General features: G+C 32.6%; 6 protein-coding genes and 2 long non-coding RNA genes across 12 annotated transcripts in view; 4 read left to right on the forward strand and 4 right to left on the reverse strand.

Annotated features, from left to right (window-relative positions):
- LOC146918901 (uncharacterized) overlaps positions 1 to 70 on the forward strand; it is a 7,502-nt gene extending 7,432 nt beyond the window's left edge. For both annotated transcript variants that reach the window (XM_085712121.1, XM_085712123.1), the window contains exon 10: positions 1 to 70. This exon is cut by the window's left edge and continues 157 nt beyond it. The gene's annotated coding sequence lies outside the window, so the exon portion shown is untranslated.
- A 17,992-nt stretch (positions 71 to 18,062) lies between these two features.
- On the forward strand, positions 18,063 to 29,051 carry CLC-D (chloride channel D). 4 transcript variants are annotated; one of them, XM_085712127.1, is made up of 23 exons: positions 18,063 to 18,440; positions 18,556 to 18,631; positions 20,208 to 20,429; positions 20,533 to 20,579; positions 20,676 to 20,774; positions 22,371 to 22,445; positions 22,590 to 22,678; positions 22,821 to 22,961; positions 23,054 to 23,124; positions 23,217 to 23,296; positions 23,528 to 23,677; positions 23,868 to 23,927; positions 24,015 to 24,089; positions 24,508 to 24,659; positions 25,661 to 25,796; positions 25,866 to 26,003; positions 26,574 to 26,651; positions 26,731 to 26,786; positions 26,920 to 27,006; positions 27,086 to 27,242; positions 27,336 to 27,437; positions 27,530 to 27,576; positions 28,711 to 29,051. In XM_085712127.1, exons 1-23 carry the CDS (start codon positions 18,252 to 18,254, stop codon positions 28,787 to 28,789), a joined length of 2,406 nt encoding a protein of 801 aa, XP_085568253.1. In that variant the 5' UTR covers positions 18,063 to 18,251; the 3' UTR covers positions 28,790 to 29,051. The 4 variants fall into 4 exon arrangements, with proteins under 4 accessions (XP_085568253.1, XP_085568255.1, XP_085568254.1 ...); XM_085712129.1 differs by having other exon boundaries at positions 27,530 to 27,571; XM_085712128.1 differs by having other exon boundaries at positions 25,866 to 25,997.
- Positions 29,052 to 32,023: 2,972 nt separating this feature from the next.
- On the forward strand, positions 32,024 to 33,348 carry LOC146918903 (uncharacterized). The gene is made up of 2 exons (XM_085710555.1): positions 32,024 to 32,926; positions 33,006 to 33,348. The coding sequence occupies exons 1-2, from the start codon at positions 32,024 to 32,026 to the stop codon at positions 33,144 to 33,146; spliced, it is 1,044 nt and encodes a 347-aa protein (XP_085566681.1). The 3' UTR covers positions 33,147 to 33,348.
- A 2,808-nt stretch (positions 33,349 to 36,156) lies between these two features.
- LOC146918904 (uncharacterized) lies at positions 36,157 to 37,576 on the forward strand. Its single transcript, XM_085712131.1, has one exon. The coding sequence runs from the start codon at positions 36,227 to 36,229 to the stop codon at positions 37,172 to 37,174; it is 948 nt and encodes a 315-aa protein (XP_085568257.1). The 5' UTR covers positions 36,157 to 36,226; the 3' UTR covers positions 37,175 to 37,576.
- A 1,345-nt stretch (positions 37,577 to 38,921) lies between these two features.
- On the reverse strand, positions 38,922 to 40,051 carry LOC146918905 (mavicyanin-like). The gene is made up of 2 exons (XM_085712132.1): positions 39,757 to 40,051; positions 38,922 to 39,522 (listed from the first exon to the last, which is right to left on the reverse strand). The coding sequence occupies exons 1-2, from the start codon at positions 39,926 to 39,928 to the stop codon at positions 39,146 to 39,148; spliced, it is 549 nt and encodes a 182-aa protein (XP_085568258.1). The 5' UTR covers positions 39,929 to 40,051; the 3' UTR covers positions 38,922 to 39,145.
- A 3,665-nt stretch (positions 40,052 to 43,716) lies between these two features.
- LOC146918906 (uncharacterized) lies at positions 43,717 to 44,586 on the reverse strand. Its single transcript, XR_015011265.1, has 3 exons — positions 44,334 to 44,586; positions 44,166 to 44,225; positions 43,717 to 43,995 (listed from the first exon to the last, which is right to left on the reverse strand). It is a non-coding gene; the product is annotated as an uncharacterized LOC146918906 (long non-coding RNA).
- A 4,238-nt stretch (positions 44,587 to 48,824) lies between these two features.
- On the reverse strand, positions 48,825 to 53,568 carry LOC146918907 (Major facilitator superfamily protein). Its single transcript, XM_085712137.1, has 5 exons — positions 53,331 to 53,568; positions 51,952 to 52,277; positions 50,824 to 50,948; positions 49,912 to 50,203; positions 48,825 to 49,771 (listed from the first exon to the last, which is right to left on the reverse strand). The coding sequence occupies exons 1-5, from the start codon at positions 53,458 to 53,460 to the stop codon at positions 49,052 to 49,054; spliced, it is 1,593 nt and encodes a 530-aa protein (XP_085568263.1). The 5' UTR covers positions 53,461 to 53,568; the 3' UTR covers positions 48,825 to 49,051.
- A 2,753-nt stretch (positions 53,569 to 56,321) lies between these two features.
- LOC146918908 (uncharacterized) lies at positions 56,322 to 56,820 on the reverse strand. The gene is made up of 2 exons (XR_015010648.1): positions 56,705 to 56,820; positions 56,322 to 56,546 (listed from the first exon to the last, which is right to left on the reverse strand). It is a non-coding gene; the product is annotated as an uncharacterized LOC146918908 (long non-coding RNA).
- Between the last annotated feature and the right edge of the window lie 4,131 nt (positions 56,821 to 60,951).

A 60,951-nucleotide genomic window follows, 5' to 3' on the forward strand; every position in this document is an offset into this window, starting at 1 on the left:
GTCAGGAACCATAAATTACCCAGTTTAATTGATTATGACTAAATTTATTCCAGTGATTTACATTCTGGTCTGTTTAAGGCATTGTTTATGTTTTAATCAATACTGTTACTCATGCACAAAAAGCTAAGAACATAAAATGAAGAGGGAAGAAGGATCGACTCTCCTTCCAGCACCACATCTACCATGTTTTCCTATGAACTTACTTCTGTCATAACATTACCTTATTCAGTAATGATGGTAAAGCCACAAAGAGCTTGTGCCGAATCTTTGACAGCCAAAACCAAGAGATTGTGGAATCAATGCTTCTCCTATTCGCAAGATGATATCAATTTCTAATCCTCGATGTGAAATTGAAGTTGAATCATCTCCTACTCACAGTAGTGGCAAAAACTCGATTGTGGGAGACACATATTGTACTAATAATTAAGTTATTCAATGTTTGCCACAATCTGACCTACTTCCCGAATATGTTACACCCTCATAATGGCTACTGTAACTGGAGTAAATTGTAGTGAAATAGTTCCAATCAAAACCAAATTTTCATTAATATTTTGATAAAGATTCATAATATTTGTGCAATATTCGTTCATTTGCTCATTTTTTCTCTGGAACAATTTTTTTGCAATGGTTTCATTTATGGTAGACCTATCTAAGATTTGATATGTTATGGATCATGGTTTTTTATATTTATATGCATGTAATATCTAAATTTCGAATCCGTTTACTTTTAAGTGTATTAACAAATATGTGTTTGCCAACAAAATTATCCGAAAAAAAGCAATACACCCCGTGCGAAGCACGGGTTTGTAACTAGTTATTAATGAAATGTATATGGAGTGTCTTTTTTAACTAGTTGACTCGTGAAAGACGATATTTTAACTAACACACTGTGAATTTTTGTCTCATGTACACTTGATACAGTAGCTTAAAATTAGTGTAGTATTTTAATTTTAATCAAACATTATCTAGATGATCCTCGAGAGACATAATATAAATACATATTTCTCTTTTAACTGATTGATTCATGAAAGCACATCTATAATATGCTTCAATGACAGATACATGCCTCGCTGTACATTAAATTATAATATAATTTCCTTAAAAATGATTCTAGAAGATATTTAAGACACACAATATCATACTAATAAAATACACATTTTGTCATGTAAGTATAGTTTAGACCTCGGTTGGTAGTTACCAGAGACATTATATGTAGGGGTGGGGTTGGAACCTCGGATTTTCCATTTCTCTAACATAATGTGTGCAAATCTAGTCATTGGGCTATCTGACATAAAAAATACACATTTTTTTAACTAATTGATCAATGATAAATTTTTTTTTGTCTTGTATGTGGTTATTACGGTAAATTATAATTAGGATGGAAATGAAAGAAAAATCTATATTTTCTAGGAGTTACCTTGTTAAGGGATGAATCTCAAGCAAGACGACCGTCTTAGACCCTAAAAATAAGTCTAAAACTTAAGCCTCAAAATGTAAAATAAAAAAAAATAGGGGTTCATTAAATAAATAAAAACATAAAGGCTTAGTACCTTTGTTGCCCATTTAGAAGTTATCACGTGATGTTCCTGAAAGGGGGGTTCAAATCCCTAATTTACAATAAGAACAATGTAGCATCATTTAACAAAATAGAAAGACACACGAGAGAAAGACAAAGTTGCAGCGACAACTTAAAAAGAAAGAAGAAAAAGACTTTCATTGGTTGCTTCCCACGATTTGTGCAATATTGTTCTATTTGTTTCATTATTTGATCATATGATGTTGCCGCAAAAACATGCATTTGGTGGATAAAAAAGGAAAGAAAAAATGAACGTTAGTATTAACATAATCACAAAAAGGAATTGTAGATAAATTTATTTGTAAACGAGTAAAAGAGTCTTCGAATAATGATGGATTGACCATAAAAAAATTTAATCTTCAACAATCTAATGAAAATTCAAATGACGATAATCCCATCAATGACAATGATAGTGTTCCATGATGCGTCAAATGTTTGTATAGGTATCAATGACAACTTCATTCATTCTTTAGATATATATGATCATAGAAATTGAGATATTCTTGATGCTAAAACCAAAGACATTTTAGTTGAAAAAATGGTCTATTTGAGAATTGAATATCACATTTCCTATAAACATACTTTCTAGGCATTTTTCATATTCTTATTTTTCTAGAAAGTTGAATAATGGACGAACTTTTGAAAAAAAATGGTTGGTTTACTCGAAACATGTAGATAAAGTATACTGTTTTTGTGTAAATTGTTCACTTCTCAAAATAGCAGCCACATGAGTCCTTTAACAAACGATGAAGTGAATGATTGAAAACATTTAAGTGATAAACTCAAAAAACATGAGAACAATGTTGAATATATCACTAATATTGAAAAACTACTTGAGATCTCAATGTTGCAAGAAATATTAAATGATCTAACAATTATATATATTGAAAAAGATAGTATAAAATATACAACTTTGCTATATGGTGCGGCAACCATTTGCACGAGGCTGCACGAGCACTTTTTTCTTATACATACTTGTATGGGTTCCACTATCATACATACTTGTATGGGTTCCACTATCATAGTGTTTATTCTTATTATTATTATTTTCAAATCATCTCAAACAAAAAATATTATTTTTTTCAAATAGAAATAAAGGAAGACAAAAATAAATATGTTCACCAAAAAAAGGTTAAATATACTATCTTATTTATAGAACCGCATACTTCTATAATTTCTTTTTATAGAACAACATAAAAAAAATGCTTTAATTCATTTTAATTTTTAAGTTACAAATTTTGGACACGGCTCATTTAACTTTTTTTTCTTCTTTTTTTTGTCTCTTGATTTATAAACGGTAAAAAAATTTATCATTTAAGTTACAAACATTAAGGACCAAATCGTATAAAATTTTGTAACTTAAAGAGACTAAAATGAAAAGAAATAAAAAAGACTTAAAAGATCAAAGCAAAACATAAAGTATAAACGGTAAAAAAAATTATCATTTAAGTTACAAACATCAAGGACCAAATCGTATAAAATTTTGTAACTTAAAAGACTAAAATGAAAAGAAAAAAAAAGACTTAAAAGATCAAAGCAAAACATAAAGATAACATAAAAGACAAAAAGTATAACTTAGCCAAAAAATATATAATGACTAAAAATGAAAGTTAGTAACTTCTTTGTTTTATTCATTATTAAATTATAGGTACTAAATTTTTTTTTATATGAGAACAATATAAGGTGGGAATGTTGCTCAGTCCAAGGTAGAGAAGACTTTAGGACTCAAAGATCATTAACAAACGTATTTACATTTATATCATTTCAATTTCAAAGACATGCATGCGGAGCTTGAACTCCATACCTCCAGATATAAGACATGTCTTTTTACTATTAGACTAAACACTTGAATAATTTTTTTTTTTGTGGTGTCATTAACCAAGAAGAATTATTTGCATGGCTGCTCAATACCACAGTCCACAAGTAACTACTAGTGTAACACATCGGAAAAAAAAAAAGTAACACTGAAGCAGGAATGGGCGAAGATCTAAATTAAGAGGCAGGAAAATGGACGGTTATCAGTGTTCGTGGGATTTCAACGAATTTATAATTCGCACACTTCAGCATTTTCCTAAAATATATAGACGTAAACACCGTTACTAATAACTTTGCATCAAAAAATACTCGTGAGAATTGTTTTGTACGACCATTTAAATATTAAATATAAAATTCAATGTTTTTTTTTTAAAATTCTTATGTTTTTATTAGATTACTTATTAAAGTAAATTATTTTCACGATTTAGAATTTAAATTTTGTATACCCTTATTAATTAAAGTCCAAATTGTAGGTTCGTGCTTAAATCAGCAACGAATCTGACCTTATGACGTGGTCCTCAATAGCTAGCAAGAGTTTCATGGGAGAAATCATATTGTGTAAGGATGCCTACTTCTAATATGGCATTGTATGGTGTAAAGACGGTGGAACTCGCTCAATGGCTAATTTAGGCCATTTAGCTATGATATGAGTTGATGTGGGGTGAATAATTTATGGTGGTCCAAAATTGATTATAAAAAAATTCAGCTGTAGAATGTTTTGACGAAATAAAAGCTATATTGTTTCGTTAACAATAAAATCAAGAAAACCGGTGTGTTCGTCACAATTTTGAAGGTTAAGTGTCTATTTGCTACAACATTTATAAAACGGAGTTCGATGAAAATCAGAGAAAAAACCATTTTAATGAAGAAGTTAGTATTGTGAGCTTCTGGAAATCATATCAAAAATGTATCGGAAAATGGTATATCGTTTGCAAAACGGAGTTTGATGGAAATTTAGAAAACAAAGTTTGATGGAAATCACGGCAAAAAACCACGTTAACAGAGAAGCCTAGTATTTTTAACTTATGAAAAACATGTCAAAAACTTATCGAAAAGCATGTAAATACGTTTTTGTGTGTTGCAAATGAAAAACCAAACACATGCTAAGTTATGAACAATTACACAAGCTTCCTAGTAGAAAAATCTACCAAAAAGTTAAAAAAATAATATGAGAAAATTAAAAACTCCTTCAACGTTCTTGAAAGAATTATGCTCTTTACCCAAACAGTTTTGCTCACTCCCAAAGTAAAATATAAATATACACCTACGCATGTTAACATGCGTTACATAAGTTAGCTTACGCTAGTTGTAATGTTAACGTGACTTAAGTTGCGCAGCGTGACTTAAGTCACGTAGCGTGCTGTTATTAGCCAGACATAACCACATTCTGCCTCATTTACATCAAACAACACACACAAATCTCAATTTTCTTTCAAATTACCAAACTCCAAAATTCCTTCAACTTCAAATCAAATAACACTACAACAACAACAACAACAACAAGTAAGCTTTCACTTAAACTATGTTGGTATGATAAAAAATTTCACTTAATCTAGGATTTTTTAGGTTTATTGTTTTGTTAAAATTTTTATTTTTTTTTGCAAGAAATGATAGAATGCTACATGCAAATGACTTATAGTGCTTAATTCTTATGATGTTTAGATGTTTGCATGATTATGTTAGATTTTTTACACTTAGATTAGATTTTTTTAGATTTAGGGTTTGTTTAATTTTTGGTTATTTTGTTTTTTGCAATATATGATACAATGTTACATGCAAATGAGTAATATTGCTTAATTATTTTGATCTTTGCATGTTTATGTTGTAGTTGTCATTTTTAGGGTTTATGTATAATTTGCACTCCAAGTGTTTGATGAAATGTTTGAATGAGTTTTTCATTGATTGTGTTTAATTTGTAATTGTGTAGATTTGAAGCAATGGCCGGGTGGATCGACGTTCATGCAAAATTCAACGGCGGAGAAACTCAGAGGTTGAAGGTTCGGTGCCTTGATGTAACGTTAAGAGGTCTCAAGGATCAACTGAATGAATTCTACCAAGGAGTCAACCCCAGAGACACAAGGAGGGTGCAAAATATTCTGTATAAACGTCCAAAGCTCGACGGGGGGAGAGTATCATTCACTTGGGTGGAGTTAAAGAACGACGAAAACGTGACGAGCATGTTTTGGGAGCACACCAAGTTCCAGTGGATCGATATGCGGGTGACGTTGCTGAGATCAACTGAAGATATCATCAACAACTTGATTCCGTCAGAAGATCGTCATTAGTTAGGGTAAGGTGCATTCCAACTACAACATTTGTCTTACCTCTGAAATCGGGTAATTCAAACTTGCCAAACGGCGAGGACTCAAGCATTTCGCTCAGCGTTCATGTTTTTCCTTTGAAAAGATTAAATTTTTGTTTGGCTGGTTTAGATGAAGGTATTAAGTGTCAAGGAATGGACCTCATTTCGGTGGCATTGGAATACATTCATCTAAATCAAGCCTAACAAAAATTTATTCTTTTCAAAGGAAAGCATGAACGCTGAGCGAAATGCTTGAGTCCTGTTGTTTGGCAAGTTTGAATTTGCCCCATTTCAGAGGTAAGACATTTGTTGTAGTTGGAATGCACATTCCAACTACAACAATTGTCTTCCTCTGGATGGGGTAATTCAAACTAGTTAAATGACAGGACACCGGCATTCACCCGGGAGTGTTTTTGTTCCATTCTAAATGTTAATTTTTTTGTTGGCTTCGTTTAAATGATGGTATCGAAGTGTCAAGGTGTGGACCTCATTCCGTATGCACTTAGATACTATCATTTAAAACCAAGACCAACAAGAATTTAACATTTGGAATGGAACAATGACACTTCTGGACGAATGCCGGAGTCCTGCTTTTTAGCTAGTTTGAATTGACCCCATTCAGAGGTAAGATAATTGTTGTAGTTGGAAGGTACATTTCCGAATGTAATGTAATGATAGTTGACGTACATGTCTTTTACGTAATGTAATGTAATGATACCACAATGTAATGTAACGTAGATGAAATTATATCTAAATAAAATTGTCTAAGAATTAATGTTGTGTACTTATCGAATTTATTTATTCAATACGCCATTTTATTTGAATTAATGTTGCGTACTTATTATAATTTACTTATTCGATACGCAATATTTATTCGAATTCACGCTATCGCAATATTTATTTGAATTCATGTTGTCGCAGTATTTATTTGAATTCACGCTATCGCAATATTTATTCGAATTCACGCTCTCGCAATACTTATTATAATTTACTTATTCGATACGCAATATTTATTCGAATTCACGCTATCGCAATATTTATTTGAATTCACGCTGTCGCAATATTTATTTGAATTCACGTTGTCGCAATATTTATTCGAATTCACGCTCTCGCAATATTTATTCGAATTTTCTTCTAAGGTATGCGCACTTAACTAGCGTTACTTAACTAGCGTGACTTAAGTCACGCACCTTATAAGGTATGCGCAAGTTAAGTCACGCACCTTATAATCTGTGCGCATGTTAAGTCACGCACCTTATAAGCTGTGCGCAAGTTAACTTGCGCAAGTTGGCCGGTGCTAAAAACTGAAGCACAAACGTTTCTTGGACGGTGGTCAATGGTTTTGATTGTTTTTTACACGTTTTTTTTGAGTCTTTCACACGTTTTTGGACCTTAAACCACCTATAAATACCCTCCCAACCATCCTCTTTTCCTCACATTATCTCTCCCCCTATTTATCTTCTTTTTATTTTCTTCTTTAGTCTCTAGGCTTCTTTAGTCTCTAAGTCCCCTTAGGTAAATACCGGTGGCTTTTGGGGGAAATAGTGGTCCATTGGGTTGGGGAAAAGGGCATCATCCCTTGAGATAAATTTCGATTTGCTTCCTTTTACTCCCAAATTCTTTTTACCATGGGTAAAAAGAATCATCATGGGGGTATAAAAGGAACTAAATATAAATTTATCTCAAGGGGTTTTGATGTCGTTTTCCCCAACAGGATTGATCACTATTTTCCACCAAAAGCTATTGGCATATACCGAAGAGGGTCAAAATAAATATTAAGTATGTTAGTTAATTGGAATAAAATATTTGTATTGCTTATTGTAATATTTGAATAATATTAATAAAATGAGAGTTCTATTTACTATTTGTATCTATTTTTGCATTTATTTTATTAATTTCGAATTTATTTATTTTTGCATTTATGTTGCGGATTCGTTGTGAAAAACACACCAATAATAAACTTGATGTGTGGAGCAAATTAATACCAAGCAATCAATTGAAGCGGATGACAAAAATAATTCAAACAAAAATAAACAGCAAGAGATAAAGGAAGAAGGAGAAGAACACAAGAATCTGTTTACCCAGTTCGGTCTAATGATGACCTACTCTGGGGGAGAGAGCAGCTCTCCGTTCCACTATAATGATATGAGTTTCTTTACAAAGAGATATTGAAGGTTACAAGAATTAGTCTTCAAACCTAACTCTACCCTCAGTCCCAGCCTCTTCCCGTGACCAAGAGACTCAATCCTAATAGTGCTTTGTTCAAGGTGAATCAAAACAATCCCAACCCTAGTGTTGTTGCCAAGAGAAATTCTCTATAAACCCTAGTTTGTTTGTTGGCTTCTAAACCCTGTTTTTCTACACCACCTAATCATCTGATACAAGGTTTATATTTATAGTGGAAAGCATCCCTCAAAAATTGGAACAAAACAGGCCCACAAGCTGTTTTATTTTTCTCCTCCTGCGCGAAATCGGCCACCGAGCTCTCAAAATCGGCCACCGATTTTTCCCGAAACAAAAGTCTCCAAAAACAAGTCAAAATCGGCCACCGTGTGGTACAAATCGGCCACCGATTTTGACAGACAGAATGCACATTTTTGAGTCACTTTTCAACAATTCTCCACCTTGACTCTAAAATGGTGATGATGCCAATTTAACCATCAATCACCTTGCTGCTCTCTCCAACCTTCATCTATTCTTCAATGAAGTTAATCAAGTCCAAGCAATGCTTGAACCTTGATCTCGGTAATGATTTGGTGAACATGTCTGCTGGATTTTCTTCCGATGCCACTTTCTCAACCATGATCTCCTTTGTCTCAATCATGTCTCTAACAAAGTGCAAACTCTCTAACAAAGTGCAAACGAATGTCAATGTGCTTTGTTCTTTCATGATACACCTGATGATTTGCCAAATGAATGGCACTTTGGCTATCACAATATATCTTCACACACCCTTGACTAATCCCCATTTCTCCAATCATACCTTTCAACCATATGGCTTCCTTGACCCCTTCAACAAGGGCTATGTACTCTGCTTGAGTTGTTGAAAGAGCTACAACAGATTGTTGATTTGCCTTCCAAGTTACCGTTGTACCGAACAATGTAAACACAAATCCAGACAAAGATTTTCTAGTGTCTACATTACCTGCATAGTCCGCATCCACATATCCTTCCAAAGCATCCCTTCCTGGTTGTGACCTCGTATACTTCAGACCACCTGTCAAAGTCCCATTCAAATATCTCAGAACCCACTTCAAAGCTTGCCAGTGCACTTGACCCGGATTTGCCATAAACCGACTTATCACACTTATTGCATAGGATAAGTCCGGTCTACTACAAACCATACCATACATGATGCTTCCAACTCCACTTGCATAGGGAGTACCCTCCATCTTGCTTTTCTCTTCATCGGATTGAGGACACTGCTTTATTGACAACTTTGTGTGATGACCAAGAGGAGTGCCAACGACCTTAGAATCTTTCATTCTGAACCGCTCCACCACTTTCCTCAAGTAACCTTGCTGAGATAAGAACAACTCACCTTTGTTTCGGTCCCTTATGATATCCATACCAAGTATCCTCTTTGCATTACCAAGATCCTTCATCTCAAATTCATCATTCAATCTTTCCTTGAGCTTCTGAATCTCTTGCATGTCAGAACTTGCCATAAGAATATCATCTACATAAAGGAGAAGGTAGAGAATGACTTTCTCATTCCTTCTCATCATGTACACACAACTATCATAGTTGCTTCTCACAAAACCAGCCTTTATAAGAAACTCATCAAACCGACGATACCACTGCCTTGGACTTTGCTTCAACCCATACAAAGATTTCTTCAACAAACACACTTTTGTATTATCTTCCACGAAACCTTCTGGTTGTTGCATATAGATAGTTTCTTCCAACTCTCCATGTAGAAATGCGGTCTTCACATCCATTTGTTCTAACTCAAGATCATACATGTTAACAATCGCCATAAGTACCCTTATAGAACAATGTTTTACCACCGGTGAAAAAATTTCATTGTAATCAATCCCTTCCACCTGAGTAAAACCCTTTGCTACAAGTCTTGCCTTATACCTTGGTGCTTCGACCCCTGGTATACCTTCTTTCTTCTTGAACACCCACTTGCTTCCCACTACCCTTTGATTCTTAGGTAATGAAACAAGTTTCCAAGTCTGGTTCTTTTCCAATGAAAGTATTTCCTCATTCATTGTCTTCAGCCAGTCCTTGCTTTCATTGCTTTCTAATGCTTCCCTGAAGTTCTTTGGTTCCGAGTCTTGCAATTCTTCAGCTGCATTCAAAGCATAACATATGAGGTCAGCATAACCGTATCTATTAGGTGGATTAATTTTTCTCCTTTGCCTATCTCTTGCTAGCTGATAGTCAGGATCAATTGTTTCTTGGCCTTCACTCTCATCAGGTACTGGAGTCTGATCCTCCCCTTCCCTTTCATCAGTGGTAGGCTCCACCTCAAACTGAATTTTCTCTATCCCCGTTTCTGAGCTTGTATCCAGGTCTTTGCACTTCATCCCCATGCGGGTCTCATCAAAAGTAACATCCCTGCTTATAATAAATTTTGATCCTCCAGGTTCCATCTTCCACAGTTTGTAACCTTTCACACCTTCAGGATAACCCATGAAAATACACTTCACAGCTCTAGCATCAAGTTTGTCCTGTCTGACATGAGCAAATGCTAAAGCTCCAAAAACTTTCAAATTAGAGTAGTCTGCCGGTCTCCCACTCCAAACCTCCATAGGTGTCTTGAGATCTATCCCTGTTGATGGACATCTGTTAATCAAATATGCTGCAGTACTAACAGCTTCTCCCCAGAAACTCTTGGACAATCCAGCTCCCAACAACATACACCTCACACGCTCCAACAAGGTCCTGTTCATCCTTTCAGCAAGACCATTCTGTTGAGGTGTGTATGCCACGGTTCTATGCCTCTTTATACCTCGTTTCCTGCAAAACTCATTAAACTGCTCTGAAACAAACTCCAGGCCATTGTCAGTTCTCAACACTTTCAGTTTAGTTCCAATCTGATTTTCTACAAGTGTATGCCATTCTTTAAATTTTTCAAAAGCGTCACTTTTATTCTTCAGAATGTAAACCCATACCCTTCTAGAATAATCATCGATAATAGACATGAAATATGAACCTCCCCCATGAGTTTTAACTGATGCTGGACCCCAAAGATCCGAATGAACATACTCAAAAGGCCTACTAGATTTATGCACACCCACCCCAAACTTCACCTTGTGTTGTTTGCCTAATGTGCAATTATCACAGAAATCTAGTTTGTTCAATTTTTCATTCCCTAGCAAACCTTGTTTAGCTAGCTCAACTAAACCCCTCTCACTGACATGACCTAACCTCAAATGCCACAATTTAGTTATGTCCAGAGTGTCTACACTAGCAACCGATGCATGACCTATAACAGTGGAACCATCTAAAATATATAAACCATGTATTTTAGACCCTTTAGCTATAACTAATGCACCATGAGAAATTCTCATCATACCACGTTCAATTCTAGTACAATAACCTAGACCATCACACATGCTTATAGATATTAAATTTCTCTTAAGTTCAGGAATATACCTCACATCCTTCAAAAGGAAATCACGGTCATCAAACATTTTGAGACGGATAGTACCCATACCTTGAATTTTGCAAGCCTTATTATTACCAAGGCGAACAACTCCACCTTCTTTCAGCTCCAAAGTTTCAAAGTACTCCTTTCTCGGACAGATGTGATAAGAGCATCCAGAGTCCAAGACCCAGCCCTTTTCAGGTTCCCAACTTGTCACAGTTAGTGCTCCAGCACTCTCATAACCTTCCTCTTCACTTGCAATCTGAACGGATGGATTACCACTTCCATTGCCCTTTCTCTCCGGACAATCCTTCTTGAAGTGACCATAGTTGTGACAAAGAAAACATTTGTACTTTGTTTTATTATCACCACCCTTTGACCTAGACTTTGACCTGGAATTCTTGCCTTTCCCCTTTCCTCTGTTTTCACTTCTTCCCCTTGAGACATTCAAGCCTTCTCCACTATCATCAACCTTCAACTCTTTGAACTTGGTTAACTCTTTGGTTCTCAAAGCTGCTTGAACTTCCTCCAAAGTGATAGTGCCCTCTTTGCCATAAAGCATAGTATCCTTGAAATTCTCAAAAGACTTAGGTAAAGCACACAGTAGGTGTAAGGCTTTATCCTCATCATCCAGGTTTACATCTATGTTCGCCAAATCATCAATAATCTTATTGAACTCCGTCAGTTGCTCCATTATAGGTTTTGACTCCACCATTCGGTAAAAGTAGAGTTGTTGTTTCAGACATTGTCTATGTGCCAAGGACTTGGTCATGTACAATGAATCAAGTTTATTCCACATAGACACAGCAGTAGTCTCCCTTGATACCTCTCTCAACACCTTATCCCCAAGACACAGAATGATAGCACTGACCGCTTTATCATTCATCTCCGCCTTCTCAACAGGTGTCAGATGCGCAGGCATCTGTGCTTCTCCCTTCAATGCTTCAACACACTTTTGTTGAATTAGAATTCCCCTCATCTTTACCTTCCACAACCCGAAGTCGTTACTACCGGTAAACTTTTCAATGTCCCACTTCGAACCCATGATACCTGGTTATTGATTTGACCTTTGCCCCACGGTGGGCGCCAATTGTTGCGGATTCGTTGTGAAAAACACACCAATAATAAACTTGATGTGTGGAGCAAATTAATACCAAGCAATCAATTGAAGCGGATGACAAAAATAATTCAAACAAAAATAAACAGCAAGAGATAAAGGAAGAAGGAGAAGAACACAAGAATCTGTTTACCCAGTTCGGTCTAATGATGACCTACTCTGGGGGAGAGAGCAGCTCTCCGTTCCACTATAATGATATGAGTTTCTTTACAAAGAGATATTGAAGGTTACAAGAATTAGTCTTCAAACCTAACTCTACCCTCAGTCCCAGCCTCTTCCCGTGACCAAGAGACTCAATCCTAATAGTGCTTTGTTCAAGGTGAATCAAAACAATCCCAACCCTAGTGTTGTTGCCAAGAGAAATTCTCTATAAACCCTAGTTTGTTTGTTGGCTTCTAAACCCTGTTTTTCTACACCACCTAATCATCTGATACAAGGTTTATATTTATAGTGGAAAGCATCCCTCAAAAATTGGAACAAAACAGGCCCACAAGCTGTTTTATTTTTCTCCTCCTGCGCGAAATCGGCCACCGAGCTCTCAAAATCGGCCACCGATTTTTCCCGAAACAAAAGTCTCCAAAAACAAGTCAAAATCGGCCACCGTGTGGTACAAATCGGCCACCGATTTTGACAGACAGAATGCACATTTTTGAGTCACTTTTCAACAATTTATTTTATAATTTCGAATAATAATGAATTAGTATAGAATAAAATCAATTTCTACCCAACGTACTCAAGTTAACTTGCGCTAGTGTTGTAGTTGGGCGTGACTTAAGTCACGTTCGTGATACACTGACGCATGTTAAGTCACGTAACGTGACTTAACATACGTACAGAATGCACTAGCGCAAGTTAAGTTGCGTAGGGGCATTTTCAACTTTTACTTTGGGAGTGAGCAAAACTGTTTGGATAAAGAGCAGAATTCTTCTTGAAATCCAACAAAGTAGTTCATGGATGCAACGAGCTAAATTGGGCATTGAATAGTACATAAAAGACTCAATGTACTACCAATATTTTTTCTCCGCTTAGATTGCATAAACTTAAATTTTAACAATAAAATACAGTAAGTAAAGAAATTTGTTCGAGCAGTCCCATGAGCATAGTTGGGATATGAAGGGATTGGAATTGAAACCCAAATATTTTATTCATTCATTTTAAAAAGTGAATTAAGCTAATAGACAATTACTTTTTTTTTTGTCCGAGCAATAACATAGAATGAAGTATGTTAACAATATAATTATAAATTGCTCACAAGTTATTGCAGGTCTCTACAGTTCCAATTTGTAATAATCATTTCTCCTGGTAAAAAGCAGAACCAAACAATTAAAAAATGCTCTTCCACATTTCAGTTACCATCAACTATCGATATATCACCAACTAGTTACAAACCCGTGTTTCGCACGGGTTGAATCACGTATCTTGTAAAAAATTTGTTCCAAAGGAAAAATGAACAAATTAATGAATATTGCATAAATTCGGATATTCTGAATAAATCATTTTTACTGTATTTTTAAAAAACTTTGTTACAAAGGAGAAATGAGCAAATTAAGGGAAATGGCTGCATCTTTCTAAGATATTGCTCCCATTAATAAATGTGAAAATCAAGCAAGCATATTGCACAAATCTCAGCTATATGTACATTTCTAAAACATTTACCAACGCATTATAAAGATTTGCCATAGGAAAAGAGCATGTTTTATTTTGTTCAAGAGATTAGGAAAACAACATTATAATTAACATGATAATAATTGGAACCAATGAAGGAACCAACAATGTGCAGATTAACGTTACACAGTAGTTAGGTTTATAAAAGACACTGCAAGTGTCATACACTAACCAAAAAGGGATTTTTGTCAATATTTACATCAGACAAAATGAAAAGAACAAATGACATTCCAAAGTCAAGATAGTTTACGATTACAGTCCAAGGCGATACGCCAAAATAGTAGAAGTTCAAATAGTTCAGCAGCAAAGATCTACTTTGGAACAACTCGAACGTGCAAGTTCTTCAGCGACTTTTCGAGATCAAAGATGAGCTTACCACCTTCTTCCATCACACGTTCTCTGCAGAAATTGAACCACTGCCCACCCAAGTATTTTTCATAGCTTGCTCTTTCGGCAGTAATGATGTCTGATCATCAATGAGAGTGATTGGTTTGCGCTTTTCTTTCAGAATTGTTCTTGACACCTTTTTGGGAAATGCTAAACAGGAAATAACTACAATATTAGTCTAATGCATATTAACATGGATAAGATGTATGTGGATATAGTTACATATAATTTATAAAATGAAGGTAGCATAACTAATTTTAAGCTAAAGAAAATGTACCAAGACTTCTAATTTATCTTCCTATTATCTTCCTATAAAGTCTAGATAAATGCATGCATGTGGATTATATGTACCCCGTTGGTCAATTAACATTGTTGAAACAAATGGAAACTAAGCATCACTCCCGCATGTGCATCTATAGCTAGCACCATTTGACATTGATGTCTTCGAACATTTGGTGCAACTCTCATAATACTATCCAAACTGGTTAGGATTGAATTTAGTTGTTTTCCAAATAGTGATGCAGTATGTATCCTAACACAAATTATGCACATGAAATAAAGAATAATGCAATATGTATTTTTAATTTGTGCGTAAAAAAACTCAAAGCATGTTTGTGCATAAAAAAAAGAAGACCTTGACTAAGTTTATAAATTCAGCAATTGGCCTAACTTGAGACAGATTGGAAAAATCGTAGTACGAAGTACGTTGAGAAGAAGCCGAACTCTGACTTAAGTTCTGACTGAAGCTTTGACTCTAAGCTTGAGAAGTGTTAAGGTCATGACAACAATTCAAGAAACATGGTCAAAAAACAATCAAAACAGATTGTGAAATAATAAGTTACTCTAACACTGTATTGTGAAATCATAATGCAAACTTACTAAGTCTTAAACTTCTCAACAACCGGATGATGTAGGTTGATGAGAAGCCTGGAACCTGACCAATTGTTACATATATTTGGGTTGTCATTGACTACAAAATGGAAGCAAAGAATTCAAGGTAAATAGATGGTAAATGATAAAGCTATGAAGTATTTTTCTCATAGTGTTACATCAATCATATTCCCACTGCATAAGGAAATACATCATTAAGGTCATTATCAAACTTATACAAAATTCTATCATCTGATGCTGACAAATTAGAAAATAATAACTTTTATTTTTCAAGTCATGCATGGTCTCAAAACCATGAAAAAAGGAAGAAAATGACCTCTTATGAAGAAGAAAGTGAAAGAGTGTTCCTAGCTGAACTTAGATACCGTTTGACCAATGTTTTTTACGGTCTAAAAGTTACTTCAAAACAAAGTTAAAATAAAGGCCTTTAAGAAAGAAACTAAAGTTGTTTGGTTTCTTTGTTTTTTTAGTTTTAAAGCTATTTTTAAGTTAAATGTTGTTTGACAAAATATTGTACAAACTTTGAATTTATGCATATATTTATGCATAAATTCAAAACTGAGCTAAGCTCACGAGGACAAAACTTTGAATTATGAATTAACATAATAAATAAAAAAATGTTTAAAATATTTTCTGAAGGATACAAATATTAAAAAATAAAAGATATTTTTTTTTACAAATACTATATTTACTCAATAACATTTATTTTGTGTAACATGAATACAAATTTGTATCATCATATAAATGACTTGTTAAATATTTGAATAAGAGAAACAATTTTAGGAGCCTGAAATAATAACATAAATAATATCAAAATAGTTGGTTTTTTCTATTTCAATTATACTCTATAACAAATTTCGTTATAAGAATATCATATTTTTGGTGTGTTTCAAAAATATAAGAATTTAAATTATATGATATTATATTTGTTACATTGTTGGTGTCATGGAAACATATATGTTTAGTTTTTTTGAATAAGAAAAAGATACACATAGTTTGTTACAATATAAAGGTGCAATATATATATGTGTGTGTGTGTGTGTGTGTGTGTGTGTGTGTGTGTGTGTGTGTGTGTATGTAGGTATGTATAAGTATAATTTTTTTAGGCATCTATACCTTTTTTGAAGAAAAGACATCTAAAATTTTATAAAAATAATCATACGCATTATGCAACGCAAAAAATTTTTTTAGGCATTAGCGTAACCAAAAAACAGACACACATAAAGTATTACTCTAAATGCTAATGTGTGTGTGTGTGTGTATTAGCGAGGTTGAAGAAATAAAATAAAAATATTTGTTATCATTAAATGACATCATGAATAAAATATTTGTGAGGTTGTGATGATTAAACGATATTGAAATTAAATATATAAGTGATAAAAAGATAATAAAATTCCTTTAAAAAAAGATAATAAAATTAAATGGAACCTCCTTAAAAAATTAAATGGAACGGTTCAAAAAAATAAAATAAAATAAAGTTAAATGGAAGAAAAAAACATATTGAAATATAATATTAAAAAATAAAAGAAAAGGTTCCCAGCGTGAATTGAAAAGATGTGCTTGTGAAATAAATTGTTGAGAAATAGTTTTTTAAAGTAACATTCAACAACTTTTGGCCAAAGCTCATTCCATTCAATTTTATGCATTCAAAAAAAGTAATTTTTTAAAAGAAAAAATGTATTTTTTTAGTAAGTACTTAATTGATATTGTGTTTGACCTAACTTCTCCTTAAAAATGTAGAGAAGTTGGAAAAAAGCCGGGTCAAACGATACCTTAATCTTCCACAACGGTAATGTAGAAGCAACTGAATTTAGGATTATTTTTATTGTTATAAAATAAATATAAAATAAAAAAGAAAATAATATAAAATAAAATATAGAATATAATATTTGATGAGGTGGCACTCTCCAAGGTTAAGGAATTATGGAATTACAAAATTGCCCCTCCTAGGGGCGAAATTGGATATTCATATGGCATCAATTTTATTAAATAGTTAATAAATAGTTAATTTTTTTTTGACGAAAAATTAATAAATAGTTAATAGATTCTTTGTTTTGGTTAAAGTACAAATCTCTCATTGATAGATCAACATTTCAAAATGCATGAAAATTTTACCTTTTTATTATAATTTTTTTAAGGGAACAAGCTTATACAATAGGATAATAATAAGGGTGTGTTTGTTTCAAGTTATATTTGTTTATTCCTGGGAATAAAATGATAGAAATATATATGCCTATGTTTGTTACAATTTACTAAATTTTATCCCCGGGTATAAAATGTTCCTGGGAATAGAAAAAATTTCCCAAAGAAAAGGGTGGCAATAAAGTTCCCATGGAGATGGGAATAAATTCATATGTAATTACCTATTATAATCCCTATTTTTATGGTTCCTAGGAATATTATAAAGTTAACCAAACATATTTTTTCTAAATACCTTGGAATAAAATTCCCATCTTTATATTCCAAGGAATGTTATTCCTAGAAATAAATTTGGTAAACTTGAAACAAACACACCCTAAGAAATAAAACTAAAACAATTTACAAACAAAAATGGCATACTAATTTTCATTTTCATTTAGTCACATTTTGGATTTTAAAGATTAGTGATCATCCAGTACACTACACCAGCAGCACATAAGATTAGAAACTCTTAAGGCGCCACGTCAACAAGAAAAACGATCTTTCACCACCCGCACATGTTTGGAACCTCAATTCTTTCTTTCATTCTGAGTAATAAAGAAGAAGAACGCACAATCGTGAACGAACGAACGACACTGTTAGTGGTGGATAGAGGATACTTTAACAACACAAACGCGATTAATTCTACCAAACACAACTTAATCGAAACGCACTTTTTTAGATTCTCATTTTGAGTTTTGGATCCGATCGACCAACGACGATGCTGTCGAATCATATTCAAAACGGCATCGAATCTGCGAGACTCGCTTGGTCACGGATTCCGAACTCCGATGAATCACCTTTCGTCCTCGATGATGACGGCGTTGGGATTCTTAAGAAGAACGATGGAAGCGCCGTTGAGAGTCTTGACTATGAAGTCATTGAGAATTTTGCTTATCGAGAGGAACAGGTTTAGTTTTTTTTGGCTAATTTTGTTTTTGCTTTTGTAATTAAGTGATTAGTTCATTAATTTCGTAGTAATTATTATTGTTCAATGATATTGGAGTTTGTTTTGTGATTTTTAGGCGCATAGAAGAAGGAAGCTGTATGTGAGTTACTTGCTGGTGGTGAAATGGTTCTTTGCATTGCTCATCGGCATTTGTAAGTCTTTGAATTACAAGCGCTTATGCATAAGCTATTTCTATAGCAAAAGATAAAATATCTTGGTGATCCGATCAAAATAAGCTTAAAATAGCTTATGAACAATGTCGTAAACTATTTTCATTAGTTCTTCCAACCCAGTTTCATAATGCTTATGTCCGTAGATAAACTCAAATAAGCCAATCCAAATAGGCGCCAAGTTGCTTTTAGTTTCACTTTTGTGCTTATTGATCTTCAATTCGACCCTTTAGTTAGTTACACACTTACACTTATTGAGAGTAGAAGCAACTGTTATATTATATGGGTTGATTGTTTTCGTGGAGTATACCGGATATTCTGTGGGCAACTGGTAATTACTGAGACTAATCTCTCGAGTGCCTTGTGGGACCCAAATGAGCGGAAAACTCTCCCTTAGAGTTTTAACGCAGATGGGAGAACTTATTTTTCTTTTCTAAATTAAGGAAAGTATGAAATGTTTCTAAAAATGGACTATGATTGAAATGTTTTGTGATCATCTGTCACAGTATTCTTTCAATTTTTTACAATCTCAATTTATACCAAATTATAGGCTTAGCCTTTCAAAACTGTCACTTCTAAAACATTCCATCAAAACATACCCTGAGACTAGTTTACTTTATTGCATTATTGTTTATTTAGTTATCTATTGAGGCTTGTTTCCTTTATTAAATTTTCATGACTGTAAATATAGTAGTAGTTTTTGGTTTGAATATTTTGATTTTACCAAACACAAGTTCGATTCACACTTCCATCATTAGTAGTAGCTCTTTACAATTAAAAAATTGTTTCTTTATACACATTTTCCCTTGGATTCAGGGACGGACCTAGGATTATGCAATATGGGGATGTCGCCACCCTCAACAATGCATAATACTATTGTATCCTATATGTGCAATTAGTGTTTGCCACCCCACGCATTGTGTAATCCTTAAAAGATTTATCTGATTATGCATCACATTTTTTTATAAAGTAATAGCAGTATACATAATTAATGTAATACTAATATTAAATTTTTTATTTCTTACAATTCTACTAAGAGAAGACCAACTAACTTGCTAGATCACGAGCTCTTCTTGTTTTCATTTTATTTAAGTGTGTGTTTTGTTCCATTTTTTGACGGAGCTAACATTGATTCTAAAGGTGTAGAATTGATTTCTACATCAATAACTCATTTTTAGTTAGAATCAATTTTAGAGAATCAATTCACTCAAAATCAATTTTTATCACGGGATAACCAAACACATACTAAATAAGACTAAAAAGATTCAATTTGGTTTTTCAAAACTTCCTCGTGACTCAACTCAGTCTTTGAGAAAAATAATACTCAATTTAGTCCCTGACTTTTTTATATGAAGGATAAATTAGTTCATCTGTTAATTTTGACTCATTATAACATAGATACAAATTTGTCTATTGAAATTTTAAGGATTTACTTTAATATTATTTTTTTCTCGTGAATGAATTACGCTGCAAAATGATGTATTACTCTATTTTGATTCCTTACTATTTCTCCCTCACAAATTTTTTCTGGTTCCGCCCCTGCTTGGATTGTTTGCAGGTACTGGACTTGCTGCTGTTTTCATCAATATTTCTGTTGAAAATTTTGCTGGTTGGAAGTACTCAGTGACATTTAGTATAATCCAGAAATCATACGTCGCTGGCTTTATTGTATATATTTTGATCAACTTGGTTTTAGTGTATTCCTCTGTATATATCATCACACAATTTTCACCAGCAGCTGCTGGATCCGGTATTCCTGAAATCAAGGGTTACTTAAACGGTGAGATAAACTCTTTAGTGTTTCTGGGTTTATGTTGAATGCTGATCCAGCTTATCCAAAAGTCCCATGTTCACCAAGAGTGCTGATTCTCATTTATGTTCAGGAGTTGATACTCACGGCATCCTTCTTTTCAGAACTTTGATTGGAAAGGTATGATGGGTTGCATATTTTTAAAAGCTGGTTGGGATGTCTGTAATTTTAGAATATGTCTGTCTCTTAATTGCAAGACCTTCTTATGTGTTGCAGGTATTTGGAAGCATTGGTTCAGTGGGGGGAGGCCTCGCTTTGGGTAAAGAAGGTCCTCTAGTCCATACTGGTGCTTGTATTGCCTCTTTGCTCGGACAAGTAAGGATTTAATACACGGTATATATTATTACATGTATAGTATGTTTAAGTTGTCTATTCAGATAACAGATGCATGAAACCTTATAAATATCAAATAAAATAAAATCAGTCCAAATACCTTTATCACTACCATCTGAGCTGTCTTATAAATTTGAGTCGACCATTTATATGATTATTTATTTATTTATTTATTTTTACTTAGTATTTGCACTTCCTTCCTTGGTGCATTACCATGTAGTGTGAGAAATTAAGGTGAAAATGAGTTAGATTTCCCTATAATTATAAATGTCCACCAACAGGTCAACTTTATGTCTATATATCCGTTGTAGATGCGCTTACTGGTATATCTAAGGGTTGGTGTGTGGATTACGTTTTTTGCGGATGATGTTGTCTTGGAGAGTGTATAAAAGAAGGAAAATGCTGACGTGTGCCCTTAGGGAATAAGTTAAGGAATCCAATATAGAAATGTTCTGTTGGAAAGTGGTGCATTCAATTCTTTAAATGTTAAAAACTCGTCATTTCCAATACAAAACTTCTATTGTTAGTTTCCTGAACTTGTGCCTCTAGGGCCCATGTTAGCATGACCTATAAAAGAAGTACATGGAAATTTAGAGATATAGATGAAACCCTAGAAACACATTACTGTTGCCTAATTAAGATTAAATTGAGTAAATGGACTCTAATTGAGTAAGAGGAACACAAATCCTAACTTAGACGTGAAAATCAAAGAACACAGAACACAACGACTCTCGTTGAGATGAAAGTGCTATGATGGAAAAGTTTTTATACAAGATAAGATGAGATCAAGACTATAATTATTAGAGAGAAAACCGGTGTGCCCTCCATTGCAGAAAAAGATGGTAATCTCGTTTTAGATGGTTTGGATATGTGTGAATAAGAATCGATCATAGAAGCATCGGTAAAGAGAGTTGACCAGTGAAGGATAGTCACACAGTTAGAAGTAGACTAGAGAGACCAAGAGAAACTACACCAAACCATTTTGAGAGATTTGAAGATAAAAATCTATACATAATGAATTAGAGCATCGTCTATAGAGAATAAGGCTCGGTTGCTGCTACTGGTTTGGTGCATTATCATTGACTAGCCCTTTATTCCATGAAACAATAAACACATCCAGCTGGCTTGATTTCAGCCTCAATTTAGTGGTTGAATTGACCAGATTTCAACCAAGTAGTGACTGGATTGTCCCAATATCATCTTGAAAGTAGTAAATGGTTGGCCTGATTCCAGCCCAAAATTAACGAGCGGGCCAGCCCAAGTTAAGCCTGATCCCACATCGGAAGTAGTTTGATTCTTCATAGCTACGCTTCATTAGTGTGAGAAATTTTTTAATATTATATACACCTTTTACATGGCTAGGTTCATCATCCAGTTTATTAATTATACGTGCACATGCGAGGTACTGAGTTCTGTGTTGTCTGCATCTGTATGTTTATAAAATTTCAATTTTTTTGATATAGCGGTGATAACATTTATCATCCCAAATTTTTTTCGTAAGTTGATCCCTGTGTAATTTTTATTGTATATGCGTGTCTGCTAGAAACTGAGTAATATTTGATGCCATGTCTTGAGCAGGGTGGATCCACTAAGTATCATCTAAATTCAAGGTGGTTTAATGTATTCAAAAGTGACCGGGATCGCCGTGATCTTGTAAGCCACCCCAATTCTGCCTTTTAATTTACTAGTTACCAAAGAAGAGCAAATAATGTACTTTTTACATTTCAATGTTCCTCTCCAACCCTAAACGAGGATTAAGAAAATGCTCATTTTTTATTCTATTGATGTCTTGAAAAGGTAACTTGTGGGTGTGCAGCTGGAGTTGCTGCTGCATTTAGAGCTCCAGTTGGTGGTGTATTGTTTGCATTGGAAGAGGTTACATCGTGGTAAGATTTTTTAATTCTTGACTCTGTTTGTTTAGAAGCCTGTGCAGAAGAATGTGTGTCTGTTTTACTTCTATTAACTTTTATTTATTTATTGCTGTTGTATGCAATATTGTTTATGTTTATGATTACTGTGCTTTTAAAGGTGGAGGAGTCAACTAATGTGGCGTGTGTTTTTCACTTCTGCTATTGTGGCTGTTGTGGTGCGAACTGCGATGGGGTGGTGTAAGAGTGGAAAATGTGGACATTTTGGATCAGGCGGATTCATAATATGGGATGTATCAGAGTTAAGATCAGAGCTATCACCTTTTTTACTATCAGTTCAGTATCAAGGTTTTGTTTTCTTCTATTCCTCTTCTTGACTGATTTTATTTTCAGTGGTCAGGAGGATTACTCGTTTGCAGAGCTATTGCCAATGGCTATTATCGGGGTTATTGGAGGTCTACTAGGTAGTAATTCTGTCTTTTATCTCACACTTAGTTTGTGCCATGGATTTTAGTTGGTTTTTTTCATCTGTTAATTTTGTGTTAATAATTTGCAGGAGCTTTATTTAACCAGCTTACACTTTATATTACTACTTGGCGTCGAAATCATCTTCACAAGAAAGGGAACCGAGTCAAGGTATATTGTTGATTTTGATCCTATTGTTTTCCGCCTCTATTTATGTTGAATGAAAAAAAATCAATAGTGTGGAAAAGAAACTAATGAAGGAAAAAGATACAAGATGAAAGAACCAAACTAAGTGAAGAAAGTTATTGTTGTTGATTATATTATTGTTTATTCTATTTGCAGTTCTTTTTCCTCTCTCACTTGTTTATTTTTTGTACATTTTACCCCTCCACTGTACTGCAGATTATTGAAGCATGCCTTGTCTCCCTTCTAACATCAGTTATTTCATTTGGCTTGCCGCTTCTAAGAAAATGCAGTCCATGCCCTGAACCTGATCCTGCATCTGGTATTGAGTGTCCACGACCTCCTGGAATGTATGGGAATTATGTTAATGTAAGATCAACAGTTTTGTTTTATATTGTTTCCTTCCTGTATTCATTTCTTCGTAATTTTATTTTTATTTTTTATCTTTCTACTGAATTTCAATTATCTTTGTCCTGTGTTCATGTGTTTTATGCTACTTAATGACAGTTCACTTTTGGTTTTATTTACTTATTCTTTTTTATATTTGTTCCTTTTTCAGTTCTTTTGTAGCAAAGACAACGAATACAATGATCTTGCTACTATTTTCTTCAATACACAGGTTTTGACAACTGGAAATCTAGTTTTTTTTTTTTCTTTTTTTCTTCTGTTTGTTACATTACTCTAAGTTACTTCTTTGTTGTTTCAGGATGATGCCATAAGGAATTTGTTCAGTGCAAAAACAATAAACGAGTACAGTTCCCAAAGTTTGTTGACCTTTTTGGTATTACATTCTTACTCACTGTTTCAGACTTTGCATCCATTAGACATTAATGTAGTGATGTTTTCTTTGTTATGGTTAACACAGAACTTCGGATAGCATTTGCTTGTTAGGCATTTACTGGCTTGCATGTAAATTTGTAATGCGAATACAGTAGGTTGTTGGGCGGGGCAGATGATAAAGATCAGCAACATAATGCAATTAAAGATATTTAGGATGGTTCTTCAAAAGGGCAAGAAAAACCTGTTTTCTTACAAGTCTGGTGCGACAAATAGGCCATATTTTTTTAACACTTGTGGAGGCCATGCTCATTCTAGTGACTAATGGAATTACAATTAATTTATTTTTGTTTCCACATTGCATAAATTTGGCACTTAATATGACGCTTTACATGTTTATAATCATCTCATTTATCTGGCAGGTCATGTTTTATGGTTTAGCAGTTGTGACGTTTGGTACTGCTGTGCCTGCTGGTCAATTTGTTCCCGGTATTATGATCGGATCAACATATGGGCGTCTTGTTGGCATGTTTGTTGTAAAATATTACAGAAAACTCAACATTGAAGAGGGAACGTGAGTGTGTTTCTAGTTGCTTTCTTTAAAATTATGATTAACTAGATACTCTTCCTACTTTATATGAAGGGTTATGCTAACATTTAGGGCACATGTAAAGGATTCCACTAATAACAATAATTTATTGAAAAAATTAATGTTCAACATTTTGAAAAATAAATTGGCACAATTTCCAATACACAATTTCTATTTGTGGAATCCTTATAGTGTGCCCTAAGGGCACATGTTAGCATCTCCCTTATATGAATTGCTGTTTTTTCATGTCCCTTATTTTATCAATCCTCTCTCTTTTAAATTTCTCTGGCTTTCTAGGCTCCCCTCTCCTTTCCCCCCCTGTTTTTTGTGATATATCTCAATGGAAAATGTACTCTCTTTGAAGAGATGACTGACAAATTGAACATTGATTAATTCTAAACTTGTGAGCTTATTAGATACTCTCTCTCTCTCTCTCTCTCTCTCTCTCTCTCTCTCTCTCTCTCTCTCTCTCTCCCCCCAGGGAGAATTGTTTTTTTTCTGTCCCGTCTACATTTTCCTTGTTTTGCACGTGGACACCTTAGATATGGTGCCAATTCGTCAAATTGTAAATTCCATGTAGTTGAAAGTTTATTTCTCAATTTCTTATATTATCCTTTGACCTGGTATGACTCTGGCAATACTCTCTGGTTTGTTTGTTTTATTTGTCATTGACTATTGATTTGAGTCTGCCTTAGCAAGTGGGTCAGAATTTTTCAATTTCTTTGAAGCATTTAGATATCTGCATAGGTTACCTTGGTTAGAATTTCTTGTAACTTTAATGTATTACTTTTAGTGGGTTTCACCTATCTCTGCTGTGGACATGCTGGGGATTGTCCTCCAGGGTCCAGACAATTAGATTAAAGAGCTAACACTGCCGCTGTTTTATAATTTTTTGTTTTGCTGGCGCATAACTTATGCTATTGTTGGCTGGAGTAGAGTACTGCATATTTTCCCTGAAATTTACGTGTCATTTTTCTTATTTCCAGATACGCTTTGTTAGGAGCTGCATCTTTTCTTGGAGGTTCAATGCGAATGACAGTTTCTCTGTGTGTCATTATGGTTGAAATCACAAATAACTTGAAGCTTTTACCACTTATTATGCTCGTTCTTCTTATATCAAAGGTGTGCATATCGAAACTTCCCTTTACAAAAAAAAAGTCACATCAAAATGCACTAAGTTTTCCCTTACAGGCTGTTGGTGATGCTTTTAATGATGGAATCTATGAAGAGCAAGCTCGATTGAGAGGCATTCCATTACTAGATTCAAAGCCTAAATATGAGATGCGGAATATGATAGCAAAGGAGGCCTGTGGGAGTGGAAGGGTGAATGTAATTTTAATTTTTTTGTAGCAATTGCCCATACATTATTAGTTGTCCAAGTAATTTGTGTTTTGCTGTTGGTTTTTCCAGCAAATGGAAAGGGAAGGGTGAATGCAATTTTAAATTAAGAAATTGATTTTCTATTTATTCAAGTAATTTATGCTTTTCTTATTGCAGTGATGAAATTGTTTGGATCAAAGAATATATGTATGGGATAGGGTATTTTAAAGGAATCCTAATTGAATTACTGCCTATTCATGATTCTTTCTAGTATAACCCAGTTTTGAGAAAGAAAGAGGTTGTCTTAAGTTCAATGCAGATTGAAATATTTTCATTCTTAAAGGTCTGGTGTATAAAAAGGAAGAGAGATAGTGTGCGAAAAAAGGATCCAAAGTTAAACAATTTATCAAAGTGGAAAACTATACCAATGTACCTAGGGTTCAAAGAGAAAAAGATTTTCACCCACACACCATATATAATATTAAAATACAAAAAAAAAAAACAAACTGTGTTTCACATGCTTTGTGCTATAGTTATCTCTTTGGTCACTGATTGTGCGTGTAAACTTGTCTGTTACAGGTGGTCTCTTTGCCTCGTGTTGTTAAGGTTTCAGATGTAGTTTCCATTCTGCAGAGCAACACACACAACGGTTTTCCAGTATGTATCACTCTTGTTCACCTATTAATCATTATTCCTTGAATTTTTGAAGTTGTCTTTTACAATTTACCATGTGCAGGTGATTGATCACACAAGAAGTGGAGAACCACTTGTTATTGGATTAGTGCTTCGCAGGTGAGCAATGAGCATACTAAACTGTTCTTTTTTGTTGCATCTGCTTCTACTCTGATATGATTTTGGTTTTAACTTGATGTTAAAGCATGAATCACTTAAAAACTCAAGATACGATATCCTTTCTTTTGTGCAGTCATTTATTGGTCATTCTGCAGTCTAAGGTTGATTTCCAGCATAGTCCTTTACCCTCTGATCCAAGAACTGGAGGCAGGTCAATAAGGTGAGGCATAAAGTTATTTGTGTAGTTTGGCCTTTTTCATTTGTACTCCAAATTTCTGACGGCTCTTCTTAACTTTCAGGCATGATTCTGGTGAATTTGCAAAGCCTGTTTCTAGTAAAGGAATATGTCTTGACGATATACATCTAACATCAGAGGACTTGGAAATGTACATAGATCTTGCCCCATTTTTGAATCCCTCACCATATATTGTACCGGAAGATATGTCTCTGACAAAGGTATGCTGTTTGAAATGCTTTAGATGAAATCTTTTTCAATTATAATCTCTATTTTTTGTTGTGGATAATTATGATGCCAAGCTGATGACACAGGTATACAATCTTTTCCGCCAACTTGGTTTGAGGCATTTATTTGTTGTTCCTCGTCCTTCACGTGTTCTTGGCTTGATAACCAGAAAAGATTTGTTAATTGAGGTAATCTTTCAGAGTAACTATTGAGTTTTTTGGTGAGTTGGAGTTGAATCTGCCGGAGTAATATTTTCTTATTATGTTTTTTGAATGGCCAGGACGCAGAAAATGTGAATACATTAGAGCTACGGGCAACTAGTGTAAGGTCTCTGATCTGATGCTTTACTCATTTTACAATCTATCCAGTTTTTTAAAATTTTAAATTCAAATATTTCAAGTCAGGCATATTTGCTTAGATTCTGAGCGATATTTGAGTTTTTCTTTGAAGTGGATTGTCATGATGCGAACAAAACTATGAGTTCTATTTGGATGCAAATTTTGATATGATGTTATTGCAATTTATTGGTTTACGGCTTACACTTGATGCATCTTGTCTTAGTGCCATCTCATTGATTATTGTTTTGAACAGTAGTGCATTAGAGCATAAATAGGAAGGTTGTCCATAAATTGATTATTGATGGTGTGATGAGCTTTTCTACAATTGTGTACTGTACCTAGAAACTGTATGGTTGCATCCTTTATGGCAGAAATAATTCTTATTTGTTTCGGTTCTCCTTGGAATATTTTGCGAGTAAAATTATTATGACCCAATTGTTATAGGAAGGTGTCACTGTGATAATGTGTACACAAATTTTTTATTGACAAATGTTATTAGCATTAGTATGTTGTATTAGTAGTCAGTGTTTGAACCACAGACCTCCTTCTGAAACTCCTTTGGGTGTATCAGCTCAACCACTTGTGCTACGCCTTGGAGACAATGTGTACACAACTTTAGTTACAGAAAGGTGTCGTTTTGCATTTATGGACATCTTTTTTCAAATTATATTATCCAAAGAAACATGATTATTCATCAAGCATAAAATTATAATCAGTCAGTACTTTTTTAGACTGAATATTATGCATTATGCTGTCCCTAATTTGATCTGCTAAGTTTTTTACCGAATTCAATAGATGGTAAATGTAAGCGACCTTTCCAATCAAAAGAGGCGTTTTATGTTGTTTTTTTATGTACATATACTTGATGTTGTACACGTGAAGTCATTTTTCAGCTTCCAGTGAGATTGTGAGCAGCTCATACTTGGTTTGTCCATTCTAGATCCATAAAGGACGAATGAGGTGTAAAACTTCTGTGCATTTTCATATCTTATCATCTTTCTTCTGCCGTAAAATCTATGCAACTGTGCTGGCTTTAAGCAAAGCAATGTGGTTTTGCATCTGTTAGGATTTACATACTTACTCCTATAATGGTCTTTACATCATCTTCATTTCCTCATCACAGAATTCAGCATCAGAATAAAAGATTGACGACAAGGAATCCAGATGCGGAGCGCCCCTTGCTGAATGGTCTCCTGGCTTAGATTCAGATGCCTGACTAATTCGGTGTGCAATTTTCCCCAAGCCCTTTCCGCATACAATTTTCCTTGAAGATCATTCTTTATTATTTCGTGTATTTATGTTCAAGTAGGTTAGAGATCTCAATATTCTGGAAATGGGTTGCAGGCAGTGTACCCTAGAATTTTGTATATTATCCACTAGAAATGGTAGAAGAAACCGTGGTCGATATAATCTATGTAGTTTCTTTCAATTTCTCAGTTGAGGTATATGTTGCAATTTAGCCAATGCATCATTTTTTTTTTCCTTCCCTTTCTTTTAGCAAATATATATGCCTATTTCACCTTGAATTTGTTCAATTTTGTACGGCACTGTTTCATACTATTTTCCAAGCGCCTTTTAGTTATGTTTCTCTGCACACCCATGTTCGGGACTGTTGAATCTCATTCTATTAGTTCGACTTGGTAGAGGATATTTAAACTCTTCAAAATCAGTTGAATTTCGTTTGGTTTTTGAAAAGGTTCCAGAACACATCAGGTCACTGGAATTAGGTAAATAAAATTGTATATAATTTTTAGGAGTGCACGAGTCTAAATGACCAACATCTATTGAACATTAAGACAACTCTCGAGCTTATGATGTACTCCTTTCGGAATGAAATATAAGCAACAAAAGGTAGTTTAAAAGTTGATGTTTGTGGACTAAAGTTTTAACCACATCATTAACTCTTCAACTACCACTTTTGCTTACATTTCATCTCGTATGTAGTACCATCATACACTCGTGCAATGGGTCCGTTTCAAGTGATGGTGGGACTGCAAACTTGTGTCCTCTAAGATGGATGGAACAAAACCAATAAAAAGTGCAATGGATCAGCTAACTTTCATTTAAATATCTACTTGTGTTTACCTATTATGTTCTGATAATTTTGGTGTTAACTCAATTTTGTTTACTTTACTATCATAAAATTTAATCTATTGGTATTTTCTATAATATACAATAACAAGATAATGAAAGATCATATAAGCATGTCTACAATCTAGGTGAAGGATCGTAGTAATGAAGTTTGAATTCTGCTCTCCTCCCAACAAGTTTTGTTCGCTCCCAACTGAACTTCCCAAAATACCCCTGCGTGAGTTAACTCACGCCAGGTATAACAGCCGCTTGAGTTAACTCAAGCAGGTGTTAAACATGAAAAAACACCTGCGTGAGTTAACTCGCGCAGAGATTAAGACTAGCGTGAGTTAACTCACACTAGTTAACAATTGCAAAAGCATAATCGCATTTGGGCTGTGATTACCACGCCGCAAGCAACAACTGTCTCCACCGCTATTAAGATGGAGATTATTAACTAATCACTCCGTTTCATAATGAGTGTCACTTTAGCCAAAAAAATTTGTTTCAAAATGAATGTCACTTTACATTTCCAATACAACTTTAATTATTTTCTTCCAACTTTACCCTCAATAAATACTCAAACTTTTCTCTCACACAATTTTCAATGCAACTTTAAGTTTGTCTTTTTCATATAAAGTAAGGGCAATTTAGTAAAAGTGTTATGTCTATGATTATTTCATTACATTTCTTAATCTGTGTGCAATTGGCTAAAACGACACTCATTTTGAAACGGAGGGAGTAACAAAATTTCCTAAGCTTTTTAGACAAGAGAAATGTTATTCGTACAACTATTTTTGTACAACTTTTGTATAACTTTCTCTCTCATACTCACATTATCTTCTTATTCTCTCTCTCCCTTTTTCTCTCTACATTGTTTTTGACCAATGAGAATAGAGAACAACAAGGTTGTGCCAAAAGTTTTATCAAAATAGTTGTTCAAATATCATTACTCTTTATACAATAGTGGTGTAAGATCTGCTGCTTTTGAGATGAATTTTTTTTTAAGCTTTTTAGACAATAGTGGTCGCCACCTAATCATAGGCTAATATAGCCATCTTAACATGTGTTGTTTGTCCAAAACTCCACCTCATCATCTTCTTTTTCATTGAATGAAACTTGGCCAACTTCTGATTTTGGATTGAAATGCATCTTGGCTATGCAACAATAAAAACGTGATTGTCCTTTTAAAATTATTAACTAGCATGATTTAACTCACGCATGTGTAAAACCAACGTAATGTTAGTTTTACATATGCGTGAACTAACTCACGCATGTGCATTTTTGAAAGTTTGGTTTTGAGCAAGCAATTTTTGTTGGGAGAAGAGCAGAATTCATGAAGTTTTTTTAAACTTCCTTGACATGTCCTAAGGCAAAAAGAAAAAAGAACAACCCTCAATACTTAAACCAAAACTATAAGAGAATTTCTTTTTCCATCATCCCATGTCTTTCTCGCGCGTCCTCCAGCTCAAGGATTTGAGGAGAAGGAGAAAGAGCAATGCAATATGGTGTGATGTTTTATGTGTCAAAAAAATAAAATAGGTGAATATAGTTGATGAGTAGGAGTTGAGTATATTAGATCTTATTTATAGTTTGATAATAGCACGCGAAGATGAAATAAATCAAAGTATTTGGATTATCCAAATAAAAAAACTGCTACAGAGATGGTAATTTGTGCTATCTCTTCATTTTTTTTATTTTGTGAAAATATTTTTAGATATCATTACAAAAAAAATTATGTACGAAAGTTGTAACAATATTAATCCTAAACTCAACTAAATTATCTGAATTACAATTCAAAATTAGTTATTTTTGAAAATCTGTTTTTTAATTTTTAAATTCGTAATTTAAATTTTAAGATTTAAAAGTTTATTTTATAAGAGTGTTTAAAAAATAAGTATAAATATATTATTGCTCTTGTATTACATCACACTGGTCTCTTCTAACTTAATCAAAATCTCGGGTTTGAATCGGTCTTGATAAGTCCGGTTTATACCAAAAAAATATGTAAATATAGGATAATATTTAAAAGGAGATTATTTATTTTTCGACGAAGAAAAAGGAGATTTAAACTCCATTAAAAAAAAAGAGATTTAAATTTTTGAGATCACATAAGAACCGACTCCTATATTATAGGATAATTTAACCAGTCAAAAAGATAAAAAGAATTTGTTACAGCTATTTAGTTTTAGTTTAAGCATTAGTAAAAAAGAAGAAAGCTTAGAGTTTACGCATCCTTAAAAAACGCAAGATTTGTTTTTGATTTGTTTTAGATTTAAAACCCTATATATACATATAGAAGAACAATAGTAATAAATACTTCTTGTTTTGTTTCTACGATTCTATATCCTAATAGACTCGACAAGATGATGCAAGCAGTAGCAGAGAAGCTAGTTTCCGTAATAGGTCACTGGTTTCCGTTACCGTTCCAAGTCCAACGACAAGAAGAAAGACACCACCATCAACAAAGAACAATAGTTTTTTATGATGAAGTTGATGACAATGATACGTGGGTGAATTGTCCATTCATTGATTGTTCAGTTTCGTTGCTCAATGATAGGTTTGAAACCGTGATACGTACAGAGTGTCCCGTTTGTCATAGATTATTCTGTGCACAATGCAACGTTCGTTGGCATTCAGGACTCACCTGTCAACAATTCCAACCCAAATGCTCTCTACATCAAATCTACGTGTCTAATAAGAGAAAGTCTCCCTTTGGTGATGAAGAAAATCTTACACCGGTTTCACAGTCCAACTTATCATGTCCAACTAGAAAGAATGCACGTCTAAGTAACAACTCGCCTAATCCTCCTTTAGTTCAACGATACTTCCCATACATGGATCAGTTGCCTCTGTTCATGCATCAATTTATTGAAGATATCGTGGATGTTGCTAGTGATGGTCATTGTGGATTCCGTGCTGTTTCTGGGCTACTTAGCCGGTCTGTTGAGACTCATTCTATTATTCGTCTCGAGCTTTTACAAGAGCTAAACAGTAACCGTCAAAACTATCTCCAATTGTTTGGGTCAGAGAGACGATTCAAACAAATCAAACACGCTCTTACTCCTGCAGGAATCGGCCCAGCACTTGAGGATAAATGGATGACTTTTCCAGATATGGGGTTTCTTATTGCACAAAAATACAAATGTGTCCTAGTTCTACTAACTAGATATGGGATGTCTGAAACATTTTTCCCTTTACGTGGTGCACCAACAGAAAACAATCAACTCATGTGCCTTGGATATGTGAACAACAATCATTTCATGCAGGTAAAGTTGTATCTGTTTTTTAATTTGTATTTAGTGTTGTCGTTGCTTGTGTGTAACAATCATTCCTTTTTTATTACAGATATATCTGAAGGACGATTGTCCAATACCTCCTACGTGTGTACTATGGGAAAGACATCGTCAACAGGATGCATCAGACTGGGAGTTTAGATATTTTTCTAGAATGGTTAGGTATAATGAACTTATTAGTGCTCATGTATGATGAAAAGAAGAAGAGGGCCGGGGGAAAGCAGCAACAACAACAGCCATCAAGGCCGGTTATGATCAGAGTTCTACTATAGAGTCGATCACCAAAAAAAATCTTTTTGTGGTATATGTTTTGATTTCATACCAGAGAATGATATTGTTAGAGGAAGTGGCACATATAATCACCCTTTTGTGCCAATTGTGTATCTTATTATGTGTCGCATACTGGTTTTAATTGCTTGGTGACCTGAATTAAAAGGTGTATTCTAGGTTTACAATGGGGTTTTTCCTTTAGATATATTGGTTTTCTTTCTCAATGTTGATATCAAATTCTTTGTCTCTTAGGCATCAGTTTATGTTTCTATACACATGCCATGAAATGTGTATTAGAGTTTTCATTTTTCAATCAATAAACAGCATTTTCTTCTATATTTGATCTAATTCTTATCTTATTACTAAAACCATATTGACCACAAAAAGATGCTCAAGTGAATCTTTTTGAGATTAAGTATCCGGTAGATTTTGATATCAAACCTTAGTCCTAGAAAGCACTGTGATTGGGTTTTGCATGAAAGAGTAAAGCAAAAAAGGCTATGGTCCTAAATATATCGTACACGGCAAACCCTCTCTTCTCCCGATCTGAAGAGAACTAGAGGCAAAAAAGTATCAGTTGAGGAATAACCAAATCCGTCGCCGTTAATGTTGTTGTGTGTTTCAAATCATTTCCTCTCTCTGTTTTAGACCGTTGCTATTGAGAAGTTTTGTCATCAAAGCTTCGTCCAGATATGCCTAATACCTAAATGTTAATATCTTTAATAAATCAAACATGTCGTACATCCAATCATATTCATGTTCAATATTTGCTTCCGCTGTTCATAATTAAATTGTATGGAGTATGTGTTATGAAATCTATTATTTGATTTAGACCTAATTTTTCCAACATATTCGATGATGATTTGTAGATGAGCTTTTATTAAATTAAAACTACTTAGTCTACACGCTTACATAAATGTGGACATAACATTTGTTGAAAGAGCGCTGCTATGTGATACGAAGTGTCAATCCAACGAATGGTGAGGTGTTTAAAGTTTGATGGCTATAACATTAGGCTTTTGTGGAATAAACCTGTAGTGGGTAGGAGTGTTCAAAACCAAACTATTCCAATAGAAAAATCGCAAATCAAACCAACTCAAACAGAAAACCATAAATACCACATTTGGTTCGGATGTATAGACAAATCATTTTTTGACTCCAGCGCATGGTTTGGTTTGGTTTGCCGTATTTATTTTAGCAACCAAACCGAACCAAACCGCAACACGAAAAACACTAATTAAACTTATGTCACCAAACCTAGTACTCATAAAAATTCAATGAAAAATTTAATAGAATGACATGATTTTTCTCTTGTTAAGTTTCTTCTATGCTTTTGATTTAAAAATGTAGTTGTGTATTTTAATTTAATTCCACTTTCACTTTTGCATATATGTATATGTTAGATATATTTTTAATCATAGAAATTCGATGAGAACTTTTAAATAATAATAAAATTTTACGCTTTTGCATTTCTTACCGAAGAGAGTTGTTTTTTGGTCAATATTTTTAATTTGCTCTATGTTGGATGAAAATAAAATTTTAATGTTGGATCAAATTTGAAATATTTTTGAAAATAAGTTGTTTTTAACTTTTAACTTGATTTTAATTTGTCCCCGTGAGCTTAGCTCAGTTGGTAAGGACAATGCATAATATATGCAAAGGTCTGGGGTTCGAATCCCGGACACCACAAAAAAAAAACTTGATTTGATTTTAATTTTGGAAACAAAAAATTGTATTGTCTAGCAAAAAACCGCAACAACCGAACCAACCAAAACCACATTGGTTTGATTTGGTTTTCATTTTAAAAGCTAGATGTCTTTTAGCTTCAAAACCGAACATCCTAATAGTGGGGGTATGAATTTTTTAAAAAAAAGATAAGAATTTATATTATATTTGTTATGTTTTTTTGAAAGATATTATATTTTTTTTTGTGACAAATATTTGTTATATTGTATCATTGAAAAAGATAAGTACAATTTGTTACAATATAAAAATGCAAAATATCTATTATTTATACCTATAATTTTAATCAAAATTAAATTAATTTTAAACAAAATTTCATAAAAACTAATGTTCGTAACACATCAGCGCAATAAAAAGAACAAATAGTCGGACACAGAGTGTCTATTAACCGCTAGTTTATATCAAGGAAATACATGGGTTTGAACTAACTTTATAACTTCAGTTATACATTACTATTAGATAAATTTTCCTATAAGAATGCTAATTGTTGATTTTTTTTTGACAAAAGAATGCTAATTGTTGATGTCATTAAAAAAATAAGAATTTTATAATATTTGCTATATTATTGATCTTATTCAAAAAGATAAGTATACTTTATTATAATGTGAAAGTGTTAAATGTCTATACCTATAATTTTAATCAAAATTAAAATAATTTTAATCGAAATTTCATGAAAACTATTGTTCGTAATTTATATTTATCAACGCAATAAAAAGATCGAACATACGGGTATAGAGTGCTCGTCTAAACGCTAGTTTTTATTAAAAAAAAAAGAGCTTTATGTGTTTTTTATTTTTTACAACTATTTGCTTTGAGTTAACAACGCATAAAAAGATCGAACATACAAGTATAGAGTGCTCGTCTAAATGCTAGTTTTTATTAAAAAAATATATTTATGTGTTTTTTTTTATTTCTTATAACTATTTGCTTTGAGTTAACAACGCATCAATGAAAATATAAAGGAAAAAACTTATACAATTCCTCTATGTGTTTTTCGTATGGTTTTTAACTAAAAATACATCTTTATTAAATATAACAAACTTTAAGAAAATTATTGATGTGTGATAAAATAATAATGAATTTAATTGAAACCATTCGAAAAACACCTAAGCATTGTGCAACTTTTTTCCAAATAAAAAGCCTTTCCAGTTTAAACAAGATTTGTTTTAGGTTTGTGCTTACGAACTTAAAACCCTAGTTGCCTTTATCAAACTAGCTAGCGTCTTTTCTCATTCCAAATTCGTTAACCTAAACACCGCCATGATGCAAGCTGCAGCAGACAAGCTAGTTTCCGTCATAGGTCACTGGCTCCCGTTCCCGTTCCGACAGCAGCAGCAACAACAACAACAACAACAAAGAATAGTTTTCTACGATGAAGCTGATGATAACGATATGTGGGTGATTTGTCCGTTCAAGAATTGCTCAGGTTATCTCTTGAATGACGGGTTTCAAACTGTTATTGATGCAGAATGCCCTATTTGTCATAGGTTATTCTGCTCGCGATGCAACGTTCCTTGGCACGCAGGTGAAACCTGTCAACAATTCCAACACAACAAACTCAAATGGGAAATCCTTGATTCAAAGAAGAGAGAATCTCCCTTTGGTGATGAAGAAAATCATACACCGGTTTCACAGTCCAAGTCATTATGTCCAATTAGAAAGAGTGCGCGTCTATGTAATCAGTCTCCTAGTCCTCCTCCGATTCAAGAAGATTTGGTGCAATCTTGTATTGTTGGGTGGCAAAAGACTACTTATTGTCCATTTAAGAATTGTTCAGTTTTGTTGGTGAATGATGGTGATGATGTTGTTACTAGCGCGGAGTGTCCTTCGTGTCATAGGCTATTTTGTGCACAATGTAAGGTTCCGTGGCATGGAGGAATCAACTGTGACGAATTCAAACAACAAAAGAAGGGGAAAGAAGCAGCAGCTGCCATAGAGACCGAAACTGGTTCTCGACAGTCACCAAACTCCTTTTGTGGTATATGTTTTGATTCTATACCAGAGAATGATATTGTTAGAGGAAGTGGCACATGCAATCATCCATTTTGTGCTAATTGTATATCTAACCATGTGGGTGCTCAACTAAGCCAGAATATAATGGAGTTTAATTGCCCAAATCCAAGATGTTTCGAGAAGTTAAAGCCGCAACATTTGCATTCCATTTTGCCTGAAGAAGTCATTGTTCGATGGGAATCAGAAAGGATCTAGTCTTCCATAAAAGGTGTTCTTGGATTACAATGAATGATGTATTTCTTTTTCATAAATGCTGATATACAAATAGTTTGTCTCTTTGCTGTCGGTTTAATGTTTCTATGCACATGCCATGAAATGTGTAATGAAGTTTTCTATCAGATGAACATCATTTTCCTCTATATTTTGATCTAGTTTCTATGCTCATATGCATCTTTTTGTAACTAGGTATCTAGTAGATTTTGATGTCAAACCTTAGTCCTAGAGATTATTGAGATTAGATTTTCCTCATTTGTTGACATTAAGCTATAATTGGACTAAGATTCAAAACAGTGATGTATCATAATCAAGGAGATACAGTGCCATGAGCTCCTTTAATTTCAGGTATATATGAATATTCAATGGTGATTTGTAGACGAACTTTTATTAAATCAAAACTGCTTAGTCTACTCGCTTGACGCAAATGTGGACAACTGGACATAACGTTTGTTGTAAAGACGTGTAGAAGAAAGAATATGTTAACTTGGAACAATCAATTAAAGGATAACTAGATTTTGGCCGAGTTACTTGGATCATACCCTTCCTCCTCCAACTAGTCATAAAGGGAGGGGGATACCCCTCCATTTAGCAACATAGTGAATCTATAGTATGATAGTCTGATTATTTTCCAAATTCTGAGCAATAGCAAATCACTTCTAGATTGCATGACCTTGGGAAGGGAAATATGAAGCTGGTAAGATCAGATCAGTATATAGAGGTGCATATGCCTACCTATCATATGCAAATTTTCCTTATTTTTCTCTTTTCATTATGAGTGAATCATTATAACACAGTTCAATAAAAATTATAAAATGTTACTTTCTTTACTATGAGACAGCTAAGAGCTTGATCTAGTTTTCGTTAGGCGGTATAATTCTGCACCGGAGGGTATCAAAATTTCATTAGATATAATATCACATGGCTATCTGGATTATGTAAATTTTATTAGTTATGTTATATCTAATGAAATTGTCTTGTCCATATACCACTAGTAATATTAGTACAGCATTCCCCTAAGAAATTGAACTGGGTACTGAAGACCAAACTAAGTGGTAATTCCACAAATTTAGTTAATGATTTGAAACTTGAAAGGTTTTTAGGTAGGCTCATTATAGGAGAAAAATTTGAAAGGTTTACTTGGTGTATGGTACATTACATGCAAAACCAATAATGAGTGAAACATAATTAAAAATGAAATCAACATAAAGAAAAAAAAGGTGAAAAATGAAATCAACTGATTCAACACCAGCCACCAAATGTTGCCAATCAATCGAAAGAACCAGATTCTGAATCATGTCATATAAAAAACTTAAAATAAATGTAGTACAAGGAGAGTGAAAATTGAGAACTAAAGGGAAGAATAAAAGACCGTCTGTAACAGTGTTTATCGGTTAGTTCGACTCTGAAGAGAATACTTAAACTATTCAAAATCAGTTGAATGAATTTAGTTTGAATTTTACAAAATGCAGCAGAACACAAGAAGTCCCACATTCGCTCGAATGAGCTTAATGAAATTGTGTATAAGTTGGGGAGTACAAGATCTGTAGAACATCAAGACAAATCTCAAGCATATGTATGATGGACCATCCTAAAGCAAACGTATGATTTTTACCTATTTTTTAATCAGGGGTTAAGATCTGATTGTTTAAGGGTAAAAAAAAAGTGATTTTCATATTGTTAGAAACATTACTTACAGAAATGTTATGTAAAGTACAAAATAATTGTGTTTATTTACTACCATAAAATGTACTTTATTAATCTTCTTTTTAGTATACATTAAAAAGATAATGAAGGATCATACAAGCATGCCTTCAATCTAGGTGAAGGATCATAATAATGAACCTTTCAAAAATTGTCTTGACATATCCTACAGCAAAAAGAAAAAAGGAAAAATCCCCTTATGACTTAATCCAAACTCTAACAACAAACAAGGACAACTCCTTATTATGCTTAGTTAGAAATAGAAAATATTAAAACTGTCATGGCCAAACCAATAATACCAACAGTTCCTTTTGCAACAATCAATGGTGAAGCATTGTTAGGAGAAGGTGCCTGTGTACTGGCAACCGGGACTGGCGAGGCTAATGCTGATGGCGATTTTGTTGGTGCTGCTGAAGCAGAAACATTAAGCACATTGATATCAACTTTCTGTCCTGCTTGGCAATGGCCAGGAATGCCACACAAGAAAAAATGATGACCATAATTTGTAATCTTTATGGAGTCTTTGCCAGTGGAAAAGGTTGTTAAAGGGGATGATCCATTGCATGACTTGTACATGGCGTGTGTCACACGCATCACATTGTGGAATTGAGAATTGTATTCAAAAACTGGTGACACAAATTACCAAAACAAAATTTGAGTTATTTTCTTTTTTTCACTTTCACTCATGAACATAATAACAAAACATATGTACCTAAATGCCTCTTAGAAATAGTTTAAACTGTGACCGTAATATAACGATTTTAGAGGTCAAATAAATTGCAATTGCGGTCACATATAAGCCGCATTTGCCTGCATTTTACTGCAATTTAAAACAGATATTTGGAGCGAGGGGAACTTACCGATAGTGTCACCGATTTGGAAGTTCTTAGTAGCAGCCCATTTCTTGTAATCTATACTACCAATGATTGTCCAGCCAGAAGAGTCTCCAACCTTGTGAACAGCTGCATTTGAAACCTTGATAGCTACCATCATAACCATCAAGAAAACTACAGATCTCTCTACCAATCCCATGACTCTCTCAGCAAGGAAATTAGCAAAATATCCTTGAGGTATGTACTAATGAGACTCTTCTTTTCACTCTTGGATATTTATATATCCTTTTTTACTACATTGGTGAAAGTTGTAAATTGTAAGTTTGTTACCTTAAGAATGGAGAAATGAATTAGTTGGTCCCCTTCTTTTGTTATTATTAATTATTGTGATAAAAAGTGAAAACATTATTTAATCTACAAAAGACATCTGTGGGCCCTTAGTGCTAATTTTGGCTAAATATGACTATGTTTTATATATGCTTTTATGTTGTTGAATTCCTTTTGTCTGAAGAAATTTCTGTTGTTGAATTAAAAGCTTGTTAGACTCACTAACAAAAAATATATATCACTACCAAAAAAAAAAAAAGCTTGTTAGACTAGAATTTTATATTAAGACATGAAAAGTTATTGTACATTGCGTGAAGTATGCATAAATTTTAAACACATGTAAGTAAAATTGATCTGAGTTAGCATGTAGTTGCAGTTGGATTACGAGGTTGTTTGAATATACTTGGTCTACACAATAATCGATGTATTATGCAGGGTCGAAGAGAACATAGCGTGATACCAAACATACACTAAGTATTTTTTGCATCAGAAATTGATTTTAGTATCAATATTGTTTCTAGGTTGGACTTCCTCATAGCCAGGGGGCGGTTTCACCGCCCGGCGACCCCGGGCGGTCGCCCGGGCTCAATCGATAATTTTTGCACATTAGATCCAACTCAAAAGGCCATTAACACACTTACAAAAAGAAAAATTTGGGCAAAATCTGAAAATTCTCATACGCAAATAGGTTCGGAAAAGACATTTACCTCCTAATTTTATTTAGCACACTATTGACAGGTTCATCTCTATTATTTTAACGGGTTAATTGTTCGAATTGACCATGTAATATACATTATGTCTGAAAAATGACGACCCTGTAAAATACAAAACATATATTCTAGCATTGTAACTTGAATTTCTTCTTATTTTTGACCACCCTATAATATACGCGTAGTCTAAAAATGTGACATACAGGTTGAATTTTTTCACTATTTTTTTCATCCATGTTTAGCATGTTAAAATATAGCTTTACACAAAAAATTAAATTTCTTCGACCAGGGATAAATTAATTATGAATTTTTATTCCCTCATAATTATGAATTTCTTAAACAATTTATAATTAATTTGTATCTTGTTTAAAAACTACAAAATTTCATTGTGAAAGTTCTTATCATGTTCTAGTCATGCCTACAAAATTAGGGAACTAAATTTGACTTGTGAGTATACGCTTACGCGGAACAAAATTTCAATTTTGCACGTTTTGGTTGAAAAATCAAAATAATTTTAAACGACTTCGAAATGCTATGAAACTTTACAGATCTTTTTATGTATTTTTTATAGATGTCTAAGCAAATAATGAGCTCAAAATTCGATTTGTAGGTCGAGATCTCTGTTGTTTTATTTTTTGAGTTTTTGACACTTTAAAAATTCATAATTAATTTCTCGTTTGTCGAAAATTTATAATTTTTTCTGTGTAAAGCCATATTTTAACGTTCTTTCTTAACTCGCCTCTAAGAAATCATGAAAAAATTCAATCTCTTGGTTGTTTTTTTGGACTTCGCGTATATTACAGGGTTATAAATAATAAAAATCTTGAATTACATTTGGTCAAAAAAAAAAATCTTGAATTACATGTTCAGAATACATGTTATTTAATTACAGGATCAATTTTTCAGACTTCACGTATATTACATGGTCAATTTCAATTAATAACCCTATTTTAAATTGTACTTTTGTTGACAAAATGAGGAACATCTTTTATTTCGATTTATGACTGTTTATATATTATGTCACATGTGAATTTGTGATAAATTTTTTGCCCGGGCTCCATAAATTTCCTGGCTCCGCCACTGCTCATAACTTCTAAGGTGACTTGGAATTATTTCTAAATTTCATTATAATGTGATAGGTATCTTCCACTATTCTATGGTATTTGCATACTCAAAACCAATTTTGATTCTAAGTATTAAATCAATTAATTGATTTATATTTTTTACGAAAATTAAATGAAGCGATAAAAGTTATTTTCTCATAAACTATTTCAAATAAAAATATGTTCAAGTTAGTTTTAATCAAAATCAACTTTTATCACTACATAACCAAATAAAGTAAACAAAGGGACTAGTATGAAATTGAACTTTGAAGTATTGATTTTCTATTGTACGAGGTTGTGAGACTTAGAAGGAAAGAATGTTAGAAAAAATGGTTAGGATCTGTGCGGCTACTACACTTCACTGTGCAACCAAACCAAGCCAAACCATTTTTATATTCTTAATTAACATATTTATTTTGGTACAAATTCTACAATCGTTAACCTGTATTTCATCAATCGATAGGTAAATGTCATCATCATAAAACAAACAACTACCATAAATAATTGTTTCCATAGGCGATTTCACGTTTCTTTGCGCTGACAAAAGCATTGAGTATAGCACTATCTTTATGCAACAATACAACAGCAAATCATTTGAGTTTAATATATATATATATATATATATATATATATATATATATATATATATATATATATAATATAATATAAGGTTAAGGATTCAAAAGAAGGAATATTTGTAAATTTTATGTAAAAAATGTTCATTTTTAAAGTTTCAATGTGTTGAATGCATAATTTTGAAGAAAAAGTTTTTTTTTTTTAATTTCTAAACAAGTGTTCCAGAGGTACTTGTTAGCATTTTCCTATGATATAATATAATATTGTGTAACAAAATTTTACACATACATCTAATCCAATACAGTAGAAACTCTTTAAATTAATACTCGGTAAATTGATAAACTCTCTAAAATGATAAATTTGTCCGGTCCCGACTTGGGCCAACGTAAAAAATTGAAAAACTCGATAAAATAATAAGATAATAATTTTTCGGGAGATCCCTTTATAATTTCCGGTCCCAAGAAAATCATAAATTAATAATTCATAAAAACTGAAAAAAAAATATATTAAGAATACATTAAACACATTTGTTCATCTTGTTTACATTTACTGTACTTCAGAAGTCATTATTGATTTCCAATGCATATGAACATAGTAGTTACTAATTTACGTTGAGTCCCAAGGTTCGCTGCAACGTAATTCTAAGAGGCATAGACTAATTTGCCTTTTTGTTTGGTATGTACAGTATAATTACTTAAAAACTCTTTAAATTAATAATTATTAATTTATCGATAAATTAATAACTCTCTAAATTAATAAATTTCTCCGGTCCTGACATTATTAATTTATAGAGTTTTAACTGTAATGTGTTACTGCATCATTTAATGAGTTCAAAACACTTTAGTTGTCATATGTCATTAATTGATGTCGCAACAACTCATTGCATATATGCTTAAAACTTTGGTATATTGACAATATATATAAATCAAACTCATAATTTGTATATGTAATATATGAGCCTTATTCGAGTGGGAAAAGACAAATATGAATTAAATGATACATATGAATTGACTTAAAACACAAATCAAAAGTGGTGATATAAAATTTTTGGGATATTTTGGTGTGTCTAAATGGAAAATGGGGGCATTTTAAATTTCTTCCATAAAAAAAAAGATTTAGAAATTTCTAATTTACGTAAAAGTCACGCAATTACATTAATAGTTTGTTAAATTAAGGTATGATTGTTTATAATTGAATACATTTTTAACAGATTTGATTTCTTAATTTTAAAAATTGTGACAATATAAAGGAGAAGATGGATAAAAAGAGGATCAAAATAATAAAAATAATGTGATTTATTATGGTAACAAATGACAAGGAAGGGGAAGAGGATGGGGATGAGGGCATGAGTTGATATTGATACACAATAATTGATGAGAAATTCTTGTGTTTTTCCTTGAATCCATTATCCTCGTCAAGAAACTATCTCATTCTTCGATCCCTTTTATTTTGCCTTTCTCAATTATTTTTGGATGTTGAGACGGGAGCGCTTGTTGAAGATTCAAGTGGACCATTCTTCCTGGAGGCGCCTTTTACTTCGGTTTTAGAAGCTGCAAGCACAACAAACATTTTAAAATTTTAAAATATGATCTAGGGCATCAAGCGAGCCAATAGCAAAACTTTTGATTAGGTCTCAAGATCTAAAGACTAAATCTAAATTTTGGACATACAATATAACAAAGTGATACTAGAAAGAAAAAAAAACGAGATTAGATGATACCGTAATATTCAAGTGGACCATCTTTACTTGAGCTTTCTTTTACGTCGGTTGTAGAAGCTCCTAGCACAATAAACATTTTTAAATTTTAAAATATGATCTAGGACTAAATCTAAATTTTGGACATACAATATAAGAAACTGATACTAAAAATGATAACGTGAAACTTACTAATCCACTTTACACAGCGCAACATACATTTCCCGTTCACAATGAAGACGCTATGTTTCCCATCCAATTCACGATGGCAATTGTTGAAGCATTCTTCTTCTGGGTAAGAGACACCTTCAACATTACCAACAACAAGGCACACTAACAACAACAATGCAACAATTTTGTTTGCCATTTTACTTTATTAAAAAATTAAATGTAAAACTCTTTGCTTTGTTGTTGATAGTTGTATTAATCTTCCTCCTTCCCAGTAATAATTTCTGAACTATTGTAAGTATATATAATACATGAGGATCTGATGACAATTTCAACGTATAATGCTAAAATTTTGGGCTTCAAGATTCATTTGGTGTTTATTATTAATCACTTAAAAATAGGGAGGAAAAATGCTTGTGCTCTTCCATATTTTTCGTTTGCCCAACCACTATTTGAAATGATAAACACGATTTGTTAGCCAGTCAATAAATCTTTGAGAATTGTTGTTTTGACATCCATTGTTTCTTTCCCTAAAAAAAAAAAAAGACATCCATTGTTTCTTAGAGACACATGAATCAAAAAAATCTCAGTGTAGTTTACTGTTGGCTATAACAGGAAAACCGACGCTAGTTAACTACCACTGAGATTTTTTATCATTTCCATATGTTTTTAGGAAACTATTGTTGTGAGAACATCACAGGCTTGTTTGATTCACTTCTCAAAAACACTTTTTTAGTTTTTAAAAATTAAAAACTACTGTTTCAAAAAAAAATTAAAAACTACAAAATTTGTTTGATAAACTATTTTTCAAATTGTATTTTTGAAAACTAGTTTGAGTTTTGTTAGTTTTGAAAACTAAAAAAGCAAAACAGTTAAAAGTAGTTTTTGGTTTTAGTTTTCTCTTTCGAGTTCAAAAAAGGCAGACCTTTGACATATTTTCATTAATGGCATTTTTGTAATTATAATAGCATTTTGTTTATTTTTAATTTGTGCTTGGTTAGCATAAAAAAAAAAAAAAAAAAAAAGACATGTATACTGTCGAAAAAAAAAGGCACATCTTGAGTTGAGGTTCCAAACAATTTTTTTTTACTTTTTCATCTTTAAAACAGTTTTTAAAAATGTAATTCCCAAACAGATTTTTTTTATTTTCTTCTTAAAAACAATTTTAATGAACAAATTTGTAAAACAATTTTCAAAAACTAAAAAGCAAAACACAATCAAACAAGCCCCAACTCTCTAAATCTTTTCTAAGTTGGGCTCCTTCATTGCTTCTAAGGTGGCTTGGAATTATTTCTAAATTTCATTGAAATGTGATGTGATGGGTATCTATCTTCCCACTATTCTACAACAATACTTGCATGCTCAAAATCAATTTTTATTCTAACTATTCGAATAAATGATTTTTATACCTCAAGTGACAGAGTAAAAATCTTACAAATGGATATGGGCGGTTGTAATATGACTATTATTGTCATTTTGATTAATAAAATTTCTCTTTTCTCAAATTTTTTATTTTTGCAAAAAGAACTTTTAATCTAAATTAATTTGTTAAAAATCAATAGTTATTACTTTATAACCAAATACACTAAGCAAAAAACTAGTATGAAATTGAAACAATACGTTTGATTAGTATTGGTAATTGGTAAGATATCATCCAGTGTCATCTTTCTCTTTACAATTTGATCTTGAAGCATTGATTTTTCTATTGTACGAGGTTGTGAGACTTACTTAGAAGGAAAGAATGTTTAGGGAAAATGGTTTGGATCTGTGCAGCTACTACACTTCATTGTGCAACCAAACCAAACCATGATGACCAATTTTGTATTCTTAACATGTTTATTTTTGTACAATCGTTAACCATCATTTTATCAATCGATGGGTGAGTGTCATCATCATAAAACAAACAACCACCATAAATTGTTTCCATTAGGTCATTTCACGTTTCTTTGCGCGTGACAAAAGCATTGAGTGTAGAACTATCTTTATGCAACATCAAATACATCATCAATTATCGTTGTGTATAGAGATCAAATTTATGTGATAAGCAATTGTCCGTACCTCAAATAAGAAAAAAAATTTGTCCATAATATATGATTTTTAAACATTAGAGCATTCGTAATTTAGCTATTTGAGTATTTAAGTGAGAGATTGATTGTTTTGGTCCGTTAACTTAGTTAAGTTGGTTTAGACATTGTATTATATATCCATAGGCTAGGCCAGAGATTCTAATACCGAATTTTTCACTTATTTATCTTAAGAGATAAGTTTATAGTTAATAAACTAGTTGACAAAAAATGTGATAGATTGTGTATCCACCCAAATTGATACTCTTTCAACCCTCTAGTGACATGCTATTTGTCTTCCATTAAGCAAAAGGCAAGAAAAAGTACAATTTCCACTTTACATGTGGCTTTTTTAGAGTGGGGAAATTGCTTGTTTAACTTTAAAGAAATGAAATTATATGTATTAATTATAAAATTAATAATTGAATAATCGAGGGGTAATTATATTAATGCATTTTTTTGTTTAACATAAATTACTTCCACATTATGGGGTCTAATCATTACCGTTAGACTCAACTCCATTTGATATATTGATGAATGATTTAAATTTGAATTTTGCTCTACACCCAGCACAAATCACTCGCACCCTGCAGCCATTCCATTTTTACCCCTGCGCATGTTAAGTCACGCTGCGCACCTTAACATGCGCAAGTTATATTTTATGTGTGACTTAACATGCGTTGCGCAAGTTAACTTGCGCAGCGTTAGTTAAGTCATTTATCAGCAACACAGAAACACATTTCCCTCATTTCTCCAACTTCTCAACTTCGAAAATTTTCCCCCCATATCCGATTTTCATCATTCTTGCACCATTCAAAGTCAATTTCTCCCACATTATCAAGTAAGTGATGATTACCCTACTTGATGCAGGGCATACAGTCTGAGTGGAGCATGCTGGAGCAGATGCCGACACCGCGGAGGAGGAGTAGGAGTCCACGGGATGGACCAGCATGACTTGGCTTTTATGTTTTATGACTTGTGTAGTTTTATTTTTTGTTTGACATTTTGTTGGATTTCGTTGTACTCCGATTACACTTACGCTTTTTAGCGTTTTTATGACATTATCCGTTATGTTATTCGCTTATTTTATCCCATTATTTTTCGTAATATAATTATGAGTTGATGTTGATTGAATGTATTATTGAATGAATGATGAAAATTCTGTTCTTGAATGAATGTATGAAAGAATGATTGGAAAAACAGGGAGAAAAGAGGTTTCCAACTCTGCTGGTTGTATGCACAGACTGTGCGTGAGTTAACTCACGCATGTACAATTTTGGTGCGTGAGTTAACTCACGTAGTGCTTAATGAGTACGCACGTTAACTCACGAAGTGTTTAACACTTGTGTTACTTAAGTTGCGCAACGCATGTTAACTAACGCATACATTTACACTTGCGTTAGTTAACATGCGCAAGGGTAAATATGGAACGGCTGCAGGGTGGGAGCAAAACGTGCTGGGTGGAGAGCAAAATTCTTTAAATTTTAACCACATGATTTTAACAACTCAACTAATTTAAATTGGGCTCAGCCAATTTTTTCTCACCTTTATCTCTTTTCATGTACCCTATTCGCTTAACACTTTTGAATTATAAAATCTAAAAATTCGTAGCGCATGTGAGATATTAATTTTTTTGAAAGAAGAATGTGAGATATTAATAGAATGGAAAATAAAAGTATTTACATTAACCACATATGTATGGACCTTAGTCGAGCAGGAAGACATTTAATTCTCTAACTTCAAAGAATATTATTTTTAGAGGTCTAACTTAAAGAATATTAATAAATTTATGTTTTTCTGCCCGAATGTAGCACCATATTTCAAAAGTTCTAGGTATGTTTTGATGTGTTAGGTCTATGATATATAAATGAGATAAGTTTTGCACCATGTATATACATGCTTGTTTTTATCATTGGATCAATAAATCTTATCACTGAGATTTGACGAGACTCATTCATTGATTTAACAATGAACAACTAACTTGCGCATAGTGTAAAAATAATTTATTTATACACATTAGACTCAAGTCATCGCCAAACCTTTTTTTAATCGGACAAGATAGATTTCTTTTTCTTTTCGAAATCTATTCGGTTAAACGAGAGTATTATATAAATCTTTCTTTAATTTGAGGGATGATTCTTAAAAAAAAAAGTTAATAAAGGGATTAAATAGAGTGATGTTCTATAAGTTAATGTGCTAAATTGTTATTTTTATAAATTTGGGAGAGTACATTATGCTAATATAATTTTGAGTGTGGTGATTCACGCCAATTAGTTTATTCTACAATCTTCACTTTCAACATGAGACACTCTAAATTATTCTATTTGGTTAAAGGATAATTTTCAGTGTGGTGATTAAATAGAGGTGACTCATAATTCATTGGTTTGCATGAATAATAAAAAATACCATCGAAAGTAAAATTTCAAAATATAGTATAGAACATAACCAAACATTAATCTGAAAAAATAATCCATATATATTATTATTGTTTCCATAGACAAAATTTGTATGGAACAAACTTTTCACAAAGAAGAAACAGGGAAGAGGATAAGAAAGAAATAAAATCCATGTATAGCTTAAATTAAACTACTTCCAAAACAAAATAACTTGCATAGTATTTATATATTTGTTCTCTAGAGACTAAAATACTCATTTGGTATTTACCGGAATTCCAAGAATTTACAACTGGGAATTCGGATCATATCCATTATTATTATTATTATTTTTGATCTTAGGATAATCAGCATTAGCTACTTTCTCATTGTCATAATCATCTTCCATAAACCTCTTCCAGAACCAATGTTGCTTCCATACTCTCTCTGTCATTTCTTCAATTGGTATGTTCTTCGTCTCAGGCACCAAGAAAAGCACAAAGATTGACATGATCAAAACCCAGCCAGAGAAGAACAAGAAGATTCCAAACTTGAAGTTGCATAACATAGAGAGAAAAGCCTGAGCAATGACAAAGGTGAACAACATGTTGACACAAACTGTGACACTTTGTCCAGCTGATCGAGTCTCGAGTGGAAATGTCTCACTTGGAATAAGCCAACCGAGAGGACCCCAAGACCAAGCGAAGGCAGACACGAAAGTGCATACCAATATAACAACAAAAATTGCATAGCCTTTTGAAAGATCGTCGGAATGATCGGTCACCTTGATCCCAAGAATGATTGCTATCACGACTTGAGACAAGAACATTTGTACACCGGCTTCCAACAGCAACATACGACGACCAAGTTTATCGACTGAGTAGATAGACACAATTGTGGAGAGGACATTAACTGCACCAGTAATCACAGCTGAATAGAGGGAAGCGTCATTCTTGAATCCCACTGTATTGAACAACACTGGTGCATAAAACATGATCGCGTTGATGCCGGTGAATTGTTGGAATACCTGTGTTTGAACAAACAAATGAACAAAACAAATTTTTAATGTGACATCTTGAAAATACTCTAAACAGAATTTTAAATATAAATCTAAAATCTTCGAAAATAAAAATAAAAATTAAGCATATACTCTGAACAAGTACTTACTTGTAATGCGATGGAAATGGTAAGTTGAGGTCGGTTCTTGCGTTTGAGAAGATTCCTAAAAGGGTGCTTGACCTCTTTAGCAACCCGACTTGCCTCACAAAGCTCCAAGAACTCGGGTTCAATGTTGTCAGTGCCGCGAATCTTTTTAAGTACAGCTTTTCCTTCTTCAATGCGACCTCGCTCAATGAGACTGTTGGGGGTGTCCACAACCATGAGTGCACCCACTGTTAGGAGAAGTGCTGGGATACCAGCCAAACCAAGAGATAGTCTCCAACCCCATCCACCTGAAATTCTGCATGATCACAACAAAATCGTCAATGAACAAACTGTCTTACAAAAAATCAACATTGTATTCATAATTCTCTTTTTTTTTTTTTAATCTCAATTAGCAATCATTTTATTCCAAAATAAAATTATCAAGTAACATTGATTTCTTTACCAAAATTCTTGATTGATTTTATATGTTATTATCAATCAAAGTATCTGGCACTGGACTATGTGGGCCTTCAACAAATATCTACAAGAGGTGTGGTTAAAAAATATGTTACTTTCAAGGGCTGAAGTCACTCACTGATTGAGAATTGCACAAAACAAATCCACGTTTGTATGAAGTGTCTACTTTATAATCCACCAAAGTTGACCCTTGTAGACTAAAAAAATGGACTAATACACATTTCAAAGAACCAAACATGTGCTAGACTTTTAGTTATTAATTTATGGTGATAAAAGTCATAGAAATGACCAAAATTTTGTTGATTTTATATTCACTATATCTAACAATTTTGACCGGCACCACACACTAACCATTAATTCAATTTGCTTACTACTACTTACTATTCTAAAGCAAAAAACTGTCAACACTTTACACAGTTGAAGAAAAAAAGAGGTATGCAACACAAGAAAGAAACTTACTTGTTAGTGCCATAATTGACAAGGTTAGCAAACAAAATCCCAATGGTGACATTGAGCTGGAATAGTATATTCAAAGCTCCACGAATTCTTGAAGGTGCAATTTCTGAGAGGAAAACTGGCACAGCCTATGATAAATTAACCAAAAATAATTTAGTAAGATACTTAACCAAAAATAAAATTGATACACCTTATAATTAGACACTAATGTCAAATTGCATTATGATGACATAAATTCTTAGCTAGAGAGATTATTTTCAATTCCACTATGTACGTACGTGTAATTTGGACTACAACCACGTTACGTTACTATATGTGTATGAAAAGAATCAAAATTAAGGTCCACACAACAAGTGATGACAAAAGAAAGACACAGCAAAAAATAGAATTTGTGAAGGAGACTAGTACAAAAATACTGCCAATGCAGAACTCTTTGTTTAAAGCAACTTTAAGAAGACTATTCAATTCAAAACTCATTTCAAAATTTGGAAGATTCAAAAAAATTGAGTTCTCATTCTAAATGGAGCTTTCATTGTCAAAAGAGCATCTTCAATAATTTTAAAAACATAGAACAAAATAGAGGTCTACATCAATGGACCAAAAGTATTGGAGAAAAATGGATGATAAGGACTTTGGAATGGACTCAAAATAAAAATACATGGACTGAAAATAATGTCACAAAAAGTCCTAAGTTCAAACTAAAAATAATTGTGTCTCTCACTGACACGTGTGACAATCCACAATAAAATATGTTATATAGTAGTAATTTAATTATTCTTAGTATACTTTGATTATATACGTCGGTCATATTCTCTATATATATTTGATATAGACGCACGCAATGGAAACAAAATTAAAACTACACATTAATGTACGTCATTAGATGAAAAAAGACACTAATACCGACATTAGCATGTTCATGAAGCATATAATAAATAAATATCAATGATACTTAAAATAACATAAACAAATGTAGTACGTATTATGAGACAAAACATTGATCCTAATGACTAAGAGCAACTGTGACAATTGATATATACTACTAACATTTTAAAACTAAATTATTATACACAATAATCAACGAAAGAATCACATGTATACAGTAAAAGTTGCTAAATAATTGATTAATACCTGATTAGCAAAACCAACACCACAACCAAGTAAGATTCTGCCAACAATGAGCATGGCAAGGTTTTGAGCAGCAGCATTGAAAGCAACTCCACCAATGAAGAAAAAACCAGCAATCAACATGGTGAGTCTTCTCCCCAATGTACGAGTTGTATAGGATGCAAAGAAAGTTGAAGTTAATGCAGCTAGGTATAAGGATGATGTAAATAACTGCAATCCTTGATTATCATATTTGCAGTAATTACTATCTAATCCTGCCTCTAACACTGTCTTTCTGTATACTGCTGGGAAAAACTTCTTCAGAAATGGGTGCATAGATGTCACACCACCTGCATGTCACCACAAATATATATATATTAATTAATATCTTCATATTTTGTTTTAATTTAAGCCAAAATAAATTAATTTACAATCTTTAAAAATACATTAATATTTTCATATTTTTTTTGGTTTTAATTTAAGCCAAAACAAAGTGAATTTGGTTTGGTGAAGGTGGTGGGAGACTCCTTGGAGCTGAAATCTCAAAAATACCCTTAAGTTTGGTTTTTTTGGATAAGAAAGAAATTAGTAGTTGAGAGATTTAGGGAAGTGGCTCACATGCAAAGATTGGATTCCCATGTTATGTTCGGGGTTCATGAATCGTGATCATAATGACGAAAATCCACCAACAATATATTGAACCGTTTTTCTCGGTACAAAATAAACAAAGATCATTATCCACATCATCACATGGATTATAACAAAATTCAACCACTCAACCATTAAATATAATGTTTTATCTTTTGGTTTTAAAAAAAATTGAGATTAGTTGTAAATTAAGAATAAATTCAGGGGTGATTTGGGAAACAAATCAGAATCATATCTCCCTTTATCTTTTATAAAATATCAAAATTATACACAACAACCAATTCCTAATGAAGCTGATTTGTTTTCCAAATTTCTGTGATATGATTCCCAATTTACAAATTACAACTAACCTCAATAGTATAGATGAATCAATATCAACATATACTTTATTCTTAGTGATAAACAATATTAGTTCTTCATTATACATATTTTCTCTGATTTTAAATATGTTTGATCAAAGTTTGAACCAAATAAATACATTCAACTTTTATCTAAATCATTCACTTTAAATTATTTTATGAAAATTTGCATATATGTTAGATCAGATAGAGTATATATTTAAATCTAGAATTGTTTGTTTATTAAAAAATACAGCACATATTGAAAAGATGGAGGGTATCTTTTTCGATGATTTTGGAGATAAAGAAATAGTAGATATGTAACGTTCAACTAAATAATATAAAATACATGTAGGTTATATTGTGTAGAGGAAGGAACATATATACAAAGAGAGATTGAAGAAAAGAAAATAGTACCTGAAACACCAACATCATAACCGAACATAAGACCACCGGTAGCAGCCATAATACATGAAATTATGACGATCGGAGTAATCTTTGCCTCAAAATCACCCCCGCCACTCGTGGCGAAGCCTCCGCCGGCCATGGTTTGTTAGCTAGGTTTGCCTAAAAAGTAATTGAGGTTGTGAATCAATGCAATGAGGAAAATAAGAGAGAAGTGAGAAGAGAAGAGTTGTTGGGAAATATGACTAATGAAAGTATAGAGAGTGTTGAGGTGGTATTTATAAACTTTGGATAAGTTGGGATATGCTTATGCTGACTAAGACTATGACGATGTTGTTACACTCACCCACTCTTATTGCCCCACGTAGCTTTTCAGATTTTCTTTCTTAATAATTCTGTTTTATTTTTTGTTACGTTTTTTCTTTATTTGGATTTTTCTTTTTTGACGGCCTTGCGGTCAATGCCACCTAAATATCTAAGAATACAGATATAAATTTACCAACATAAAAATACCTTTTTAACGGAAGCAAAGATAAGATCCTCTTAAAAAACTAAGACGGGAGCAAAGATAATTGAATAATTATCATCTAAAAAAATATAAGCTTTTGGGCTTTGCCCTCTTTTTTACCCAATAAAATAATAATATAAGCTCAGTACTTTAAACGGTATCCTCTTAAAAAATGTAGTTTGTGATATAAATACATGATTTTTTTTTTCAAATAAATTAGTGGTTAAACTCATACACTATAAATATTGATAAGTGGAAAATCCGTATTTCCAACCCCAACCCCTTCATACAAATGTACATGTACTTATCAACCGAGTTGCATTTATGAGACTATATTAAAGAATTGTAATAAATAATAAAAAAAAACTCTTCCAAAAAAATAAATAAATAATAAGCTATTGGAATTTTGTTTTTGAGTTATCTTTTTTATGAAATTATCATTATTATCTGATTGTAAATTAAGTAGTAGTAAATGACATATTATTTTTTATTATTAATTATTAAAAAAAGAGTAAATTTAGAAGAAAAAAATAATTTTATGATTTTTTTTCAATGATAATTTTATGATCTTGATAATATAAAAGGATGATCAACACAATTTTTTTATCTATCATTTTTATTGAAAACTAGCGAAAAGAAGGGCAATCACGTTCCCCTCTTTCTATTGCGCTAAAGCGTAGATTATCAACGATATTTTACAAACGATATTTTATATAATTATATATATATATATTAAAATTATAAATATAGATATAGATATTTGTGACTTTCAAATGTAACAAACTCAACAAACCATATTTATCTTTTTCATTGAAAACAATAATATAAACATGGTTACTGCAATTTGAAATCATAAACAAATACCTATAATGCTAATCACAATCTAAATAATTTTAATCAAAATCACAATTTCAAAAGAAAAAAAATGGTTCATAATCTTCACGAGTTAAATATTTTATGAATCCATAAACTTTGATCCTCTTAAATAAAGATCATGAGTTTTTTTTTTAAGGGGAAAGATCAAAGTTTATAGATTTTAATTAAATATATATGTACCTTTGTTGATTTTTTTGAAAGGAGCTGTACCTTTTTTTTTTAAAGAAGGAAATAAAATAATTTATGAATACAAGTTGACTAAATTATGCATATACGAATTAAGGTAATTAGTTTTTTTTTTTGTGGTGTCCGGGATTCGAACCCTAGACCTTGCATATGTTATGCATTGTCCTTACGATTTGAGCTAAGCTTACGGGGACAAATTAAAGTAGTTAGTTAATCACATTAAATTAATCTATGGAATCTCAATAAAAATTAATTGTATTATTGTCTAAGAATTTATAAGAGTCTTCTCCATATAAAAATATATCTCATATAATTTCCGCAATACAAACATAAAAAAAAAAAAAAAAAAAAAAACCACATCACCTTTAAGTTTGATAATGTTTTTAGGTTGGTCTACTTAGTTTTTTTTTCTTGTTAACTGGTCCTTCAAAAAAAAAGAATTGAATTGGACATTTACATTGTATTTGCATTGTTAGTTTTTTTTTAAATAAATTCCGTTGGAAAAAAAACACATGTGACATTTTGATATTGAGATGACTCGCATAATCATGTTAGATTCATCAGTTTCCGTTCTACCTTCACTTCTTCGACTTCACTTCTTCGACTTTAAATAGATGGATGTTGGATATCTACCCAATAAAACACTGTAGTACCATAGTGTAAGTTCACCTTTACCGGAGCACAAATTTGAATCTTACTTAATGTAAGGATCTTATTGATGGATAATACGTAATCAATAATTATATAAGTGTTCTATAAATACTTGACTTTCTACAACCCTAATATTAATAAGCTATATAACAAAAATAACTAGATAGTATTTTAACTAAAAATAATTAATCTATTGTCATATATAAAATAATTAATAGATTCATGGTTTTAAATTATAATATCAAATGCAAAATTAAATTAATTATTTTCTAATATCTAAATATCATATATCGACATTCAGAAACAACTATTCACTACTACAAAAATGGGCTTATATAGCGCTTTTTTTTGGCTTTAGGTAGCGCTTTTGAAGCGCTATTGTAAATGGCGCTGGTAAAGGTAATATAGCGCTTTTTTTTCTGTATAAAGCGCTAGCTATAGCAGGGTTTATATAGCGCTTTATGTCAAAAAGTGCTAGCAAAGGTTATCCTTAGATAGCGCTTTCAAAAATAAACGTCATCTAAGACAAGTTTAAAAACAGCGTTTTTGTTTTAAAAGCGCTATGTAACAATAGGTTTAGATAACGCTTTATAAAGGAAAAAAAGCGCTAGGAAAAGCATTTATTTTATTTTATTTTTGTCAAAAAAAATTCCTTTCCAGATAGTGTTTTTTTAATTAATTTAAAGTAATATATATATATAGTCTGAAATTTAAAGGGAAATGTATATAATTTAGGCACATTATAATTGAGACTATTATTTATCGAATAAAACATAACCATATCATAAAAAATGTATGTATATATAGCATAAAAGTCAGAAATGTATAGCCTCTAATATGGTAACATGGATATCTCTAAGAGTTACAACTAATTAGTTCACATAAAGATCAATATCTTCTATGGTATCATGCAGTCTTCATCTATCCTCTTGGTCTTCTCAACATTTTTATCCAAAACAAGCACGCAAATCATCATTCATTTCCAAATTTCGTTCACTCTCCTCCACCTGAATATATACCAGAAAACGCCATTAAGCAATAACGCTTATTATATTAGAGATAAATTCAAAGTACTACTGATCATGAGTAGAAATTAAAGCAAGATTATAAATTAAAACAACTACGTACCACTTCTAGCAAATATATTTAGAAACATTAAACTCACCTTATTATAAAAAAAATCATATAACTTTTAGGCTGATCATGAACCGACACCATTCTTCTTAGATTTCTATTAGTTTATCTTTTGAGCATGTCACACACTTGAAACCATCAATGTACTGTATATATTATAACATTAAAAATAACCATGTTACTTAATAAACTTAATTATACATAGATATTATACTTTAATATAAAAAAACATACCAACTTTGGAATCTCATTTAGTTTTGAAATGAGAATATCTTTCATAAACCTCATCACAAAGTACCCGCAATCTATACCATTTTCTTGGCAAGGACAATACAAAAAATAAAATAATAAGTAATTGTATAAGTTAGTTTATTTGGTATGCCATGTAGAAGTCACGATGGATGATTATGGAATTGATTAGTAGGTTATACAAAAGGCATATGCATAGTGTATATCAGATTATCACATCATTCAATTAGTTTATTAGAAAATAATTCTAGTCACACACAAAAAGTGTTATTGTTTATATATATAAAAAAAAATTGAACCAAAAGAAAAATTATTCATCTTACTAGTTGTGTAGAGTTTAATTAAACCCAAAATCTTTAATAAACAATTGTCAAATTTCAGTAATTATTCATCAAACAAAAGTTTTGAATTTTCGATTGTCAAATTCATCCTAATCACTAACAGTGAAGTCTTAAATTTAGTTTGAACCTTGAAAACCTAAAATATCCAGATGAAAATATGAAAAAATTAAAGAATATTTGAGTTAAATTGAGGTAAGGAAAGAATGAAGATGGTACCTGAGATGAAGAATTGAGTATTGAAAAAGCTGTAACCGGTCGACGGCAGCGACGATATGATGCACCGCAATTAAGAGTGAGATAGAGGTGGTTGTTCTGGAATGAATCGAAAGAGACGGTTATGGTTTTGGAATAGATCGAAGGAAGCGAGTGATGGTGATGAATGAATTGATAGATATAGGTGGTTGGTGATGAATGAATCAATAGAGGTGGTGGTTCTGGACTGAATTTCCTGCACACGATCTAATGAAAGTTTTGAGAGTAGTTTTGGGTTATGTTATTAATTGCTTTAAAAAATACGTTTAATGAAAATTATGTTATAGTTTTTATTTTATCTTTAGGATGCATTAAAATAGGGATTTCCATTAAAATTGGGATTCTTTGTTACTTTTGAGTATATAACAAAAAGAAGTTACGCTTGTTAGTGTCTAAAGCGTTTTTTTTGTGTAACAAAAAAAAGCATTTTTTTTTCAAATATAAATAAAAAAAACAAAAAACGCAAACTTCATGAAAATTATGTTATAGTTTTTATTTTATCTTTAGGATGCATTAAAATAGGGATTTCCATTAAAATTGGGATTCTTTGTTACTTTTGAGTATATAACAAAAAGAAGTTACGCTTTGTTGTTAGTGTATAAAGCGTTTTTTTTCAAATATAAATAAAAAAACAAAAAACGCAACGTGCAAAGTAGGATTTATGGAAAAGTAGGATTTAGTGGGACCAGGACATTTGATTTATTTTTTTAGTTTGGATTTGTTTTTTGGGAAAAAGTTTAGATTTTTTTTTTTTTTAAAGTTTAGATTTAGTTTGTTATATATAATATACATAACAATGGTTTGTTATATATATGATAAAAGAATTAAAAAAGGTTTGTACCAAATTTTTTTTTTAAAAAAAAAGGTGTGCTTTGTTACTGCAATCCATTTTTCATTTTTTTTTGAAAGATGCAATCCATTTTTCATAAAAATTCAAAAAATATTTGAAATATGCTATGCAGGGGATCGAACAGGGGACCTGTTAGTTAATGTACATTAAATCAGTTAATAAAATGGCACTTTTTCTAACCTATAAGCGCTATCTTTCTCAAGCATACAGTAGCGCTTTTTTTAACCTATAAGCGCTATTTAAGGTTGATTTATATATAGCGCTTTTCATAAAAAGTGCCATATACGATTAATCATGTTTTTTATTTAAATAACTATTATTTTTATTTAGCCTATACTGACGCTTTCAATACAAAGCGCTATATATACTTAAAATGATAGATAGCGCTTTTTCAAAAAAGCGCTAGCTAAGACCTCCGTGTTTTAATTTATAGCGCTTTAGTGTTAAAAGCGCTATTTATGAGGCGCTATATTTTCCCAATTTTGTAGTAGTGATTATATCAAATCCAAATAAATTCCAAATTCACACCTTGAGTTTAGAATATATTTTTTTGTCAATTAGCTTAATAGTTAGAAATTTACCTTTAGGGTCATCTCTTGCATTCGCTGGCCCTCAACAAGATGTAACTCCAGTGATGACAGCAGAGGTGCCTCCACCTCCAGAACCGGCAGCAGCGGTACTTCCACCTCCAGCACCTCACAATTCAGCTACGGTTGTCCCTTCTATTCAGGCAGCCACAGAGGAAGTAGTTCCTTCGGAGGCAGTTCCTTTGCAACAATTGGAAACACATCCAGAACCGGTTGCTTCACCGCATCTAGGATCTCTCGAGAAGGAAGTGCCCGAGCAAAACAACACATCAACCGCGACTTTTATAGCTTTGGAAGCATCTTTGCAAGCGGATGATGTCGCATAACATATCATTGCAGATGAAAATTTGGCGCAACAAGGGGATACATTCTCTCCTCAGGAAAATTTGAATATTGTCAATAAAGAGCTTGAAGTTACTTATGCATTTGAGGATCAGACAGAAGTTACTACATCTCGCGCCGGCCGGCTGCCTAGTATTTCTATACATGTGTTAAAGGAGATAGATGCTGAGGAAAACACAGTTGATCGGGGAAATGACCAAGACTCCACTGCTGCAGATGTAGACCATGATGCCTTACAACTCCAACAAGCAGCAAACAATATCACAGACGAAGCAGAGGTAAGCCCACCTGTACAACAACATGTTCATATCAGCAGGAACATACAGGATGGCCTTGATTTATGGGCCAGAATACGTGAATATGATCAAAGAATGGCTGATGAAGGCTTTACTCAAGTTCTAACAAAGGCGCAGAAGCAAAATCGTAAAAAGCATGTCATTGGCACGCCCTATCAAACCCGTGCAAAGGGTGGTCCTCCATCTTCCAAATGATTCTGTTTTATTGGATTGTCCGTAGATTTTCGTGAAGGTATCAGCTGTGCGGACAAATTGGCGAATATGAGTTATGGGATTCAAAGTTCTATTTGGTTAGAAACACTTTTATGGATTTCTATACCTTTTATAGATCTCCTTTGTCTTTTTCTGTTATTTTTTCTTTTTTGGCTTTGTTTGCTTTTCTTATTTTTGAGGGTTTTGGTCTAGTCCCCCCCTCTCTTTTGTACAGACTTTTTCCCCCTTTTTTATTGTATTTTAGAGTTTGACAGGCATAGGACGGAGGCTTTCCGGGGTGCCATTTAGTTGGGATGTCGGTGTTGCCTCCTGATGTCTGTCTCTCACCTTGCTTAGCAAAACAAAAAATTACCTTTAATATGAATAAGGGAGGAGTTCGGGGTTCCAATCCTAACCCCTGCTTATTGCAATGTTCCTACCAACTGAACATGCACACAGAGTTAAGTGCAATTGCATCATATTTTAACTTGTGTCCGCATATAATATATATATTTTAAATATAGATTGATGCTTGATTTAGGAAATTAAAAAACAAATTAAATCTCAAATCCAAATTAAATGTAAATTTCTTAGTAATTGAAAAGTGTAAAAGTCTTTTTTTTCTTCATTTGATATCTATCTATTATACGTTGTATTAAATAGATCACTTTCACGATTAACCTCTCAGGCATAAAATCAAATTGATTATCATTAACCCGAGTCTCTTTTCTTTGTCTCCGCTCAGTCACTCTTTCCCATGACTTATTGGTACGACTCATAAGTTTAATTCCCTTATAATTTGTACAATTTTATATGTCCCCATTAGTCTTATAGATTGAAATTAGAGTCATTTTTCTCCACTCGTCCGACATTCACCTTTACCTCACAATCTCAGTAAAAAAGTTGGGTGAACCACCCAATACCTCTATCTTAAAGATTTTTCTACACTTCAATAGGTATGTTGTCGGGCTCAACCATTTTACTATTACTCATCCTTTTCAACGTTTATTTTACCTCGTGTTCATGAATTTAATGGTAGTAGTTATTGTTTCTATCCTCCTCTCTCATGTCTAGTCTGTTTGAATCCGGTAATATCTCATATCTTTCATAAGTAATTGGTGGAAATATTTCTTCTATCTATATTGTATATCTCGTTCATGAACTAAAAC

This window comes from Medicago sativa, chromosome 5 (genome assembly GCF_051527215.1).
Source record: "Medicago sativa cultivar Bolivia chromosome 5, Bolivia_mono, whole genome shotgun sequence".
Classification (NCBI taxonomy): Eukaryota; Viridiplantae; Streptophyta; class Magnoliopsida; order Fabales; family Fabaceae; genus Medicago; species Medicago sativa.

Coding starts and splice junctions, on each gene's coding strand:
- LOC146918905 (XM_085712132.1), bottom strand. CDS start 39,928: ATGGGATTGGTAGAGAGATCTGTAGTTTTCTTGATGGTTATGATGGTA. Junction 39,523..39,756: donor CCAAATCGGTGACACTATCG/GTAAGTTCCCCT, acceptor TTGTGTCACCAG/TTTTTGAATACAATTCTCAA.
- LOC146918907 (XM_085712137.1), bottom strand. CDS start 53,460: ATGGCCGGCGGAGGCTTCGCCACGAGTGGCGGGGGTGATTTTGAGGCA. Junction 52,278..53,330: donor TTATGATGTTGGTGTTTCAG/GTACTATTTTCT, acceptor GGTGACATGCAG/GTGGTGTGACATCTATGCAC. Junction 50,204..50,823: donor GTCAATTATGGCACTAACAA/GTAAGTTTCTTT, acceptor GTGATCATGCAG/AATTTCAGGTGGATGGGGTT.
- CLC-D (XM_085712127.1), top strand. CDS start 18,252: ATGCTGTCGAATCATATTCAAAACGGCATCGAATCTGCGAGACTCGCT. Junction 18,632..20,207: donor TGCATTGCTCATCGGCATTT/GTAAGTCTTTGA, acceptor GATTGTTTGCAG/GTACTGGACTTGCTGCTGTT. Junction 23,297..23,527: donor AGAAAGGGAACCGAGTCAAG/GTATATTGTTGA, acceptor ACTGTACTGCAG/ATTATTGAAGCATGCCTTGT.
- LOC146918904 (XM_085712131.1), top strand. CDS start 36,227: ATGATGCAAGCTGCAGCAGACAAGCTAGTTTCCGTCATAGGTCACTGG.
- LOC146918903 (XM_085710555.1), top strand. CDS start 32,024: ATGATGCAAGCAGTAGCAGAGAAGCTAGTTTCCGTAATAGGTCACTGG. Junction 32,927..33,005: donor ACAACAATCATTTCATGCAG/GTAAAGTTGTAT, acceptor TTTTTATTACAG/ATATATCTGAAGGACGATTG.